Source organism: Oncorhynchus clarkii, unplaced genomic scaffold (genome assembly GCF_045791955.1).
Source record: "Oncorhynchus clarkii lewisi isolate Uvic-CL-2024 unplaced genomic scaffold, UVic_Ocla_1.0 unplaced_contig_7089_pilon_pilon, whole genome shotgun sequence".
NCBI lineage: Eukaryota > Metazoa > Chordata > Actinopteri > Salmoniformes > Salmonidae > Oncorhynchus > Oncorhynchus clarkii.
In genome coordinates, this window is record NW_027258283.1 from 30001 (window position 1) to 87145 (window position 57145).

Sequence of the window (57145 nt, forward strand, 5' to 3'; positions counted from 1 at the left end):
TTTACTGCATGCCTATTGGTTTACCATCTACTTTACTGCATGCCTATTGGTTTACCATCTACTTTACTGCATGCCTATTGGTTTACCATCTACTTTACTGCATGCCTATTGGTTTACCATCTACTTTACTGCATGCCTATTGGTTTACCATCTACTTTACTGCATGCCTATTGGTTTACCATCTACTTTACTACTGTTACGGTGCGTGAATGAGGACCCAAAAGCGAATTAACGTAAACAGAGCTTCTTTAATGACAAAACATAGGTAGGCTCAGATGGACCGGCAGATTCCGACAGGACAGGACAAGGTTGCAGCAAACATGACGATAGTCTGGTTCAGGCATGAATAACACAAACAAGAATCCGACAAAGACAGGAGCAAAAACAGAGAGAGATATAGAGGACTAATCAGAGGGAAAAAGGGAACAGGTGGGAAAAGGGGTGACGAGGTAGTTAGGAGACAAGGAACAGCTGGGGGAAAGAGGGGGAGAAAAGGTAACCTAATAACGACCAGCAGAGGGAGACAGGGTGAAGGGAAAGGACAGAAACAAGACACAACATGACAATACATGACAGTACCCCCCCACTCACCGAGCGCCTCCTGGCGCACTCGAGGAGGAAACCTGGCGGCAACGGAGGAAATCCTCGATCAGCGCACGGTCCAGCACGTCCCGAGAGGGAACCCAACTCCTCTCCTCAGGACCGTACCCCTCCCAATCTACTAGGTACTGATGACCACGGCCCCGAGGACGCATGTCCAAAATCCTACGGACCCTGTAGATGGGTGCGCCCTCGACAAGGATGGGGGGGGGGGGGGGGGGGAAGACGAGCGGGGGCGCGAAGAACGGGCTTGATACAGGAGACATGGAAGACCGGGTGGACGCGACGAAGATATCGCGGAAGAAGAAGTCGAACTGCGACAGGATTAATGATCTGAGAAATACGGAACGGACCAATGAACCGCGGGGTCAACTTGCGAGAAGCGGTCTTAAGGGGAAGGTTCTGAGTGGAGAGCCAAACTCTCTGACCGCGACAATATCTAGGACTCTTAGTTCTACGCTTATTAGCAGCTCTCACAGTCTGCGCCCTATAACGGCAAAGTGCAGACCTGACCCTCTTCCAGGTGCGCTCGCAACGTTGGACAAAAGCCTGAGCGGAGGGGACGCTGGACTCGGCGAACTGAGATGAGAACAGCGGAGGCTGGTACCCGAGGCTACTCTGAAAAGGAGATAGCCCGGTCGCAGACGAAGGAAGCGAGTTGTGGGCGTATTCTGCCCAGGGGAGCTGTTCTGACCAAGACGCAGGGTTGCGAAAAGAAAGACTGCGTAAGATGCGACCAATAGTCTGATTGGCCCGTTCTGCTTGACCGTTAGACTGGGGGTGAAAGCCGGAAGAGAGACTGACGGAAGCCCCAATCAAACGGCAAAACTCCCTCCAAAATTGAGACGTGAATTGCGGACCTCTGTCCGAAACGACGTCTGACGGAAGGCCATGAATTCTGAAAACATTCTCGATGATGATTTGTGCCGTCTCTTTAGCAGAAGGAAGCTTAGCAAGGGGAATAAAATGAGCCGCCTTAGAGAACCTGTCGACAACCGTAAGAATAACAGTCTTCCCCGCTGACGAAGGCAGTCCGGTGACAAAATCTAAGGCGATGTGAGACCACGGTCGAGAGGGAATGGGAAGCGGCCTGAGACGGCCGGCAGGAGGGGAGTTACCGGACTTAGTCTGCGCGCAGACCGAACAAGCAGCCACGAAGCGACGCGTGTCATGCTCCCGGGTGGGCCACCAAAAACGCTGGCGAATGGAAGCAAGCGTACCCCGAACGCCAGGGTGGCCGGCTAACTTGGCAGAGTGAGCCCACTGAAGAACGGCCAGACGAGTAGGAACGGGAACGAAAAGAAGGTTCCTAGGACAAGCGCGCGGCGACGGAGTTTGAGTGAGTGCTTGCTTCACCTGCCTCTCAATTCCCCAGACAGTCAACCCGACAACACGCCCCTCAGGGAGAATCCCCTCGGGGTCAGTGGAGGCTACTGAAGAACTGAAGAGACGAGATAAAGCATCAGGCTTGGTGTTCTTAGAGCCCGGACGATAAGAAATCACGAACTCGAAACGAGCGAAAAACAGCGCCCAGCGCGCCTGACGCGCATTAAGTCGTTTGGCAGAACGGATGTACTCAAGGTTCCTATGGTCAGTCCAAACGACAAAAGGAACGGTCGCCCCCTCCAACCACTGTCGCCATTCGCCTAGGGCTAAGCGGATGGCGAGCAGTTCGCGGTTTCCCACATCATAGTTACGTTCCGACGGCGACAGGCGATGAGAAAAATACGCGCAAGGGTGGACCTTGTCGTCAGAGAGGGAGCGCTGAGAAAGAATGGCTCCCACGCCCACCTCTGACGCGTCAACCTCGACAACGAACTGTCTAGTGACGTCAGGTGTAACAAGGATAGGTGCGGATGTAAAACGATTCTTGAGGAGATCAAAAGCTCCCTGGGCGGAAACGGACCACTTAAAGCACGTCTTGACAGAAGTAAGGGCTGTGAGAGGAGCTGCCACCTGACCGAAATTACGGATGAAACGACGATAGAAGTTCGCGAAGCCGAGAAAGCGCTGCAGCTCGACGCGTGACTTAGGGACGGGCCAATCAATGACAGCTTGGACCTTAGCGGGATCCATCTTAATGCCTTCAGCGGAAATAACAGAACCGAGAAATGTGACGGAGGAGGCATGAAAAGAGCACTTCTCAGCCTTCACAAAAAGACAATTCTCTAAAAGGCGCTGGAGGACACGTCGAACGTGCTGAACATGAATCTGGAGTGACGGTGAAAAAATCAGGATATCGTCAAGGTAAACGAAAACAAAGATGTTCAGCATGTCTCTCAGGACATCATTGACTAATGCCTGAAAGACAGCTGGAGCGTTAGCGAGGCCGAAAGGAAGAACCCGGTATTCAAAGTGCCCTAACGGAGTGTTAAACGCCGTCTTCCACTCGTCCCCCTCCCTGATGCGCACGAGATGGTAAGCGTTACGAAGGTCCAACTTAGTGAAAAACCTGGCTCCCTGCAGGATCTCGAAGGCTGAAGACATAAGAGGAAGCGGATAACGATTCTTCACTGTTATGTCATTCAGCCCTCGATAATCTATGCAGGGGCGCAGGGACCCGTCCTTCTTCTTAACAAAAAAAAACCCCGCTCCGGCGGGAGAGGAGGAGGGGACTATGGTGCCGGCGGCAAGAGCTACAGACAAATAATCTTCGAGAGCCTTACGTTCGGGAGCCGACAGAGAGTATAGTCTACCCCGGGGGGGAGTGGTTCCCGGAAGGAGATCAATACTACAATCATACGACCGGTGTGGAGGAAGAGAGGTGGCCCTGGACCGACTGAACACCGTGCGCAGATCGTGATATTCCTCCGGCACCCCTGTCAAATCACCAGGCTCCTCCTGTGAAGAAGAGACAGAGGAAACAGGAGGGATGGCAGACATTAAACATTTCACATGACAAGAGACGTTCCAGGAGAGGATAGAATTACTAGACCAATTAATGGAAGGATTATGACAAACTAGCCAGGGATGGCCCAAAACAACAGGTGTAAAAGGTGAACGAAAAATTAAAAAAGAAATGGTTTCGCTATGATTACCAGAAACAGTGAGGGTTAAAGGTAGCGTCTCACGCTGAATCCTGGGGAGAGGACTACCATCCAGGGCGAACAAGGCCGTGGACTCCCTTAACTGTCTGAGAGGAATGTCATGTTCCCGAGCCCAGGTCTCGTCCATAAAACAGCCCTCCGCCCCAGAGTCTATTAAGGCACTGCAGGAAGCTGACGAACCGGTCCAGCGTAGATGGACCGACAAGGTAGTGCAGGATCTTGAAGGAGAGACAGGATTAGTAGCGCTCACCAGTAGCCCTCCGCTTACTGATGAGCTCTGGCTTTTACTGGACATGAAGTGACAAAATGACCAGCAGAACCGCAATAGAGACAGAGGCGGTTGGTGATTCTCCGTTCCCTCTCCTTAGTCGAGATGCGGATACCTCCCAGCTGCATAGGCTCAGCACCCGAGCCAGCAGAGGAAGATGGTAGTGATGCGGAGAGGGGGGCAACGGAGAACGCGAGCTCCTTTCCACGAGCTCGGTGACGAAGATCAACCCGTCGCTCAATGCGAATAGCGAGTTCAATCAAGGAATCCACGCTGGAAGGAACCTCCCGGGAGAGAATCTCATCCTTTACCTCTGCGCGGAGACCCTCCAGAAAACGAGCGAGCAAAGCCGGCTCGTTCCAGCCACTGGAGGCAGCAAGAGTGCGAAACTCAATAGAGTAGTCTGTTATGGATCGATTACCTTGACATAGGGAAGACAGGGCCCTGGAAGCCTCCTCCCCAAAAACAGATCGATCAAAAACCTGTATCATCTCCTCCTTAAAGTCCTGATACTGGTTAGTACACTCAGCCCTTGCCTCCCAGATTGCCGTGCCCCACTCACGAGCCCGTCCAGTAAGGAGAGATATGACGTAGGCGACACGAGCAGTGCTCCTGGAGTAAGTGTTGGGCTGGAGAGAAAACACAATATCACACTGGGTGAGGAACGAGCGGCATTCAGTGGGCTCCCCAGAGTAACACGGCGGGTTATTGATTCTGGGCTCCGGAGATTCGAAAGCCCTGGAAGTGGCCGGTGGATCGAGGCGGAGATGGTGAACCTGTTCTGTGAGGTTGGAGACTTGGGTGGCCAGGGTCTCAACGGCATGTCGAGCAGCAGACAATTCCTGCTCGTGTCTGCCTAGCATCGCTCCCTGGATCTCGACGGCTGAGTGGAGAGGATCCGAAGTCGCTGGGTCCATTCTTGGTCGGATTCTTCTGTTACGGTGCGTGAATGAGGACCCAAAAGCGAATTAACGTAAACAGAGCTTCTTTAATGACAAAACATAGGTAGGCTCAGATGGACCGGCAGATTCCGACAGGACAGGACAAGGTTGCAGCAAACATGACGATAGTCTGGTTCAGGCATGAATAACACAAACAAGAATCCGACAAAGACAGGAGCAAAAACAGAGAGAGATATAGAGGACTAATCAGAGGGAAAAAGGGAACAGGTGGGAAAAGGGGTGACGAGGTAGTTAGGAGGAGACAAGGAACAGCTGGGGGAAAGAGGGGGAGAAAAGGTAACCTAATAACGACCAGCAGAGGGAGACAGGGTGAAGGGAAAGGACAGAAACAAGACACAACATGACAATACATGACAACTACATGCCTATTGGTTTACCATCTACTTTACTGCATGCCTATTGGTTTACCATCTACTTTACTACATGCCTATTGGTTTACCATCTACTTTACTGCATGCCTATTGGTTTACAATCTACTTTACTGCATGCCTATTGGTTTACCATCTACTTTACTGCATGTAATTCATGGTTTACCATCTACTTTACTACATGCCTATTGGTTTACCATCTACTTTACTACATGCCTATTGGTTTACCATCTACTTTACTGCATGCCTATTGGTTTACCATCTACTTTACTGCATGCCTATTGGTTTACCATCTACTTTACTGCATGCCTATTGGTTTACCATCTACTTTACTGCATGCCTATTGGTTTACCATCTACTTTACTACATGCCTATTGGTTTACAATCTACTTTACTGCATGCCTATTGGTTTACAATCTACTTTACTGCATGCCTATTGGTTTACCATCTACTTTACTGCATGCCTATTGGTTTACCATCTACTTTACTACATGCCTATTGGTTTACAATCTACTTTACTGCATGCCTATTGGTTTACAATCTACTTTACTGCATGCCTATTGGTTTACCATCAACTTTACTACATGCCTATTGGTTTACCATCTACTTTACTGCATGCCTATTGGTTTACCATCTACTTTACTGCATGCCTATTGGTTTACCATCTACTTTACTGCATGCCTATTGGTTTACCATCTACTTTACTGCATGCCTATTGGTTTACTATCTACTTTACTACATGCCTATTGGTTTACCATCTACTTTACTGCATGCCTATTGGTTTACCATCTACTTTACTGCATGCCTATTGGTTTACCATCTACTTTACTGCATGCCTATTGGTGTACAATCTACTTTACTACATGCCTATTGGTTTTAACAATATATTTGAAGTGTATCTTCTTAATAGGGCTACCGTCTATAGTCTGATTCTGACTATCCATCATTCATTTATTAAGGTAACGTTACAGCATAATTATTGAGTTCCTTCGTTATCACTGTTGTATTTGTATTTATTGTATTTACCAGGCCTCAATATGGAAAAATGAGAAGAGCAGTACTAGAACACTAGAGGCAGTTTCCTCCACCTTCACCACCTTCACCACCTCGACCAGAGAACCACCCACCTCCACCACTTCGACCAGAGAACCACCCACCTCCACCTTCGCCACCTCGACCAGAGAACCACCCACCTCCACCTTCACCACCTCGACCAGAGAACCACCCACCTCCACCTTCGCCACCTCGACCAGAGAACCACCCACCTCCACCTTCACCACCTCGACCAGAGAACCACCCACCTCCACCTTCACCACCTCGACCAGAGAACCACCCACCTCCACCTTCGCCACCTCGACCAGAGAACCACCCACCTCCCCCTTCACCACCTCGACCAGAGAACCACCCACCTCCACCCCAACCATCTGCACCTCGACCAGAGAACCACCCATCTCCACCCCAACCTCCACCCTGAAGACGTCCACCCCGAGCAGAGAACTAGTCCAGCCCAGGTTAAAAGCCTTGACAAAACAACCACCCACCTCCACCCCTACGTCCACCCCTACCTCCACCCCTACCTCCACCCCTACCTCCACCCCTATGTCCACCCCTACCTCCACCCCTACCTCCACCCCTACGTCCACCCCTACCTCCACCCCTACCTCCACCCCTACGTCCACCCCTACGTCCACCCCTACCTCCACCCCTACCTCCACCCCTACCTCCACCCCTACCTCCACCCCTACGTCCACCCCTACCTCCACCCCTACCTCCACCCCTACGTCCACCCCTACCTCCACCCCTACCTCCACCCCTACGTCCACCCCTACGTCCACCCCTACCTCCACCCCAACCTCCACCCCAACCTCCACCCCAACCTCCACCCCGAGCAGAGAACTAGTCCAGCCCAGGTTAAAAGCCTTGACAAAACAACCACCCACCTCCACCCCTACCTCCACCCCTACCTCCACCCCAACCTCCACCCCGAGCAGAGATCTAGTCCAGCCCAGGAAAAAAGCCTCCACGAAGAAAGAAAAGGGTACTTCTATATTTTTTTATTCCACTTCCAATACAATACAATTATGACCAAGTCATATTTAATGAAAACATTTCACTCTACCAGGCATCCTGAAGGGTACCGGAGGTAAGAAGACACAGCAAGAAGCCAACACACAAACAGAGTGAGTCTCAATCATGTATTTGTCTTGAAATAGTGGTGTATAAAACCCACAAACTGTAGCAATAGAAAACACATCAAATCTCTGATTCTGTTGTTTTCTTGATGTCAGTCTCTGTAACAAAATAAATGTTTTCTATATACAGGTCTGGCTATGTTACCGTCAAAGAATCTGTGAGTTTCCACAATCCACCTTGCTCACAATTGTGTGCAGTGCCATATAGATCAGTCACTACAGTCTTAGTTTAAAGACCCCCCCACCCTACAGATCAGTCACTACAGTCTTAGGTTAAATAACCCCCCCCCCATACAGACCAGTCACTACAGTCTTAGGTTAAATACACCCCTCCCCCCCCCATACAGATCAGTCACTACAGTCTTAGGTTAAATACACCCCCCATACAGACCAGTCACTACAGTCTTAGGTTAAATACACCCCCCCATACCGATCAGTCACTACAGTCTTAGGTTAAATACACCCCCCCATACCGATCAGTCACTACAGTCTTAGGTTAAATACACCCCCCCCCATACAGACCAGTCACTACAGTCTTAGGTTAAATACACCCCCCCCCCCCCCCCCCCATACAGACCAGTCACTACAGTCTTAGGTTAAATACACCCCCCCATACAGGTCAGTCACTACAGTAACACAATGTTCTTTCCCCTGTTCTTCCTTGACAGGAAGTTATTCAGCTGGATGTTTACTTGCAGGTAAAACTTTGCTACTTTTTTTTTGTTGACCCAACCTGTAATGTGCCCAGTTAAACGTGTGAGGCTTGTTGTCCTTCATAGAAGTGTGTATCTTTGCCTTCATACAATATCTGTTCTGTTCCTGCTCGTGGCAGGAGGCTCTATGGAGAGAGGAGGGCCTGAAGAAGAAGTTGGCTGTTCTCCAGAAGTGTGGCTCCACCCTGCTGCGATACTCTGACAACCTATGGGCTGTAAGAGACTTACCTTCCTCACAGACCACACCCACTTTCCTCATACCTGCCTCAGATACCACACCCACTTTCATCATACCTTCCTCACAGACCACACCCACTTTCCTCATACCTGCCTCAGATACCACACCCACTTTCCTCATACCTTCCTCACAGACCACACCCACTTTCCTCATACCTGCCTCAGATACCACACCCACTTTCCTCATACCTGCCTCAGATACCACACCCACTTCGCTCATACCTGCCTCAGATACCACACCCACTTTCCTCATACCTGCCTCAGATACCACACCCACTTTCCTCATACCTGCCTCACACACCACACCCACTTTCCTCATACCTGCCTCACACACCACACTCTCTCGTCTCATACCTGTCTGCCTCATACAAACAAAACTCATTGCCATAATCATGTACAGTATTTGTAGTGTTTCTCTGTTTCTGACTACGATACAGCAGGCAGGATGAGTTTGTAGTGTTTGTCTGTTTCTGACTACGATACAGCAGACAGGATGAGTCTGTAGTGTTTCTCTGTTTCTGACTACGATACAGCAGGCAGGATGAGTCTGTAGTGTTTCTCTGTTTCTGACTACGATACAGCAGACAGGATGAGTCTGTAGTGTTTCTCTGTTTCTGACTACGATACAGCAGGCAGGATGAGTCTGTAGTGTTTGTCTGTTTCTGACTACGATACAGCAGGCAGGATGAGTCTGTAGTGTTTGTCTGTTTCTGACTACGATACAGCAGGCAGGATGAGTCTGTAGTGTTTGTCTGTTTCTGACTACGATACAGCAGGCAGGATGAGTCTGTAGTGTTTCTCTGTTTCTGACTACGATACAGCAGACAGGATGAGTCTGTAGTGTTTCTCTGTTTCTGACTACGGTACAGCAGGCAGGATGAGTTTGTAGTGTTTCTCTGTTTCTGACTACGATACAGCAGGCAGGATGAGGCTGTAGTGTTTCTCTGTTTCTGACTACGATACAGCAGGCAGGATGAGTCTGTAGTGTTTGTCTGTTTCTGACTACGATACAGCAGGCAGGATGAGGCTGTAGTGTTTCTCTGTTTCTGACTACGATACAGCAGGCAGGATGAGTCTGTAGTGTTTCTCTGTTTCTGACTACGATACAGCAGACAGGATGAGTCTGTAGTGTTTCTCTGTTTCTGACTACGGTACAGCAGGCAGGATGAGTTTGTAGTGTTTCTCTGTTTCTGACTACGATACAGCAGGCAGGATGAGGCTGTAGTGTTTCTCTGTTTCTGACTACGATACAGCAGACAGGATGAGTCTGTGGTTAAGGGCTAGCTTCCTTCTGCTCTCGTCTGTACCTTGCTCACAGAGTAATATCAGAGAACATCAGTATCTAGGAAGAGAGATTGCTGTAGCTCTCACACAGGAAGGGTGTGTTCTTATTGGTTCTGTTCACAACAGACTATATCTGCCTTTGATTGGTGCATACGGGACAGACCGCGGTGACAAGCAAGGAGACTCGTCGTGGTGTCAACCAGCCGTTTGTCTTTCCTCAGCAGATTTCAGTAGTGTAAAAACTTCAGGCTACAGACGTTTCCTCTCCACTCCCACAGACAAGCTGCAACGAAGACCTCCTAAAGAACAAGATCAGAGCATTGGAAGCACAGCTGCAAGTCTGTCTGCAGGTAAGAATAGAACCTGGCTGTATCTGCAGCTGTTGACTGAGGATGTGCTCCTTCTCGGCGAAGATTTTAAAAAAAATATCCCTCTTGTCATTTCTAGTTTGTCCTATTTTGTTGTCAGATGCTTCTAATGTTTACACATGAGTTTGAAAAGGAAGTGTTTGGCATCCCGTTAAATCTCATTTGTAGGCTTTATAACAGTTGTATGTTGCCCTTTGGCCAAAACAACCATTCAGGCAATATCTCGGTTCAGAACCAACAACCCTCTCATACTAATCCGACGATACTGTCCATAGAGAGTGGTGTTGCCATGTGGTTTGTGGGTTATACCTCCTTAAGCTCGTGTATTTGTAATTATTAATCAGGATCCCCATTTAGTTCCTGCCAAGGCAGCAGCTACTCTTCCTGGGGTTTATTATGGATCCCCATTAGTTCCTGTCAAGGCAGCAGCTACTCTTCCTGGGGTTTATTATGGATCCCCATTAGTTCCTGTCAAGGCAGCAGTTACTCTTCCTGGGGTTTATTATGGATCCCCATTAGTTCATGCCAAGGCAGCAGCTACTCTTCCTGGGGTTTATTATGGATCCCCATTAGTTCCTGCCAAGGCAGCAGCTACTCTTCCTGGGGTTTATTATGGATCCCCATTAGTTCCTGCCAAGGCAGCAGCTACTCTTCCTGGGGTTTATTATGGATCCCCATTAGTTCCTGCCAAGGCAACAGCTACTCTTCCTGGGGTTTATTATGGATCCCCATTTAGTTCCTGCCAAGGCAGCAGCTACTCTTCCTGGGGTTTATTATGGATCTCCATTAGTTCCTGCCAAGGCAGCAGTTACTCTTCCTGGAGTTTATTATGGATCCCCATTAGTTCCTGCCAAGGCAGCAGTTACTCTTCCTGGGGTTTATTATGGATCCCCATTAGTTCCTGCCAAGGCAGCAGCTACTCTTCCTGGGGTTTATTATGGATCCCCATTAGTTCCTGTCAAGGCAGCAGCTACTCTTCCTGGGGTTTATTATGGATCCCCATTAGTTCCTGTCAAGGCAGCGGCTACTCTTCCTGTGGTCCAGCCAAATTGAGGCATTACAATACATTTCACAACAGATTTCACAACAGGGCCCTACTCTACAACACTAAATTAATGTGTTTGTGTGTGCATAAAGCGTATGTTATCATGTGTGTGTGTGAAGAGACCTCTGGTGGCATGTCTTTGTGTGGTATGCATGGGTGTCTGAGCTGTGTGCAAGTAGTTTAAACAGCCAGCTTGGTTCATTCAACTTGTCAATACTTCTCACAACTACAGTGTAGCGCAGCTAGCAAACGTATGTCTATGTTTGACCCGTTTATAACTTGCTGTTCTCACAGAAACAGAAGCTCCCCTTGGATGGAGTGAAGAAGCTAGTGCTACAGATGGAGAACCAGAAGGGAGCGTATGAGGAGAAAGCCTTGGAGGTCATCCAGAGGGCTACAGAGGAGAAAAGGGAAGCTCTCAGTCAGGCCGAGACACTTGAGGTTGGGGTCTTTCTCTCTCTCTCTCTCTCTCTCTCTCTCTCTCTGTCTCTGGCACATACAGACACCCTGTTCATACCTGCCTCATATAACACACTCTTAGTCAGGCCGAGACACTCGAGGTTGGGGTCTTTCTCTGTCTCTCTCTCTCTCTCTGTCTCTGGCACATACAGACACCCTGTTCATACCTGCCTCATATAACACACTCTCAGTCAGGCCGAGACACTCGAGGTTGGGGTCTTTCTCTGTCTCTCTCTCTCTCTCTCTCTGTCTCTGGCACGTACAGACACCCTGTTCATACCTGCCTCACATAACACACTCTCAGTCAGGTTGAGACACTCGAGTTTTGGGTTTTTCTTTGTCTCTGTCTCTCTCTCTCTGGCACATGCAGACACCCTGTTCATGTACAGGCCGGCACTTTGCAGCTATACTAAACTGATGTTACGTTTTGGCTATAATGAAATGCTCATACCATTTCACCAGGTTTCTACTGTCGAGATAGTGTATTGAATACTATGAAGCCCTACATTGATAACACTTGTAGTGGCTTGTCTTGTATAATGTAGGTGTACTTCTCTGTCCACTAGGTGCTGTCTCTCTGTATAATGTATGTGTACTTCTCTGTCCACTAGGTGCTGTCTCTCTGTATAATGTAGGTGTACTTCTCTGTCCACTAGGTGTTGTCTCTCTGTATAATGTAGGTGTACTTCTTCCTCCTGTCCACTAGATGCTGCTGCAGGCAGCCAGGGTGGAAGCGGCGCAGTGGCAGGGTCTGTGTGAGGAAATGAAGGAGAGCTCAGAACAGCTGAAGAAGAAACAGGAGATCAGCTCTGAACAGGTTCTACAACTGCAGAACCAACTGGAGGTACAGTAGTCACTGCTGTACAGACAGCAGTTATCGCAGAGTGGAGTGTTCTGTGAGGCACTGAAGAATGCCGTCATAATCAGTTAGCCTCTGGCGAAGTGAGACTACATCATGATCAGAGAGACCGCTACATATTGTATGATCCATTGGGTTACTGTCATTTAACTAACTGGAGTTGGATAAAATGTGGATCTAAAATAGATTTAATTCTGGGGGGAATTAAAAAATATGTTTGTATAGACATAGCTGTGTATATTAATGCTCAAGAGGCTGGTTGGTGTCTGTTGTGTGCAGCTGGCCAGGGGTCAGGAGGCGGGGCTGAGGGAGGAGCTGGGGGCAGTACAGCGAGTGGAGGAGGAGTTACAGTCCAACATTGTTCTGCTGGAAGAACAGAACCAGAACCTGAGGGACCAGGTCCATGAGATGAGAGGTTAGAGGCCATACAAATAACACATGTAGTTTGATACACACACACCAATTTTCATGGGGTTCTGCATCTGAATATATTTTAGTAGTGAAGTAGAAACTAAAGGAATTAATTAATGAATGGCTTTCTCATCTTGCCTTGCCTGACTCCTAGATGCCAGAGCTGACACTCAGGAGGTGTCCCTGGATGAATCCTTGGCCCAGTTGGATGTGTCGCTGGAGCAGTCGGAGGAGGAGGAGACTCTGGCCCAGTTGGATGTGTCTCTGGAGCAGTCGGAGGAGGAGGAGGAGACCCTGGCCCAGCTAGAGCGGACCCTGGCCCAGTTAGATGTGTCTCTGGAGCAGTCGGAGGAGGAGGAGACCCTGGCCCAGCTGGATGTGTCTCTGGAGCAGTCGGAGGAGGAGGAGACCTTGGCCCAGCTGGATGTGTCTCTGGAGCAGTCGGAGGAGGAGGAGACCCTGGCCCAGCTGGAGCGGACCCTGGCCCAGTTGGATGTGTCTCTGGAGCAGTCGGAGGAGGAGGAGACCCTGGCCCAGCTGGATGTGTCTCTGGAGCAGTCGGAGGAGGAGGAGACCTTGGCCCAGCTGGATGTGTCTCTGGAGCAGTCGGAGGAGGAGGAGACCCTGGCCCAGCTGGAGCGGACCCTGGCCCAGTTGGATGTGTCTCTGGAGCAGGAGGAGGAGGAGGAGCTGATTGTATCGTCACAGCAGAAGCAGCTATCATGGGGAGATGGAGATCAGGTTCTGGAGCAGCTCCGTCACGCTCTGGACCGATTACAGCTGAAGGAGAGGGAGGTGAGGAAGGAGGGGTTCATAAACCCAGACCTCGTAGTGAGTACAGCTGAAGGAGAGGGAGGTGAGGAAGGAGGGGTTCATAAACCCAGACCTCGTAGTGATTACAGCTGAAGGAGAAGGAGGTGAGGAAGGAGGGGTTCATAAACCCAGACCTCGTAGTGATTACAGCTGAAGGAGAGGGAGGTGAGGAATGAGGGGTTCATAAACCCAGACCTCGTAGTGATTACAGCTGAAGGAGAGGGAGGTGAGGAAGGAGGGGTTCATAAACCCAGACCTCGTAGTGATTACAGCGGAAGGAGAGGGAGGTGAGGAAGGAGGGGTTCATAAACCCAGACCTCGTAGTGATTACAGCGGAAGGAGAGGGAGGTGAGGAAGGAGGGGTTCATAAACCCAGACCTCGTAGTGATTACAGCTGAAGGAGAGGGAGGTGAGGAAGGAGGGGTTCATAAACCCAGACCTCGTAGTGATTACAGCTGAAGGAGAGGGAGGTGAGGAAGGAGGGGTTCATAAACCCAGACCTCGTAGTGATTACAGCTGAAGGAGAGGGAGGTGAGGAAGGAGGGGTTCATAAACCCAGACCTCGTAGTGATTACAGCTGAAGGAGAGGGAGGTGAGGAAGGAGGGGTTCATAAACCCAGACCTCGTAGTGATTACAGCTGAAGGAGAGGGAGGTGAGGAAGGAGGGGTTCATAAACCCAGACCTCGTAGTGATTACAGCTGAAGGAGAGGGAGGTGAGGAAGGAGGGGTTCATAAACCCAGACCTCGTAGTGATTACAGCTGAAGGAGAGGGAGGTGAGGAAGGAGGGGTTCATAAACCCAGACCTCGTAGTGATTACAGCTGAAGGAGAGGGAGGTGAGGAAGGAGGGGTTCATAAACCCAGACCTCGTAGTGATTACAGCTGAAGGAGAGGGAGGTGAGGAAGGAGGGGTTCATAAACCCAGACCTCGTAGTGATTACAGCTGAAGGAGAGGGAGGTGAGGAAGGAGGGGTTCATAAACCCAGACCTCGTAGTGATTACAGCTGAAGGAGAGGGAGGTGAGGAAGGAGGGGTTCATAAACCCAGACCTCGTAGTGATTACAGCTGAAGGAGAGGGAGGTGAGGAAGGAGGGGTTCATAAACCCAGACCTCGTAGTGATTACAGCTGAAGGAGAGGGAGGTGAGGAAGGAGGGGTTCATAAACCCAGACCTCGTAGTGATTACAGCTGAAGGAGAGGGAGGTGAGGAAGGAGGGGTTCATAAACCCAGACCTCGTAGTGATTACAGCTGAAGGAGAGGGAGGTGAGGAAGGAGGGGTTCATAAACCCAGACCTCGTAGTGATTACAGCTGAAGGAGAGGGAGGTGAGGAAGGAGGGGTTCATAAACCCAGACCTCGTAGTGATTACAGCTGAAGGAGAGGGAGGTGAGGAAGGAGGGGTTCATAAACCCAGACCTCATAGTGATTGCAGCTGAAGGAGAGGGAGGTGAGGAAGGAGGGGTTCATAAACCCAGACCTCGTAGTGATTACAGCTGAAGGAGAGGGAGGTGAGGAAGGAGGGGTTCATAAACCCAGACCTCGTAGTGATTACAGCTGAAGGAGAGGGAGGTGAGGAAGGAGGGGTTCATAAACCCAGACCTCGTAGTGATTACAGCTGAAGGAGAGGGAGGTGAGGAAGGAGGGGTTCATAAACCCAGACCTCGTAGTGATTACAGCGGAAGGAGAGGGAGGTGAGGAAGGAGGGGTTCATAAACCCAGACCTCGTAGTGATTACAGCTGAAGGAGAGGGAGGTGAGGAAGGAGGGGTTCATAAACCCAGACCTCGTAGTGATTACAGCTGAAGGAGAGGGAGGTGAGGAAGGAGGGGTTCATAAACCCAGACCTCGTAGTGATTACAGCTGAAGGAGAGGGAGGTGAGGAAGGAGGGGTTCATAAACCCAGACCTCGTAGTGATTGCAGGAGAATAATGACAGTTATTCCATGTTCATTGAAACGTTGGCCAATAAGTAGGAATGGAATAAAAGGAGCTCCGCCCTCCTGAATTGGACCAATAAGCGGAACAGGAATATTTCATTCTCAGCTAAATGTAAAGATGTTTCAAGTCAGTCCCCAAATTCTATTACATACACAATGATGGAGAAAAAAAATGTATTTCATAGTGTCTGTGTATGTGTGTGTGTGTATGTGTGTGTGCAGTGTGAGGAGCTGCAGAACGATCTGGAAGCCGTGGAGGCAGAGTGCCAGTCGTGCCAGGTCCGTCTGACGCAGTGCAGGGACGAACTCCGACAGCTCAGCCACCGACGCAGCAGCAGGGTGTGCAGCGTGAGTGTGTGTGTGTGTGTGTGTGTGTGTGTGTGTTGCCCCCTCCCCCCACCATAAACCCATGTAATGAAATACATCTCTGAAATATGCTCCTGGCGGTGCAGTTACATCCACTTTGAAGGAAATGTTGTTTTTTACTGCGCTTCAGTACAGGTTAACTTTTTAAAGACCAGAATTGTATGTACTTTTCCTTCTGTTTCTAGAAGCCCTGTGTCTCGTGGATATGGCTCTGTGTTCTACTACCACTGCTCCTGTCCATGGTGGCGGTGGCCATCTTGTGGGCGTGGCATCCTCCCTTCAAGGACCAAGTCCAGGACCTGTACTCAGCTGTAGAGGAACACATAGAGGACTATCTAATGCAGGCCGCCTCTCCACAACACGTTGGCTGCTTCAGGCCTGCCTGACCACAGCACTAGCCCGAGTCCCACATCGGTTTGGGCTCTCTTGCCAACTCTAAGACATTGGACTTGACAAGACAGTACAAAGAGATCTGGGACTCAGGCTACCACAACTCAGGTTTAGGATTTATAGTTTGATTGAGTTTGGTTTGTGTATATTAGGAATTTTTGTTAAGGTATTATTAATTTATTTTTTAACAAAAACAATCTAGCAAAAACAATCCAAATGATAAAAGACAAAACAATCTATTAATTTAATTTATATTTATAACTCAGAACCTTTGTGTGCCTTTATGGACGAATTGAGAATGACAACTAAGAATGAGTTGCTTTTGATTTCAACTTTGAAGTAGTCTCTCTGCATATATAGTTTGATTGACTTTAACACGAATGTTTACAATGTTACACAATTACACACACTTTGGGATACAAATAACAATTTACTGCCTATCAGTGGAGGCTGCTGAGAGGAGGACGGTTCATAGTAAAGGCTGGAATGGAGTCAATGGAATGGAATCAACCCACATGGAAACCAGGTTTGATACCATTCCATTGACTCCATTCCAGCTTTTACTATGAACCGTCCTCCTCTCAGCAGCCTCCACTGCTGCATAAGCATCATTATGTAAAGATTGTTCAATCTGTCTGTGTTTGAAATGATTATATTTGACTAACGCACCTCATATTTTAGTTGGACACAAAAAAATCGTGCAGATCATGAAAATCGTTAGATGAGTATCACAATAAGTATTCTGTTTTGTGTCATTTTGTTTGAGAAACAGACCGGGATTCAATCAGCTGTAGATCAGCGTTGTAGCGCGTTTGACATTTTAAAGGTCACTTCCGAGGTGACATGTGCAGAGTTTACCGTGAATGCAGTCTCCGTGAGTGTGGAAACATTGCCTTTAAAAGGTGAAAGGCACGATCGGATCAGAACTCGGCCATAATGTTAATGATTGTGTTTACATTGTTGTCACATTGCTGTCCATTTTTGTGGAGTTTGTGGAAATCGACTGTAATAAAATGACTGTAGAAGGTCCAATGACTGTCCTGGAGGGGTGACTGTCCTGGAGGAGTGACTGTCCTGGAGGGGGGACTGTCCTGGAGGGGTGACTGTCCTAGAGGGGTGACTGTCCTGGAGGGGTGACTGTCCTGGAGGAGTGACTGTCCTGGAGGGGGGACTGTCCTGGAGGGGTGACTGTCCTGGAGGGGTGACTGTCCTGGAGGAGTGACTGTCCTGGAGGGGTGACTGTCCTGGAGGGGTGACTGTCCTGGAGGAATGACTGTCCTAGAGGGGTGACTGTCCTGGAGGGGGGACTGTCCTGGAGGGGTGACTGTCCTGGAGGAGTGACTGTCCTGGAGGGGGGACTGTCCTGGAGGGGTGACTGTCCTGGAGGGGGGACTGTCCTGGAGGGGTGACTGTCCTGGGGGGGGGGACTGTCCTGGAGGGGTGACTGTCCTGGAGGGGGGACTGTCCTGGAGGGGTGACTGTCCTGGAGGGGTGACTGTCCTGGAGGAGTGACTGTCCTGGAGGGGTGACTGTCCTGGAGGAATGACTGTCCTAGAGGGGTGACTGTCCTGGAGGGGGGACTGTCCTGGAGGGGTGACTGTCCTGGAGGAGTGACTGTCCTGGAGGGGGGACTGTCCTGGAGGGGTGACTGTCCTGGAGGGGGGACTGTCCTGGAGGGGTGACTGTCCTGGAGGAGTGACTGCCCTAGAGGGGTGACTGTCCTGGAGGGGTGACTGTCCTGGAGGGGTGACTGTCCTGGAGGAGCGACTGTCCTGGAGGGGTGACTATCCTGGAGGAGTGACTGTCCTGGAGGAGTGACTGTCCTGGAGGAGTGACTGACCTGGAGGGTGACTGCTTGTTCAGGTTCATATTCTGCTGTATATTTGTCAAATTATCATTGAGTATGTGGGCCTGTAAATTGCTAAAGCTGTGTCAACACGCCTGATCCCATTTGATGACCTGCAGCAGGCTATGTTTAAAGATAAAGGATTTATGAAACAATGACACTCACTGAAATGGTTTGAATATCACCAACTGCTAAATGAGCAGACACGAAGGTAGCAATTATACTTCCGGAAAATGGGTCCCAGAAAACAGAGGTTGAAGCAGGGACTTCACAGTTTCTTCTTCCAATACACCTATGGTTAAAGAACAAGAGGCTATGTACAACTGCATTCAGCATGCAGGGCTGGCCATGTCCTTCTGGGGCCCTATCCTTCTAGGGCCCTATCCTTCTGGGGCCCTAGCCTTCTGGGGCACTATCCTTCTGGGGCCCTAGCCTTCTGGGACCCTAGCCTTCTGGGGCCCTATCCTTCTGGGGCCCTAGCCTTCTGGGGCCCTATCCTTCTGGGGCCCTAGATTCTGTTTTCCCCTCCCTAGATTCTGTTTTCCCCTCTCTAGATTCTGTTTTCCCCTCCCTAGATTCTGTTTTCCCCTCTCTAGATTCTGTTTTCCCCTCCCTAGATTCTGTTTTCCCCTCTCTAGATTCTGTTTTCCCCTCCCTAGATTCTGTTTTTTCCCTCCCTAGATTCTGTTTTCCCCTCTCTAGATTCTGTTTTCCCCTCTCTAGATTCTGTTTTTTCCCTCTCTAGATTCTGTTTTCCCCTCTCTAGATTCTGTTTTTTCCCTCTCTAGATTCTGTTTTCCCCTCCCTAGATTCTGTTTTTTCCCTCTCTAGATTCTGTTTTCCCCTCTCTAGATTCTGTTTTTTCCCTCTCTAGATTCTGTTTTCCCCTCTCTAGATTCTGTTTTTTCCCTCTCTAGATTCTGTTTTTTCCCCTCCCTAGATTCTGTTTTTTCCCTCTCTAGATTCTGTTTTTTCCCTCTCTAGATTCTGTTTTTTCCCTCTCTAGATTCTGTTTTCCCCTCTCTAGATTCTGTTTTTTCCCTCTCTAGATTCTGTTTTTCCTTTTCTAGATTCTGATTTCCCCTCTCTAGATTCTGTTTTCCCCTCCCTAGATTCTGTTTTCCCCTCTCTAGATTCTGTTTTCCCCTCCCTAGATTCTGTTTTCCCCTCTCTAGATTCTGTTTTCCCCTCCCTAGATTCTGTTTTCCCCTCTCTAGATTCTGTTTTCCCCTCCCTAGATTCTGTTTTCCCCTCTCTAGATTCTGTTTTCCCCTCTCTAGATTCTGTTTTTCCCTCCCTAGATTCTGTTTTTCCCCTCTCTAGATTCTGTTTTTTCCCTCTCTAGATTCTGTTTTTTCCCTCCCTAGATTCTGTTTTTTCCCTCTCTAGATTCTGTTTTCCCCTCCCTAGATTCTGTTTTTTCCCTCCCTAGATTCAGTTTTTTCCCTCCCTAGATTCTGTTTTTTCCCTCCCTAGATTCTGTTTTTCCCTCCCTAGATTCTGTTTTTCCTTTTCTAGATTCTGATTTCCCCTCTCTAGATTCTGTTTTCCCCTCCCTAGATTCTGTTTTTTCCCTCTCTAGATTCTGTTTTTTCCCTCTCTAGATTCTGTTTTTTCCCTCCCTAGATTCTGTTTTTCCCTCCCTAGATTCTGTTTTTCCTTTTCTAGATTCTGTTTTCCCCTCTCTAGATTCTTTTTTCCCCTCCCTAGATTCTGTTTTCCCCTCTCTAGATTCTGTTTTCCCCTCCCTAGATTCTGTTTTCCCCTCCCTAGATTCTGTTTTCCCCTCTCTAGATTCTGTTTTCCCCTCCCTAGATTCTGTTTTCCCCTCTCTAGATTCTGTTTTCCCCTCTCTAGATTCTGTTTTTTCCCTCCCTAGATTCTGTTTTTCCCCTCTCTAGATTCTGTTTTTTCCCTCTCTAGATTCTGTTTTTTCCCTCCCTAGATTCAGTTTTTTCCCTCTCTAGATTCTGTTTTCCCCTCCCTAGATTCTGTTTTTTCCCTCTCTAGATTCTGTTTTTTCCCTCCCTAGATTCTGTTTTTTCCCTCTCTAGATTCTGTTTTTTCCCTCTCTAGATTCAGTTTTTTCCCTCCCTAGATTCTGTTTTTTCCCTCTCTAGATTCTGTTTTCCCCTCCCTAGATTCTGTTTTTTCCCTCTCTAGATTCTGTTTTTTCCCTCTCTAGATTCTGTTTTCCCCTCCCTAGATTCTGTTTTTCCCTCCCTAGATTCTGTTTTCCCCTCCCTAGATTCTGTTTTCCCCTCCCTAGATTCTGTTTTTTCCCTCCCTAGATTCTGTTTTCCCCTCTCTAGATTCTGTTTTCCCCTCTCTAGATTCTGTTTTCCCCTCTCTAGATGCTGTTTTCCCCTCCCTAGATTCTGTTTTCCCCTCTCTAGATTCTGTTTTTTCCCTCTCTAGATTCTGTTTTTTCCCTCCCTAGATTCTGTTTTTTCCCTCTCTAGATTCTGTTTTCCCCTCCCTAGATTCTGTTTTTTCCCTCTCTAGATTCTGTTTTTTCCCTCCCTAGATTCTGTTTTTTCCCTCTCTAGATTCTGTTTTTTCCCTCTCTAGATTCTGTTTTTTCCCTCCCTAGATTCTGTTTTTTCCCTCTCTAGATTCTGTTTTTTCCCTCTCTAGATTCTGTTTTTTCCCTCTCTAGATTCTGTTTTCCCCTCTCTAGATTCTGTTTTTTCCCTCTCTAGATTCTGTTTTTCCTTTTCTAGATTCTGATTTCCCCTCTCTAGATTCTGTTTTCCCCTCCCTAGATTCTGTTTTCCCCTCTCTAGATTCTGTTTTCCCCTCCCTAGATTCTGTTTTCCCCTCTCTAGATTCTGTTTTCCCCTCCCTAGATTCTGTTTTCCCCTCTCCCTCCCCTCTAGATTCTGTTTTCCCCTCTCTAGATTCTGTTTTCCCCTCTCTAGATTCTGTTTTTCCCTCCCTAGATTCTGTTTTCCCCTCTCTAGATTCTGTTTTTCCCTCTCTAGATTCTGTTTTTCCCTCCCTAGATTCTGTTTTTTCCCTCTCTAGATTCTGTTTTTCCCCTCCCTAGATTCTGTTTTTTCCCTCCCTAGATTCTGTTTTTTCCCCTCTAGATTCTGTTTTTTCCCTCTCTAGATTCTGTTTTTTCCCTCCCTAGATTCTGTTTTTTCCCTCCCTAGATTCTGTTTTTTCCCTCTCTAGATTCTAGTTTTTTCCCTCTCTAGATTCTGTTTTCCCCTCCCTAGATTCTGTTTTCCCCTCTCTAGATTCTGTTTTCCCCTCCCTAGATTCTGTTTTCCCCTCCCTAGATTCTGTTTTCCCCTCCTCTAGATTCTGTTTTCCCCTCTCTAGATTCTGTTTTCCCCTCTCTAGATCCCTCCCTAGATTCTGTTTTTCCCCTCTCTAGATTCTGTTTTTTCCCTCTGTTTTTTCCCTAGATTCTGTTTTTTCCCTCTCTAGATTCAGTTTTTTCCCTCCCTAGATTCTGTTTTTTCCCTCTCTAGATTCTGTTTTCCCCTCCCTAGATTCTGTTTTTTCCCTCTCTAGATTCTGTTTTTTCCCTCTCTAGATTCTGTTTTCCCCTCCCTAGATTCTGTTTTTCCCTCCCTAGATTCTGTTTTCCCCTCCCTAGATTCTGTTTTCCCCTCCCTAGATTCTGTTTTTTCCCTCCCTAGATTCTGTTTTCCCCTCTCTAGATTCTGTTTTCCCCTCTCTAGATTCTGTTTTCCCCCCTCTCTAGATGCTGTTTTCCCCTCCCTAGATTCTGTTTTCCCCTCTCTAGATTCTGTTTTTTCCCTCTCTAGATTCTGTTTTTTCCCTCCCTAGATTCTGTTTTTCCCTCTCTAGATTCTGTTTTCCCCTCCCTAGATTCTGTTTTTTCCCTCTCTAGATTCTGTTTTTTCCCTCCCTAGATTCTGTTTTTTCCCTCTCTAGATTCTGTTTTTTCCCTCTCTAGATTCTGTTTTTTCCCTCTCTAGATTCTGTTTTTTCCCTCTCTAGATTCTGTTTTTTCCCTCTCTAGATTCTGTTTTCCCCTCTCTAGATTCTGTTTTTTCCCTCTCTAGATTCTGTTTTTCCTTTTCTAGATTCTGATTTCCCCTCTCTAGATTCTGTTTTCCCCTCCCTAGATTCTGTTTTCCCCTCTCTAGATTCTGTTTTCCCCTCCCTAGATTCTGTTTTCCCCTCTCTAGATTCTGTTTTCCCCTCCCTAGATTCTGTTTTCCCCTCTCTAGATTCTGTTTCCCCTCCCTAGATTCTGTTTTCCCCTCTCTAGATTCTGTTTTCCCCTCTCTAGATTCTGTTTTTCCCTCCCTAGATTCTGTTTTTCCCCTCTCTAGATTCTGTTTTTTCCCTCTCTAGATTCTGTTTTTTCCCTCCCTAGATTCTGTTTTTTCCCTCTCTAGATTCTGTTTTCCCCTCCCTAGATTCTGTTTTTTCCCTCCCTAGATTCAGTTTTTTCCCTCTCTAGATTCTGTTTTTTCCCTCTCTAGATTCAGTTTTTTCCCTCCCTAGATTCTGTTTTCCCCTCCCTAGATTCTGTTTTCCCCTCTCTAGATTCTGTTTTCCCCTCCCTAGATTCTGTTTTCCCCTCTCTAGATTCTGTTTTCCCCTCCCTAGATTCTGTTTTCCCCTCTCTAGATTCTGTTTTCCCCTCTCTAGATTCTGTTTTTCCCTCCCTAGATTCTGTTTTTCCCCTCTCTAGATTCTGTTTTTTCCCTCTCTAGATTCTGTTTTTTCCCTCCCTAGATTCTGTTTTTTCCCTCTCTAGATTCTGTTTTCCCCTCCCTAGATTCTGTTTTTTCCCTCCCTAGATTCAGTTTTTTCCCTCTCTAGATTCTGTTTTTTCCCTCTCTAGATTCTGTTTTTTCCCTCCCTAGATTCTGTTTTTCCCTCCCTAGATTCTGTTTTTCCTTTTCTAGATTCTGATTTCCCCTCTCTAGATTCTGTTTTCCCCTCCCTAGATTCTGTTTTTTCCCTCTCTAGATTCTGTTTTTTCCCTCTCTAGATTCTGTTTTTTCCCTCCCTAGATTCTGTTTTTCCCTCCCTAGATTCTGTTTTTCCTTTTCTAGATTCTGTTTTCCCCTCTCTAGATTCTGTTTTCCCCTCCCTAGATTCTGTTTTCCCCTCTCTAGATTCTGTTTTCCCCTCCCTAGATTCTGTTTTCCCCTCCCTAGATTCTGTTTTCCCCTCTCTAGATTCTGTTTTCCCCTCCCTAGATTCTGTTTTCCCCTCTCTAGATTCTGTTTTCCCCTCTCTAGATTCTGTTTTTTCCCTCCCTAGATTCTGTTTTTCCCCTCTCTAGATTCTGTTTTTTCCCTCTCTAGATTCTGTTTTTTCCCTCCCTAGATTCAGTTTTTTCCCTCTCTAGATTCTGTTTTCCCCTCCCTAGATTCTGTTTTTTCCCTCTCTAGATTCTGTTTTTTCCCTCCCTAGATTCTGTTTTTTCCCTCTCTAGATTCTGTTTTTTCCCTCTCTAGATTCAGTTTTTTCCCTCCCTAGATTCTGTTTTTTCCCTCTCTAGATTCTGTTTTCCCCTCCCTAGATTCTGTTTTTTCCCTCTCTAGATTCTGTTTTTTCCCTCTCTAGATTCTGTTTTCCCCTCCCTAGATTCTGTTTTTCCCTCCCTAGATTCTGTTTTCCCCTCCCTAGATTCTGTTTTCCCCTCCCTAGATTCTGTTTTCCCTCCCTAGATTCTGTTTTCCCCTCTCTAGATTCTGTTTTCCCCTCTCTAGATTCTGTTTTCCCCTCTCTAGATTCTGTTTTCCCCTCCCTAGATTCTGTTTTCCCCTCTCTAGATTCTGTTTTTTCCCTCTCTAGATTCTGTTTTTTCCCTCCCTAGATTCTGTTTTTTCCCTCTCTAGATTCTGTTTTCCCCTCCCTAGATTCTGTTTTTTCCCTCTCTAGATTCTGTTTTTTCCCTCCCTAGATTCTGTTTTTTCCCTCTCTAGATTCTGTTTTTTCCCTCTCTAGATTCTGTTTTTTCCCTCCCTAGATTCTGTTTTTTCCCTCTCTAGATTCTGTTTTTTCCCTCTCTAGATTCTGTTTTTTCCCTCTCTAGATTCTGTTTTCCCCTCTCTAGATTCTGTTTTTTCCCTCTCTAGATTCTGTTTTTCCTGTTTTCCCCTTCTAGATTCTGATTTCCCCTCTCTAGATTCTGTTTTCCCCTCCCTAGATTCTGTTTTCCCCTCTCTAGATTCTGTTTTCCCCTCCCTAGATTCTGTTTTCCCCTCTCTAGATTCTGTTTTCCCCTCCCTAGATTCTGTTTTCCCCTCTCTAGATTCTGTTTCCCCTCCCTAGATTCTGTTTTCCCCTCTCTAGATTCTGTTTTCCCCTCTCTAGATTCTGTTTTTCCCTCCCTAGATTCTGTTTTTCCCCTCTCTAGATTCTGTTTTTTCCCTCTCTAGATTCTGTTTTTTCCCTCCCTAGATTCTGTTTTTTCCCTCTCTAGATTCTGTTTTCCCCTCCCTAGATTCTGTTTTTTCCCTCCCTAGATTCAGTTTTTTCCCTCTCTAGATTCTGTTTTTTCCCTCTCTAGATTCAGTTTTTTCCCTCCCTAGATTCTGTTTTCCCCTCCCTAGATTCTGTTTTCCCCTCTCTAGATTCTGTTTTCCCCTCCCTAGATTCTGTTTTCCCCTCTCTAGATTCTGTTTTCCCCTCCCTAGATTCTGTTTTCCCCTCTCTAGATTCTGTTTTCCCCTCTCTAGATTCTGTTTTTCCCTCCCTAGATTCTGTTTTTCCCCTCTCTAGATTCTGTTTTTTCCCTCTCTAGATTCTGTTTTTTCCCTCCCTAGATTCTGTTTTTTCCCTCTCTAGATTCTGTTTTCCCCTCCCTAGATTCTGTTTTTTCCCTCCCTAGATTCAGTTTTTTCCCTCTCTAGATTCTGTTTTTTCCCTCTCTAGATTCTGTTTTTTCCCTCCCTAGATTCTGTTTTTCCCTCCCTAGATTCTGTTTTTCCTTTTCTAGATTCTGATTTCCCCTCTCTAGATTCTGTTTTCCCCTCCCTAGATTCTGTTTTTTCCCTCTCTAGATTCTGTTTTTTCCCTCTCTAGATTCTGTTTTTTCCCTCCCTAGATTCTGTTTTTCCCTCCCTAGATTCTGTTTTTCCTTTTCTAGATTCTGTTTTCCCCTCTCTAGATTCTGTTTTCCCCTCCCTAGATTCTGTTTTCCCCTCTCTAGATTCTGTTTTCCCCTCCCTAGATTCTGTTTTCCCCTCCCTAGATTCTGTTTTCCCCTCTCTAGATTCTGTTTTCCCCTCCCTAGATTCTGTTTTCCCCTCTCTAGATTCTGTTTTCCCCTCTCTAGATTCTGTTTTTTCCCTCCCTAGATTCTGTTTTTCCCCTCTCTAGATTCTGTTTTTTCCCTCTCTAGATTCTTATTTTTCCCTCCCTAGATTCAGTTTTTTCCCTCTCTAGATTCTGTTTTCCCCTCCCTAGATTCTGTTTTTTCCCTCTCTAGATTCTGTTTTTTCCCTCCCTAGATTCTGTTTTTTCCCTCTCTAGATTCTGTTTTTTCCCTCCCTAGATTCTGTTTTTTCCCTCTCTAGATTCTGTTTTCCCTCTCTAGATTCTGTTTTTTCCCTCCCTAGATTCTGTTTTTTCCCTCTCTAGATTCTGTTTTCCCCTCCCTAGATTCTGTTTTTCCCCTCCCTAGATTCTGTTTTCCCCTCCCTAGATTCTGTTTTCCCCTCCCTAGATTCTGTTTTCCCCTCCCTAGATTCTGTTTTTTCCCTCCCTAGATTCTGTTTTCCCCTCTCTAGATTCTGTTTTCCCCTCTCTAGATTCTGTTTTCCCCTCTCTAGATGCTGTTTTCCCCTCCCTAGATTCTGTTTTCCCCTCTCTAGATTCTGTTTTTTCCCTCTCTAGATTCTGTTTTTTCCCTCCCTAGATTCTGTTTTTTCCCTCTCTAGATTCTGTTTTCCCCTCCCTAGATTCTGTTTTTTCCCTCTCTAGATTCTGTTTTTTCCCTCCCTAGATTCTGTTTTTTCCCTCTCTAGATTCTGTTTTTTCCCTCTCTAGATTCTGTTTTTTCCCTCCCTAGATTCGGTTTTTTCCCTCTCTAGATTCTGTTTTTTCCCTCTCTAGATTCTGTTTTTTCCCTCTCTAGATTCTGTTTTCCCCTCTCTAGATTCTGTTTTTTCCCTCTCTAGATTCTGTTTTTCCTTTTCTAGATTCTGATTTCCCCTCTCTAGATTCTGTTTTCCCCTCCCTAGATTCTGTTTTCCCCTCTCTAGATTCTGTTTTCCCCTCCCTAGATTCTGTTTTCCCCTCTCTAGATTCTGTTTTCCCCTCCCTAGATTCTGTTTTCCCCTCTCTAGATTCTGTTTCCCCTCCCTAGATTCTGTTTTCCCCTCTCTAGATTCTGTTTTCCCCTCTCTAGATTCTGTTTTTCCCTCCCTAGATTCTGTTTTTCCCCTCTCTAGATTCTGTTTTTTCCCTCTCTAGATTCTGTTTTTTCCCTCCCTAGATTCTGTTTTTTCCCTCTCTAGATTCTGTTTTCCCCTCCCTAGATTCTGTTTTTTCCCTCCCTAGATTCAGTTTTTTCCCTCTCTAGATTCTGTTTTTTCCCTCTCTAGATTCTGTTTTTTCCCTCCCTAGATTCTGTTTTTCCCTCCCTAGATTCTGTTTTTCCTTTTCTAGATTCTGATTTCCCCTCTCTAGATTCTGTTTTCCCCTCCCTAGATTCTGTTTTCCCCTCTCTAGATTCTGTTTTCCCCTCCCTAGATTCTGTTTTCCCCTCTCTAGATTCTGTTTTCCCCTCCCTAGATTCTGTTTTTCCCTCCCTAGATTCTGTTTTCCCCTCCCTAGATTCTGTTTTTCCCTCCCTAGATTCTGTTTTCCCCTCCCTAGATTCTGTTTTCCCCTCTCTAGATTCTGTTTTCCCCTCTCTAGATTCTGTTTTCCCCTCTCTAGACTCTGTTTTCCCCTCCCTAGATTCTGTTTTCCCCTCTCTAGATTCTGTTTTCCCCTCCCTAGATTCTGTTTTTCCCTCTCTAGATTCTGTTTTCCCCTCCCTAGATTCTGTTTTTTCCCTCCCTAGATTCAGTTTTTTCCCTCTCTAGATTCTGTTTTTTCCCTCTCTAGATTCTGTTTTTTCCCTCCCTAGATTCTGTTTTTCCCTCCCTAGATTCTGTTTTTCCTTTTCTAGATTCTGATTTCCCCTCTCTAGATTCTGTTTTCCCCTCCCTAGATTCTGTTTTCCCCTCTCTAGATTCTGTTTTCCCCTCCCTAGATTCTGTTTTCCCCTCTCTAGATTCTGTTTTCCCCTCCCTAGATTCTGTTTTTCCCTCCCTAGATTCTGTTTTCCCCTCCCTAGATTCTGTTTTTCCCTCCCTAGATTCTGTTTTCCCCTCCCTAGATTCTGTTTTCCCCTCTCTAGATTCTGTTTTCCCCTCTCTAGATTCTGTTTTCCCCTCTCTAGACTCTGTTTTCCCCTCCCTAGATTCTGTTTTCCCCTCTCTAGATTCTGTTTTCCCCTCCCTAGATTCTGTTTTTCCCTCCCTAGATTCTGTTTTCCCCTCCCTAGATTCTGTTTTCCCCTCTCTAGATTCTGTTTTCCCCTCTCTAGATTCTGTTTTCCCCTCTCTAGATTCTGTTTTCCCCTCCCTAGATTCTGTTTTCCCCTCTCTAGATTCTGTTTTCCCCTCCCTAGATTCTGTTTTCCCCTCTCTAGATTCTGTTTTCCCCTCTCTAGATTCTGTTTTTTCCCTCTCTAGATTCTGTTTTTCCTTCTCTAGATTCTGATTTCCCCTCTCTAGATTCTGTTTTTTCCCTCTCTAGATTCTGTTTTTTCCCTCTCTAGATTCTGTTTTTTCCCTCTCTAGATTCTGTTTTTCCCTCTCTAGATTCTGTATTTCCTTCTCTAGATTCTGGCTTGCTGTGACCTGTGTGTGATTCAGGGGGTTTGAGACTCTAAAGGGGAAGCCATCAAATCAAATGATATTGGTCACATACATACTGTATGTTTAGCAGATGTTATTGCAGGTGTAGTGAAATACTTGTGTTCCTAGCTCCAACAGTGCAGTAGTATCTAACAATTCACAACAATACACACAAAACTAAAACCAAATGAATGGAATTAAGAAAGACACACTGTGCTTATCTCTTCCTCATCAATATGTTGTCTCCTCTTCTCCTGAACCTCATCAATATGTTGTCTCCTCTTCTCCTGAACCTCCTCTTCGTCATTATATATCTCCACTGAGATATGGTCAGATACAGTTTCAGTTTCTCCACCAGGCTCTCCCTCTACCTCTTCCTGTCCTACATCTTCCTCTTCCTCTCTCAGCACCGGTAACGTTCCAGGAGACATGTCTGGCTTTGCTTCGTCAAAATAGAGAGACTCAAACTCTAACTCTCCTTCAGGGAAAGATGGAAGGGATGAGTCTGCAACAACAACATCACAGACAGAAAAATATCATATGAGATAGCGTCTGAGAAAATATATTATTTCAGTCAGCACAAAGACTAATACATTATATTTATTTGATATCTGCAGACTGAAGTCTATTTTGGATTGATCCCTTATAACATATTATGCAAGAATGGAGATTGTTTATATGTTCACCAGTAAGTTATATGTAGGTAGGGCCTAGACAGTTGATGCACCTTCCTTTGCCAGAGACAGACAGAGACAGATAGACAGGGTGGAAGTGGTAGCCTACATCTCTAAGGGATGGAGGTAGGGCTGGGACCTTGTGTTCTACATCTGAAAGTAAAACCACAGCACGGCTGACATGTTGAATCTACGGTGAGTACATCGACATAAACACCTTCTTCTTTATGTGTGACTTTTTTTATATTTTTATGACAAAGCAAATGCTTTTAACATAATGTGATTTTCTGCCATTTTAAATTAACATATTAGTTTAAACTATTTTGTAGTTCTCTTTGTGTGCTGTCTGTCTGTCACTACTTGTCAATGTGTTTTGTTCTATTTCTGTATCCCCATTTTGACAGGAAGCTTCATGATGCAATAACAGATGTAAAAACTAAACTCACTCTCTTCCTGTCAGAAATCAGAAGAGCTTTAATAGGAAATGAAAAGCTGGCAAACATGAAATCATTACATGTCTCTTGGTAAACTGAACAACTAAATGTACATAGTAAACATATATAGTTTGAATTTACCTATCCTATTCTACCTAGAAGATAGAACAAAACTTTGCTGATTTGTTAACGGATTCATTTTCAGGTAAGCGTTATGCAGGTTGTAGTTAGAGCACTGCACCTTCACTGACATTTAGTGCAATTACTTCCTGAAAGTGTTTGTTTTTGTTTGTCTTTGTTATTATTTTCCATCTCATATGATATTTTTCTGTCTGTGATGTTGTTGTTGCAGACTCATCCCTCCCATCTTTCCCTGAAGGAGAGTTAGACTTTGAGTCGCTCTATTTTGACGAAGCAAAGCCAGACATGTCTCCTGGAACGTTACCGGTGCTGAGAGAGGAAGAGGAAGATGTAGGACAGGAAGAGGTAGAGGGAGAGCCTGGTGGAGAAACTGAAACTGTATCTGACCATATCTCAGTGGAGATATATGATGACGAAGAGGAGACTCAACATATTGATGAGGAAGAGATAGGTTCAGGACATGAGGATACTCAACATATTGATGAGGAAGAGATAGGTTCAGGAGAAGAGGAGACTCAACATATTGATGAGGAAGAGATGGGTTCAGGACATGAGGATACTCAACCTATTGATGAGGAAGAGGCAGAGATGATGGACTCAGGAGAAGAAGAGGACACAGGAATAAAGAACCTTGGCTCGCCAGGGGGTTGGTCTGTGGTTGTTCACTACGATGAAGAAAGCCGGGATGGTGCACTCCAGGACATAGAGAAGATTGTAACCACAGGACAACCTTTTGCCGAACAAGACAGTGAAAACCGTGAAGACAGAAACGCAGAGCAAGGTGCTTTCAAGAACAGTGATGTGAGGTGTTTTGTGGGTGTCACTGAAGACATCAACATGGAGATCACAGCAGATATATGTGAAGAAGGGGAAAGACAGACGGATGAAGAAAACCAAGAGGAATCATCTGATTCAGACCTGGAGGTCCTGACTAGCTCTTTCACCAAAAAACAGAGAAAAGAGGGAATTAAAGTAGCGAACTTACTCTCCCAGCAGACTGTTCCTCAGGAGAATGAAGAGGAAGACGAGCAAGAAGAAGATGGAGCTCCAGAGGTTGTTTATGATTGGCCAGATCCTGCAGCAACACAGAATGTGCAAGCTCTTATGGTCAACGCCTTTGTGGAACACCCGCTTCAGAAGAAAATTAAGGAGTTCCAATTGGACGACCACCAAGAGGCGGATGAAATATTTGCAGATTACCCCTCTGTCTGCTCTCCGTGTAAATACAAAAAGGATGGAGGAAAACTATCTAGTCCCTTGGAGGGTATCTGGAATACAGAAGAGAAAGTAGACGTCATGGAAGAAGTAACAGCCTCTATCTCTCCACGCGTAGAAGGTGAGCAAGATTTAGCAGATTGTGCAATGTTCAATACCAATATTGACACTAGCATGAGGAAGAGTATTGGATACCATCTTGAACCTCAGAGTGACAGCAATAGTTCCAGTGGCAGTTCTAGTGAGGATGAGGAGGAACAACAGAAGTATAAGGAAGAACATCAAGCGCTGCCAAGATACCAGGGTCTTCCTCGGAGAGACCGGGGGTCTGAGGATTCTCCTCTTCAAGTTCAGTGGGGAGGTGGAGAGGAGGACGGCTCCAAGCAGAGTGTTGCCGACCTGCATCTTTCAGAAACCATCTCCGATGTCCCCACGTTTACCCTTCACAGTGAGGCCAGACGCGGTAGAGCAGCTATAACTATCTCCAGAGGTACCGGCAACATGTCACCATCTGGCTCTGAGGATAGTTTGCCCGGAGCATTGTGGACATCGGAAGCTGAACAAAGAGAGGATAAACGAGAGACTTGGCTTTGGGGTGAGGCTGGGCCAGCCTCTGAGGCTGGGCCAGCCTCTGAGGATAGTTTGCCCGGAGCGTTGTGGACATCGGAGGCTGAACAAAGAGAAGATAAACGAGAGACTTGGCTTTGGGGTGAGGCTGGGCCAGGCGCTTTAGAAGAGGAACATCTTTGCAAAGTTCAACTGGAAGTAGCAGGAAGGTTGAAGAGTCACATTCACACTGATATAAGCTGGGACACAGGGGAAAATAATGTGGAACGTGGTGGTTTAATTCAAGATTACCAACATGACGCGTCTGGAATCACAGAGAGTGGAGAACTTGCAGACGAAGAGGATGACGAAGAGGTTAATAGGAGTTGGGAACAAGAGAAAGAGAGAATCAAGGCATTCTACAAGTTTTATAATGATGAAGAGGAAGAGGGGGAGAATGCCACTGGAACAGAAGGTGATTTTTCAGGGAGGAGGCCTAGAGTTCAGTTCTGCATGAATCCCCTGCCTCAAGTCATTGAATACACAGACAGGTAAGTGAAATAACAAACATAAAAAATTGTTACGACAACCGCCAACCAGGAAATGCCTATTTCTACTTGAACAAGACATGTCACTGTCACTGTGGTATAGATGAGTGAAATGATTTACTATGTCACTGCCTGTCTACTATGTTCTCAGCAGTAGTGATGTTGATTTGGTTGACAACTTATCTGATGGAGACGAGGACCTGGATTCTACAGAAAGGCTTGAAGTGAGCACACACACACACACACACACACACACACACACACACACTCTCTCTCTCTTTGTCTCTTTCCTTTAGCCAGCACACTTTACCAGCAGATGACGATGTTGTGACTATTTCAGGAGCAGAGTGAGCCTGAGAGACAGAGAATGAGTTTACCCGAGACTCGGGAGCCACAAGGAGAACTACAAGATCTCAGCAAAATGCCTCAGACCCACACCAAGAGAGACCAGGTAAGTCTTTAACCCACAACTTGCTATAAAAAAAAGGGCTTCATTGATTGATTGATTCCTCTGACACACTGTGTTTCTGCAGTGTCTGAGGGTGCTAAAGTTACTGGTGAAGATAACCCTGTTGACAGTGATTGGACTTCTGACATTTTGGTGGACAAGATACCAACTGGACTTGGACTGGTGATTTGGCTAAAATTGTCTTGCCTAACGACTGTACTGTATTGTCAATGTGTCTGAATATAATTAGAACGTAAAAAGTAGCAGTAGTTAAGTTTTTAAAAAGGCTTACTTGTAAGGCAAATGCTATGTCGTTATATACTGTAGTTGCTGTCACTTATTTGTATCATGGCATCATCTTTATCTGTTTTGAGGATAATAAAGGGGTATGTTTATAGTCCCATTCGACTTTAAGCGTCAGTCGTTTTTGTTGTTGTTGTTGCCATCACAGATACAGAAAGCCTTGGATTTTGCACACAAATGTACATCTTATTGTATAAATTATCTGGTAACGTTACGATGTGACTGTTGCCAACGCGCAGGAAATTCAGAGGAGGGCGCTGTCACAGTTTAAATGCGATGTTCAAAGAGGACCCGGAAGTAACATAGGAATGTTGTGTGGAAGTGGGTGGGGACAGAAGCTTGATTTTTTGGAAATGAAAGTGTAAGTCAACACGAGTAATTGTCTGTTTCAATCAGAGTAGCTACAAATATATCGCCGACAGTATGGCCGCACTGCGCAATAAATCTGACCAAGAAATCAAGGACCTGCTGAATGAGTATGGAATTAAGCATGGGCCTCTCGTTGGTAAGTCAAGCTTTGATTTGTTTGAATTAGCTCACGTTAAGTCAAGCTTTACCCAGCCCTGTCCGACTACACTCCACGATTTACCATGGAGTTGAGCGTCGACTAGTGTGGGCGGACTGCAGCTCCGACTTCACAGAAAATGAAAGAATAACACGCATTTACACAGTTGGAATCCCTAGTTTTTTGTTGTTGTTGTATAAAACTTAATTTTACGTGACATCAGAGCTCCAGTCCTCCCACACTAGTTTTATTATATGTTTGTATTGCCGCGAAAGCCATCGTTAATCATGGCGTGTAAGTTGGCTAGGCCAGCCTATGTTTTAAAGTTACAATACATGAGCTGGGTATGCTTGGTTTAGCTAACGTTTCTAGTTATTTTAGTTACAAATTCCTAGTCTCTGAGTAGGCCTGCTTAATAGACTAACTTAGATGTCTATGACCACAGTCTCAAATGTACTTCTGAAATTCTAATAGTCATGTGACTATGGTTTTAAATTGCATTACTGAGCCACATCTAACATTTCTGCGTCGTAGACACTACAAGACCACTGTATGAGAAGAAGCTGAAAGAAGCCATGGCCAAAGCCAAGGTCACTGTGACAAAACCATCACCAGACAGAACCTTCTACAGAGAGGACCGTAAGTTAGACATGCATGATAACACAAGGCTACTTTATGCATATCAACCATTAGACTAAACTAAGCTCCCGCAGCGGTCTAAGGAACTGCATCACAGTGCTAGAGGTGTCACTACAGACCCTGGTTCGATCCCGGGCTGTATCACAACCGGCCGTGATCATGAGTCCCATAAGGCGGCACACAATTGGCCCAATTGGCCGGTTTTAGGCCGCCATTGTAAATAAGAATTTGTTCCTAACTGACTTGCCTAGTTAAATAAAGGTTGAATAAAAATGTAAATAAGAAAGTGGAACTCTGTAATGTTGGTTTACTTTTGTTTCTTAATTTCAGAGGAAGAAGTCACCTATGTCACCTACCAGACACCAGTAAGTATTGATTATTTTGTTTGCAGTTGCTTCTAGAACATATCCTTTTGTTGACAGAATGTCTAATTAAGCAATGAGACACGAGTGCTTCTAGAACATGTCCTTTTGTTGACAGAATGTCTAATTAAGCAATGAGACACGAGTGCTTCTAGAACATATCCTTCTGTTGACAGATAAGGGTTGTTCTTAGGCAACTGGACACAGCCCTTAGCCGTGGTATACCACAAACCTCTGAATTGCCTTATTGCTATTATAAACTGGTTAACAACACAATTAGGACAGTAAAAAATATTATTTTTCAGCCAATCAGCATTCAGGGCTTGAACCACCCAGTTTATAACCATCAATATTCTTCTGTTTCTCATATTTGCAGGTTAGAAGTGAGGGTCCTTCTGGAGATGGGAAACCCTACATGAGGTCAAGACCAGAGTACAGTGAGAGAGACCGGGTGGATGAGTATGTTTGTTTACAGATAGCTTTGCATTAGTAAATGTCATGTTATTCAGTGTTTTTGTGTTCAGTTGATTTAAAGTGGACCAATACAATGTATCAAAGCTTCTCTCTCTCTTCTTTGCAGTAAACCCTATTCAAGACCAGAGTACAGCGAGAGGGACCGGGTGGATGAGTATGTTTGTTTACAGTTACCTTTGTGGTCAGTTGCTTTAGAGTGGACCAATACAACTAATCAAATCTTTTCTCTCGCTCTCCTTTGCAGTAAACCCTATTCAAGATCAAGACCAGAGTACAGCGAGAGGGACCGGGTGGATGAGTATGTTGGTTTACAGATAGCTTTGTGGTCAGTTGCTTTAGAGTGGACCAATACAACTAATCAAATCTTTTCTCTCTCTTCTTTGCAGTAAACCCTATTCAAGACCAGAGTACAGCGAGAGGGACCGGGTGGATGAGTATGTTTGTTTACAGATAGCTTTGTGGTCAGTTGCTTTAGCGTGGACCAATACAACTAATCAAATATTTTCTCTCTCTCTTCTTTGCAGTAAACCCTATTCAAGATCAAGACCAGAGTACAGCGAGAGGGACCGGGTGGATGAGTATGTTGGTTTACAGATAGCTTTGCATTAGTAAATGTCATGTTATTCAGTGTTTGTGTGGTCAGTTGATTTAAAGTGGACCAATACAATGTATCAAAGCTTCTGTCTGTCCCTCTCTCTGTCTCTCTCTCTGTCCAGTAAACTCTATTCGAGATCAAGACCAGAGTACAGCAGCGGAAGACCGTACGTTGATGAGTAAGTCTAGTTTAGACAGATTTCACATTGTTCATGTATAATAAATGTTGTAATAGCCTGGTCCCAGATCTGTTGCGGTCTTTGCCAAGTCCTATGGTCATTATTGTGCCGAAAACAACCCATACGAGCTGGCAATGCAGCATAAACCGATCTGAAACCAGGCTAATTGTTCAGAGATGTGATTTCTGCTTCTCTGACATGTATCCTTCATTCATATACACTAGGTAGTCCACTGTTCCACTTGAATGTACCTTTGGTACAGAGCATTCATGAAGTATTCAGACCCCTTCCCTTTCCCACATTTTGTTACGTTACAGCCTTATACTAAAATGGATGAAATAAACTATTTCTCTTCACATCTACACACAATACCCCATAATGACAAAGTAAACAGGTTTTTCAGAATATTTTGCAAATTCATTAAAAAAAATTAAAACGTATTTACATAAGTATTCAGACCCTTTGCTATGAGACTGGAAATGGAGCTCAGGCCCATCCTTTTTCCATTGATCATCCTTGAGATGTTTCTACAACTTGATTGGAGTCCACCTGTGTGGTAAATTCAATTGATTGGACATGATTTGGAAAGGCACACACCTGTCTATATAAGGTCCCACAGTTCACACTTCATGTCGGAGTAAAAACCAAGCCATGAGGTTGAAGGAATTGTCCGTAGAGCTCCGAGACAGGATGGTATCGAGGCACAGATCTGGTGAAGGGTGACAAAACATGTCTGCAGTATTATTATTTTTAACCTTTATTTAACCAGGCAAGTCAGTTAAGAACAAATTCTTATTTACAATGACGGCCTAGTGGGTTAACTGCCTTGTTCAGGGGCAGAATGACAGTTTTGTACCTTGTCAGCTCGGGGGTTTGAACCTGCAACCCTCCAGTCACCAGTCCAACGCTCCAACCACTAGGCTACCCTGCCATTGAAGGTCCCCAAGAGCACAGGGGCCTCCATCATTCTTAAATGGAAGAAGTTTGGAACTATCAAGACTCTTCTCCTTAGAGCTGGCCGCCCGGCCAAACTGAGCAATCGGGGGAGAAGGGCCGTGGTCAGGTAGGTGACCAAGAGCTCCAGAGTTTCTCCGTGGAGATGGGAGAACTTTCTAGAAGGACAACCATCTCTGCACTACTCACCAATCAGGCCTTTATGGTAGAGTGGCCAGACGGAAGCCACTCCTCAGTAAAAGGCAAATGTGAGCCCGCTTGGAGTTTGCCAAAAGGCACCGAAAGGACTCTGACCTTGAGAAACAAGATTCTCTGTTCTGATGAACCCAAGATTGAACTCTTTGGCCTGAATGCCAAGCGTCACTTCTGGAGGAAACCTGAAAATGAGTGGCCCAGCCAGAGCCAAAACCTCTGGAGACCTGAAAATAGCTGTGCAGTGACGCTCCCTATCCAACCTGACAGAGCTTGAGAGGATCTGCAGAGAAGAATGTGAGAAACTCCCCAAATACAGGTGTGCCAAGCTTGTAGCGACATACCCAAGAAGACTCAAAGTCGCTTCCAAAGGTGCTTCAACAAAGTACTGAGTAAAGGGTCTGAATACTTATGTAAATGTGATATTTCTATTTAAAAAATATATATATATATTTGCAAATATTTCTAAACCTGTTTTTTTCTAGGTCATTATGGAGTATTGTGATGTCATTATGGGTTATTGTGTGTAGATTGATGAGGGAAAAACAATTTCATCCATTTTAGAATAAGGCTGTAACGTGACATGTGGAAAAAGTCAAAGGGTCTGAATACTTAACAAATGCCTTCAGAAAGTATCCCCACCCCCTTGACTCTTTTTACAGCCTTCATTTTAAAATAGATTCCATGGAGTCGTTGTCTCTGGCCTACACACAATACTCCATAATGTAAAAATGGAATTATGTTTGTAGAAATGTTTACGAATGAATAGAAAATATAGCTGAAATGTCTCGAGTCAGTATAGTTATTCAACCCTGTTGTTATGTCAAGCCTAAAGCCGTTCAGGAATGATAATGGTGCTTAACAAGCCACGTGTGTTGCATGGACTCTGTGGGTAATAATAGTGTTCGACTTTCTTTTTTTTGAATGACTACTTCATCTCTGTACCTCACACACACACAATTATCTGTAAGGCCTCTCAATCGAGTAGTACATTTTGAAACAACCACAAAGACCAGGGAGGTTTTCCAATGCCTCGCAAAGAAAGGCATTGAACCTAAAATGACGAGTGAAAAGAAGACGGCCTGTACTGAATAACACTATTCCCGAAACATACATTGTGTTTGCAACAAAAGTTGGTTACCAAGACGATATTGAATGTTCCTGAGTGGCCCAGTTGTGACTTAAATCTACTTGAAAACCAATGGCAGGACCTGAAAATGGTTGCCTAGCAATGATTAACCACCAACTTCAGAGAGCTTGAATAATACCTTTTTTTTTTAGTAAGCCAATTTTGTACAATTCAAGGTTTGCAAAGCTCTTAGACTTACCCAGAACGACTCACGGCTGTAACCGTTGCCAAAAGTGATTCTAACAAGTATTGACTCGGGTGTGAATTTTTACGTAAATGAGATTTGCGTTTCATTTTCAATACATTTGCAAACGTGTGTAGTAAAAATAAATTTTTAAAAAACAACAAAAAAAACATTTAAAACATATCTAATATCTTGTCATTATGGGGTATTGTGTGTGTGTAGATGGGTGAGAGGAAAAATAATCAATTTTAATCCATTTTGAATTCAGGCTGTAACACAACAAAATGTGTAATGCGTCAAGGTGTATGAATACTTACAGAAGGCTTTGTATACAAACAGACCTATCCCCCTCTAACTAAAGAGCCTGCTTTTACTATGTTGGTCTGATCACATGGATGAATGTAGTCACGTTTGAGACCTGTTTTCAGGCCCCATGTCTACAACACACTGTCGTCATCATCCTACTCCAAACCAACGCCTGTGGTGAAGAAGGAAAACACAACCACTTCTGGGAGACTGATCCCTCTCTGGGTCCAGTTCCTGGTCTTCCTGATCCTAGCCGGGTTCCTCTACTTCATATTCACTAACATGGAGTCTGCAGAGAGTAGCCCCTTTAACAGAATCCAATGATCAAAAAATGTACCAATAAATGTCAATCTGGGATATGTTCTTTAAGGCACGAAACGGTCCAAAATGGGGAAGCACTATTGGTTCTTGAGCTATAAGAATCACTCGTTTTCTGTTGGACAATGTTTTTAAATGTTTCATTACATGTGTCCTAATGAATATGACCCAGTTTTTCATATTTTACAAATATAATGGCACTTCCCATGCCTGTTTTTTTCTCTTTTCACTTTTTTTGCATGTTCTTTAAGGTGACTTTGGGTTCTGGGAACTTTACTATTGGTGAAAGGAAAGCAGTAACATTTCCTCCTGTCTCAACTCCTATGTAATGACTAGATGGTGATGTATGGTGTTCTGTTTATCAGAACTACCTTGGGGTGCTTCTACTGTGGGTAACAGTACTATCTTCATCTTCACAAATGTAGAGAGCCCGCGGCCCACAGTAAATGTAGAGAGCCCGCGGCCCACAGTAACTGTAGAGAGCCCGCGGCCCACAGTAACTGTAGAGAGCCCGCGGCCCACAGTAACTGTAGAGAGCCCGCGGCCCACAGTAACTGTAGAGAGCCCGCGGCCCACAGTAACTGTAGAGAGCCCGCGGCCCACAGTAAATGTAGAGAGCCCGCGGCCCACAGTAACTGTAGAGAGCCCGCGGCCCACAGTAACTGTAGAGAGCCCGCGGCCCACAGTAACTGTAGAGAGCCCGCGGCCCACAGTAAATGTAGAGAGCCCGCGGCCCACAGTAAATGTAGAGAGCCCGCGGCCCACAGTAAATGTAGAGAGCCCGCGGCCCACAGTAACTGTAGAGAGCCCGCGGCCCACAGTAACTGTAGAGAGCCCGCGGCCCACAGTAACTGTAGAGAGCCCGCGGCCCACAGTAACTGTAGAGAGCCCGCGGCCCACAGTAAATGTAGAGAGCCCGCGGCCCACAGTAAATGTAGAGAGCCCGCGGCCCACAGTAAATGTAGAGAGCCCGCGGCCCACAGTAAATGTAGAGAGCCCGCGGCCCACAGTAAATGTAGAGAGCCCGCGGCCCACAGTAAATGTAGAGAGCCCGCGGCAGTACTGTAGCTTGAAATGGGCACGGGGTCTAATTGACTCAACAACCAAAAACACATCTAAGTTTAACTGGAAAATCTCTAGTTATTTCAGGAAGTTAGCTGGCTAACTCATGGATCCTGCATTGTAGTATACCCCTCAGGAGAACCCCGGCCCACCTGGCGCTAAACTTCTAAATGACGTTACACAATTCTAAATTACGTTTTAAAGTTCTAAATGACGTTTTAAAATTCTAAATGACGTTACAAAGTTCTAAATGACGTTCTAAATGACGTTTTAAAATTCTAAATGACGTTACACAATTCTAAATGACGTTACAAAACTCTAAATGACGTTACACAATTCTAAATGACGTTACAAAACTCTAAATGACGTTTTAAAGTTCTAAATGACGTTTTAAAATTCTAAATGACGTTACACAATTCTAAATGACGTTTTAAAATTCTAAATGACGTTACACAATTCTAAATGACGTTTTAAAAGTTCTAAATGACGTTACAAAGTTCTAAATGACGTTAAAGTTCTAAATGACGTTACACAATTCTAAATGACATTAAAGTTGTAAACAGATCCATAGCCCCCCCCCCCCCCCCGTTTAATTGTGGGGGACAATACAGTTCTAAATGACGTCACACAATTCTAAATGACAAAGTTGTAAACAGATCCATAGCCCCCCCCCCCCCCCCCCCCCATTTAATTGTAGGGGACAATACAGTTCTAAATGAAGTACCATAGCATTTTGAACTGTTAATGATTTCTATCCATACATTTCTAGAACTGTAATTGCTGTGGTCGGTGTATCGTCATTTTAAATGTAATGTGAGTTGTGGTTTTGTTAGATGTACTCATGCCACCGGTTCTTTTTAGTTTTCTACACCTGCAGTATCGTTTTGTAACAAAGTAACTTTTTTTTAAAAAGTTTTCAGACACTTGTCTGTTTTATCAGAGGAGATCACTTTGGTCACACAATAATGTTTATAAGCATAGTCTGTGTCCTATATAGGCAATAGGATGCCATTTAGGACAGACCCAGTTTACAAATGAAAACACCTTCAGCAGGACAGCAACTGTTCAGATATACTATTTTGTATCCAGCCAATGAGTCATTCATAGGATTCTCCAACTTTAAAAATAAATGTTTTCATATCAATTTGTCTGCTATTTCTTTATTTCATTTGAATTAGAGGTTATTAGTATTAACTAGTAGAAGATATAACCTGTGATAACAGAATGGAAGAAATCATTTTTTCTTTGTCATTTGTTCCCAGCTCCACAGTGAATAGAACTTAGTGATATCGGTGAATGTGGTAATTCATAACCGAGTGAAATATAAAACACCAATAGATTCTAGATACTAAAGAGGGCATACAGATCTCTCTGAGATGGACGTCCCAACGGGTCTCTCTCTGAGATGGACGTCCCAACGGGTCTCTCTCTGAGATGGACGTCCCAACGGGTCTCTCTCTGAGATGGACGTCCCAACGGGTCTCTCTCTGAGATGGACGTCCCAACGGGTCTCTCTCTGAGATGGACGTCCCCACGGGTCTCTCTCTCTGAGATGGACGTCCCAACGGGTCTCTCTCTGAGATGGACGTCCCAACGGGTCTCTCTCTGAGATGGACGTCCCAACGGGTCTCTCTCTGAGATGGACGTCCCAACGGGTCTCTCTCTGAGATGGACGTCCCAACGGGTCTCTCTCTGAGATGGACGTCCCCACGGGTCTCTCTCTCTGAGATGGACGTCCCAACGGGTCTCTCTCTGAGATGGACGTCCCAACGGGTCTCTCTCTGAGATGGACGTCCCAACGGGTCTCTCTCTGAGATGGACGTCCCAACGGGTCTCTCTCTGAGATGGACGTCCCAACGGGTCTCTCTCTGAGATGGACGTCCCAACGGGTCTCTCTCTGAGATGGACGTCCCAACGGGTCTCTCTCTGAGATGGACGTCCCCACGGGTCTCTCTGAGATGGACGTCCCCACGGGTCTCTCTCTGAGATGGACGTCCCAACGGGTCTCTCTCTGAGATGGACGTCCCCACGGGTCTCTCTCTGAGATGGACGTCCCAACGGGTCTCAAAGCCATCTTTCCAAATGGAGCGAAGCCTGGGCATTCGAGCCAACGTCACAACTATCAGTAAGATGGTCCCAGATCTGTTCGTGCTACCTTGCCAACTCCTATAGCTGCAACATTAGACATTTCTCTTAACCATAGATCACAATCTGTAAAAGCAAGAATTCATTATCCTTGATGTTGTCCCCTGTTAATTTACTGTGCTGTCTTTTAATAAAACAAAATGAATTAGACGAATTGTGTAAATACATTAACAAGAAACCTAAATTATGTTTCACAGTCAAACTTAAAGTCTTAGTACCAGTATCAAACTTCTAGCCTGGTCCCAGATCTGTTTGTGCCGTGTTACACACTTCTGTTGTTATTGTCTCACCAACAGTGGCAAGTCAGCACAAACAGACCTGAGACCAGGCTATCAAACTACTCCATTTAGAAGCAGAGCTGACAAACCTAAGTGAATCTTTCTTCAGTCCAACAAGTGTCCACTGTTCTCTTGTTGACCATCAGTCTTATTCAACCATCATTTAAAGGCCCAACCATAAATTTAAAATGTGATTTTCTTGTGTGTTTTATATATATATATTTCCACATTGAGGTTGGAATAATACTGCGAAAATGATAACACCCTTTTAGTGTTAGAGCTGTTTGAAAAGATGGCCTGAAATTTCAGCCTGTTTTTGGTGGGATGGAGATTTGACCTGCCTGGTGACATCACCAGGCGGTATATTAGTTAAGACTGATAACTAGTTCCGTTTTCTACACTCAGACCACTCCCAGACAGTCCTAGAAAAATGATTGCTTGAGAAATTCTTTGCAAAAAAATTTTGTTTATTTTTGATCATTTTATTTGAAAACAACCACAGCAAAGTACTTAATTGTTACACAGAAATGATTTGAGAGATAAAAACCGCTACATTGGATATTTTAAATCATTGGGACACAGTGTTATATTTCATGTCCATAATTGTCAGTTGTAGCTGGCCTGAGAACTGGTCCAGAAAGGCCAATGTGTCCAGAAAAGGGTCATTATAGTCAAATGCCCTTTTCATAGTTGATTGTAGTGTTTATTACAGTGTACCTGGTATAGAGATGATGACCTAACAATTACTCTACCTACAAGTGCTGCTGTCATGTTCTAACGCAGGAGTCTACCAGGTACTACTAGGAGATGCTGAGAGCTTGAGGCATTTTGTGTTGATGTCTCCTTCGTCGTGTTTTCGGGTAACTTGTGTCTTCTCCACCTGTGCTCCAGAGCCATCCTTCAGGAAGGTTTGTCAGCTCAGGAATGTCTCTCCATGGTTCCATCTTTAATGGTTCTCTCAAAAACATAGCAACTGCCCAACTCACAATTTTATTGCTAAGGCAACGTAAGTGTTCTCCACACCTGTTGGTCAAATCAGACATGTAAAATGGACGTGTCAGTGTGTTCATGGTTATATACAGGAGGATTCTTCTACATAACCTTGACAGTGGTAAGCGAAGACAACCAGGAATACAAACGGATATGCTTTGTTTCGCCATTGTTTCTATGCATATCAGTTTAGATTCCAGCAGGGTTAGGGTCAATTCCATTTCAATTCAGGAAGAACAATGAAATTCCTATTCTCTTCAATACTTTGCATATCAGTTTAGATTCCAGCAGAGTTAGGGTCAATTCCATTTCAATTCAGGAAGAACAATGAAATTCCTATTCTCTTCAATACTTTGCATATCAGTTTAGATTCCAGCAGGGTTAGGGTCAATTCCATTTCAATTCAGGAAGAACAATGAAATTCCTATTCTCTTCAATACTTCTTCAATGAGGAAAATGTGGAATTGGTTTTACTTTCTGAATTGACTGGAAATGGAACCGACCCCAAACTTTGATTCTAGGCTAAAGCTAGGAGTGGGAAGTGGAATTATACATGACAAGGACTCACAGGTTCTGGTCTCTCTCTCTAGCTCCGAGGGTTTCTTCTCCCTCTTGCAGAGCACTCTGGCAACGATGATGATGATGATGAGGAGAGCCACGAGGAAGGTCAGAGCAGACGCCAGCCAGCTGATCACCATAGGGCTCAACACTGGGTCTGGGTCTGGTGAGGGTGGACGCAACACAGATGGACACCAACCAAACATGAATATATGTATGGCCACAACCCAGATGGACAGACAGTCAGTATATGAAAGTATAAACAGTTTACATTAGAGTTTATCATTATAATTCATTACAACTAAACACCAACTCATCTACTTGTATAATCATCTGTGTTTCTTTCTCTGCATTAGAATCGATAAATAACCTTCACGACACCAATCCACAAGGCCTGAGGTGGTGCTCTAGTAACCTGGCCTCATGACACCAGTCCACAAGGCCTGAGGTGGTGCCCTAGTAGACTGGCCTCATGACACCAATCCACAAGGCCTGGGGTGGTGCCCTAGTAGCCTGGCCTCATGACACCAATCCACAAGGCCTGAGGTGGTGCCCTAGTAGACTGGCCTCATGACACCAATTCACAAGGCCTGAGGTGGTGCCCTAGTAGACTGGCCTCATGACACCAATCCACAAGGCCTGAGGTGGTGCCCTAGTAGCCTGGCCTCATGACACCAATCCACAAGGCCTGAGGTGGTGCCCTAGTAGTCTGGCCTCATGACACCAATCCACAAGGCCTGAGGTGGATCCTTAGTAGCCTGGCCTCATGACACCAATCCACAAGGCCTGAGGTGGTGCCCCAGTAGACTGGCCTCATGACACCAATCCACAGGGCCTGGGGTGGTTCCCTAGTAGCCTGGCCTCATGACACCAATCCACAAGGCCCGAGGTGGTGCTCTAGTAACCTGGCCTCATGACACCAGTCCACAAGGCCTGGGGTGGTGCCCTAGTAGCCTGGCCTCATGACACCAATCCACAAGGCCTGAGGTGGTGCCCTAGTAGACTGGCCTCATGACACCAATTCACAAGGCCTGAGGTGGTGCCCTAGTAGACTGGCCTCATGACACCAATCCACAAGGCCTGAGGTGGTGCCCTAGAAGCCTGGCCTCATGACACCAACCCACAAGGCCTGAGGTGGAGCCCTAGTAGACTGGCCTCAAATATGTTTGTGTTGTCTTGGCAACTCAACAACCATAGGAGTAGGCCATACAGCACAAACACATCTGGGACCAGGCTACTGCCCTAGATGTGGACTAGCATGGCCTCACCTCCGATGGACCAGGCTACTGCCCTAGATGTGGACTAGCATGGCCTCACCTCCGATGGACCAGGCTACTGCCCTAGATGTGGACTAGCATGGCCTCACCTCCGATGGACCAGGCTACTGCCCTAGATGTGGACTAGCATGGCCTCACCTCCGATGGACCAGGCTACTGCCCTAGATGTGGACTAGCATGGCCTCACCTCCGATGGACCAGGCTAATGCCCTAGATGTGGACTAGCATGGCCTCACCTCCGATGGACCAGGCTACTGCCCTAGATGTGGACTAGCATGGCCTCACCTCCGATGGACCAGGCTACTGCCCTAGATGTGGACTAGCATGGCCTCACCTCCGATGGACCAGGCTACTGCCCTAGATGTGGACTAGCATGGCCTCACCTCCGATGGACCAGGCTACTGCCCTAGATGTGGACTAGCATGGCCTCACCTCCGATGGACCAGACTACTGCCCTAGATGTGGACTAGCATGGCCTCACCTCCGATGGACCAGGCTACTGCCCTAGATGTGGACTAGCATGGCCTCACCTCCGATGGACCAGGCTACTGCCCTAGATGCGGACTAGCATGGCCTCACCTCCGATGGACCAGGCTACTGCCCTAGATGTTGACTAGCATGGCCTCACCTCCGATGGACCAGGCTACTGCCCTAGATGTTGACTAGCACGGCCTCACCTCCGATGGACCAGGCTACTGCCCTAGATGTGGACTAGCATGGCCTCACCTCCGATGGACCAGGCTACTGCCCTAGATGTGGACTAGCATGGCCTCACCTCCGATGGACCAGGCTACTGCCCTAGATGCTGACTAGCATGGCCTCACCTCCGATGGACCAGGCTACTGCCCTAGATGCTGACTAGCATGGCCTCACCTCCGATGGACCAGGCTACTGCCCTAGATGCTGACTAGCATGGCCTCACCTCCGATGGACCAGGCTAATGCCCTAGATGTGGACTAGCATGGCCTCACCTCCGATGGACCAGGCTACTGCCCTAGATGTTGACTAGCATGGCCTCACCTCCGATGGACCAGGCTAATGCCCTAGATGTGGACTAGCATGGCCTCACCTCCGATGGACCAGGCTACTGCCCTAGATGCTGACTAGCATGGCCTCACCTCCGATGGACCAGGCTACTGCCCTAGATGTGGACTAGCATGGCCTCACCTCCGATGGACCAGGCTACTGCCCTAGATGCTGACTAGCATGGCCTCACCTCCGATGGACCAGGCTAATGCCCTAGATGTGGACTAGCACGGCCTCACCTCCGATGGACCAGGCTACTGCCCTAGATGCTGACTAGCATGGCCTCACCTCCGATGGACCAGGCTAATGCCCTAGATGTTGACTAGCACGGCCTCACCTCCGATGGACCAGGCTACTGCCCTAGATGCTGACTAGTATGCCCTCACCTCTGATGGAGATAGGGAGCGGTTGGCTTTCCCGGGACATGAAGGTTCTCCCGCCCAGCTGGACCTTGTAGAGGCAGTAATAGTAGCCCTCGTTGGAGCGCTGTGCGTTTGAAAAGGTGAAGGTGACGAAGGGAGAGAGGGCGGGCAGCGACTGTCGCACCGTGCCGTTGGAACGGATCAGACGCAGCTGGAAAGAACCTTAGTAAGGAAATAAGATAATGTGACTAAATAGCTACATTTACAAAAAAACGATGTACTACTTGTTCTTGGCTCTACGGACCGGGTTTTCCCGTGCACAGCTTAGCCCCAGACTAAAAAAGCTTGCCGACTGGAGAATCTCATTTGAAATGACTCCAGGACAAGGCAAATTGTAAAATGAATCGAATAAATGAATCAAGTTACCTCCAGGGTACTGCTGCTCGGTGGAGCAGGTGATGTTGAAGCTGTGACCTTTGATGACAGAGCCTGTGGGAGCCTCGATGGACGTGTTGTGCCAGTGCCGAGGGGTGTGCAGCTCCACTGGCGAGATGCGAGGGGGAAAACAAGGGGGTCGGGGATCAATTTGGCCCCGTCATTGAGTTACAGAATAGATCCAAATTACAAAACACAGTCACAGTCGAGTCATTTTTTTGTTTCTGGAAAAGATGTCAGGACTTCAGACAATACCTTTATCTTTTGTTGTTTTGGTTAAGTGTTTAGTAAGGAGAACATGTTTTGAAAACGGAGTGAAATGAGGCAGTACTACTATCTATCCTGCACATATGAACACTGGACTTTAGCGCATTCCGTAGCAAATCGCTCTGTTTTCTTCCATTATATATTTAACTGAACAGGCCCCAGATAACTCACCCACAGTGATGTTGATAGAGTTGCTGGGTGGAGAGCTAAGCATGGAGGAGGAGGGAGAGCTGCCCTTGATCCTGTACAGACAGCTGTAGCTGCCCTGGTGGGTAGCCTCCAGGTCTGACAGAGTCAGCTCCACCCTGGTCTGGGCAGAGTCCACCCTCTGAGTCACCAACGGGGTGGCTATGCCCCTCTTATACAGGTGGAAGTCATTCAGGTGGTGGCCCAGTAGCACAGTACAGCTGAAGCGAACCGCCTCCCCGGCAGAGAAGACAGTGTGAGGGGAGAGCAGGGACAGGGTGGGCATCAACAGTGTACCTGTCAGGGACAAAAGGTATGTTATATATCCATTAGGATAGTTCCTAGCCACATACATTGTCTCAACAACAAAAAAACACAATCACACCACACGTATATTATCAATTGTTAATCGTTACCATTGATCATATGTATTCCAACATGGAAATGTTTTCTGTCCCATAACAAATCCTCACTATTATAGGTGTCCTTGTCTCCTGTAGCCTGGGGATCTGTTTAAACAGTTTCAACAGATTTGGTACCAGGCTATCCTCCTGGGACTCAGTCTCACCTGAGCATTTCACCCCAGCGTCATTATTATGGGTGCAGGTGAGGTAACTGTGGAGGACCCTGGGACATCGCGTCAGGCTCGCCTCGTGGCCAGAGCACTGGACGTGCCTCAGCCAGATCTCTCTGGAGCCCCTGCCAAACGCAGCTCCACGCAGGGCGTTCTCGGCCAGCCCACAGCCCAGCTCCAGGCACACCACGTCAGCCTCCCTCAGGTCCCAGCCGTGGTCACACACCGTCCCCCACTGGTTTCTCTGGAGCACCTCCACACGCCCCGAGCACTCACTGTCCCCATTGACGAGCCGGATGAACGACACGCCATCTGCAGAGGGTATCATTTTGAGCAATTCACCGTCTGCATCGACTCCATCCCAAGTAACAAGAGCACAGCCTGTATGGGAACAGCATAACGAAGAGAGGAAAACATTAGAACTATAACCGTGAAAATACTGCAGAAGAGTCATTGCTACAGTACAAAGCAATACCTTTACAGTATTGGTTATGACACTTGCTCATTACATCAAAAGAGCACATTGAAATACTAAAGCTAGTTCCAGAATGAACAAATTACACCATATAATCATCAGGCACAGAGCAAAAACATTTAAATCATCTCTGACCGAGCGTACAAAGGACAAGGAGAATCTTCAGCATCTTTGTCACCGTTCCATTCGAGAGATGATGATGACGGCTCGATGCGATTTTCTGGGGAACAGACTACTCAAAATGCACCGGACAATGGAGTCCTTCAACTTGACACCACTATAGCTGGCTGGTTAACAAGTCAAAGTATCGCGGCGCAAATACTAGCCGAATGATTTCGGTGTGCTTAGCTCGTACAACTGGCTATAGCATACCTACTGGCGTCAGCTAACTAGCTACATTCCTTCATACGTGTTTAGTCCGTCGCGGTCCTTCTTTTCACATTTAATCACGGATATTTAACATTTTAAACGGAGAGCACTACCCCCTGTCGTTAAAATAAATGTCCATTTAATATCAAACTTTGTTTTGAGAGAAGGCGAAGATGATGGTTAGAAACGAGCTAGCTAACTAGCTAGCATATAGTTATTCTAGTTAGCTAATGGGGTGGATGGCGTAGCTATAGTTAACATTATAGATACAGTATTCTTTATCATCCATATATAATCACTTCAAGGCGTAAATCCTTTCAAACATTATTTTTTTTGTTTACGAAAACTAGCTAGACACATGTCCGTGACGCGTTGTATTTACGTCATCAGAGAACGTATGGAAGCGATTCCCAAACCTTCCATCACACACAGAGAGGAACCTGGAGAAGAGTCCCCTGAGCATGCTGGCCCTGGGGACTCTGTTCACACACACACCTCCGGAGCCCCAGGACAGCAACACAATTAAAGCATAAGAAAACAAATAATTATTTGACACATTGGAAACAATTGAACAAAAACAAAAAAACGAGCAAACTGGAATGCTATTTGGCCCTAAATAGAGAGAAAGTACACAAGTGGCAAAATACCTGGCCACTGTGACTGACCGAAAATTAAGGAAAACTTGTGACTTTCCACAAAGTGACCCAGTGAGCCAGTCAGCGAGCATAGCCTTGCTATTGAGAGAGGCCTCTGTAGGCAGACCTGGCTCTCAAGATAAGAAGGGCCATGTGCTCACTGCCCACAAAATGAGGTGGAAACGGAGCTGCACTTCCTAACCTGCAAAATATGCGACTGTATTAAAGACACATATTTCCCTCAGATTACACAGACACACAAAGAATTTGAAAACAAATCGATTTTTGATAAACTCCCATATAATATTAGGTCAAATATCACAGTGTGCCATCACAGCAGCAAGATTTTGTGACCTGTTGCCACAAGAAAAGGGCAACCGGCGAAGAACAAACACCATTGTAAATACAACCCATATTTATGTTGATACACATCCCCTTTAGTGCTTCAATTACTATCACATTGTTTAAAAACTACATAGCCATGATACGACATTTGAATTTCTCTATTCCTTTTGAAACTTTTGTGAGTTTAATGTTTACTGTTCATTTCAGATTGTTTATTTCACTTTTCTTTATAAATCTATTTATTTTTGCTTTGGCAAATGTAAACATATGTTTTCCATGCCAATAAAAGCCCCTTTTGAATTGAACTGAACGTTTTCCTCTGGCTTGTCACGACGGGTCTATTCATTACACCGATTATGTAGCGAAACGTTTCGTCTGTTGCCAAATGGAAATGTTTCGCAATGAAAAAACAAGATTTTCTATTGGACAAATTCATGTAGGTTACCTCCCCGTTTAGTTCTGTTTGCTCTGTTTACTTCCGTTTGGTTCTCAAAACTGTAATTGTTTTCTGTTGCAATTGCGTAATGAATACACACACAATGACCATCCCACAAAAATGATTTTTTTTTTTTTTAAAGTGTGACCATCCTTCCATCCCACAGACAGAGGTCACTCATTCACCACTAGCTACTCTGCTACAATGTATCCATTTCATACTGTATGTCGAGGAGGAAGCTACAGGTCAACACTGAGTATACAAAACATTAAGAACACCTGCTCTTCCAATGACACAGACAGACCAAGTGAATTCAGGTGAACGCTACGATCCCTTATTGACGTCACTTGTTAAATCCACTTCAAATCAGTGTAGAGATTAAGGGGAGGAGACGGGTTAAAGAATGTGTTTTAAGCCTTGAGACAACTGAGACTTGGATTGTGTATGTGTGCCATTCAGAGGGTGAATGGGCAAGACAAACTATTTCAGTGCCTTTGAACAGGGTATGGTAGTAGGTACCAGGCTCACCGGTTTGTGTCAATAACTGCAACATTGCTGTTTTTTAAAGTTTTTTTTATACACTCAATGGTTTCCTGTGTGTATCAAGAATGGTCCACCACCCAAAGGACATCCACACAACTGTGGGAAGCGTTGGAGTCAACATTTGTCAGCATCCCTGTGGAACGCTTACAACCCATTTCGTTACATACACCCGCAATAAAATCTGATAAATATGTGTATGTGACCAATACAATTTGATTTGAACACCTTGTAGAGCCCATGCCCTGATGAATTGAGGCTGTTCTCAGGGCGAAAGGGGGAGGTGTTCCTAATGTTTAGTATACTCAGTGTATACCACAGTGGGACGAACCGTTGCACAGGAAAGTAGCCCATCTTTGGTAGAAAGTAATGACCCGTGTGCAGGTACTGTAGGTAAGGGTAGCCCTATTGATGGATGAAAAATATCTTAGGAGAACAAACATTCTTGATGCTCCTTTGATACAGACAGTCCCCCACCAATCACTGAAAGAGCTTTGTCATCCCACCAATTCATCTGACTATATGAGTCAATTGCGGATAACGGGTTGTAAAAAATATATACAGCTAGTCAAATGACCACGGCATTCGCATTCGTAAGTTCATAACCGAAACCAAAAGTCTCATATGCGTTATCACCTTTCAACGCAGACACACTGACTTTTAGAGGCTGAATCAGGTATTCGTTTCTTAAAATGTCTCTGCATTTTATCGAGGTTTTTGGAGATATTCTCATATTTAATAATCATCTATTTATTTCTGTTAAATGTGAACAGGTTGAGAGCGGACTTGAGTGAAACCATGCAGAGAGAGACTCTGACGATCATTCTCCTTTTACTCTGTGGTAAATCTGCTTTTACTCTGTGGTAATTCTGCTTTTACTCTGTGGTAATTCTGCTTTTACTCTGTGGTAATTCTCCTTTTACTCTGTGGTAATTCTGCTTTTACTCTGTGGTAATTCTGCTTTTACTCTGTGGTAATTCTCCTTTTACTCTGTGGTAATTCTGCTTTTACTCTGTGGTAATTCTCCTTTTACTCTGTGGTAATTCTGCTTTTACTCTGTGGTAATTCTCCTTTTACTCTGTGGTAATTCTCCTTTTACTCTGTGGTAATTCTGCTTTTACTCTGTGGTAATTCTGCTTTTACTCTGTGGTAATTCTCCTTTTACTCTGTGGTAATTCTGCTTTTACTCTGTGGTAATTCTGCTTTTACTCTGTGGTAATTCTGCTTTTACTCTGTGGTAATTCTGCTTTTACTCTGTGGTAATTCTCCTTTTACTCTGTGGTAATTCTGCTTTTACTCTGTGGTAATTCTGCTTTTACTCTGTGGTAATTCTGCTTTTACTCTGTGGTAATTCTGCTTTTACTCTGTGGAAATTCCACTTTTACTCTAATAGTATTGTGAATAAGGCTATTACAGTGATTACAATGTAACATTGGGCATAACGGCTTTATCTATTGTATCTGAATTATACTAAACGTGGAGAAACATTAACTGTTATGTGGTTGAGGTTTTGAACAGTGTTACTTTGCCATCTCAAACAGCACTAAATCTCTCTTACTGTCACTCAAAAGTTAAAGAGAAAATTATCATGAATGTTATTACCATGTTACGCATATAACAAACTCACTATTTCCTTCCTTGTCTAGCTGGGCTTCCAGGTGACTGTGGAGTAATAGAGTTTCCCGTACTCCATTCTGATATAACCGGTAATCAACAGTGTCCTTATTGGATGAGTGCCAGTCTGTTTCTAATGTGGGACCAGGCTATTCATTTTTATTCCCCGTGTACACTAAAGCATATGCTAGTTTAATTCAATTGTGTTGTCATCAACCTGTTGATATATATATATATATATATTTTTTTTTTTTTCAGGCTGTATGAAAATGACATGTGCCAGGAGTATCAATGCCTGTGTGGACACACATGGACAGGCCCCCACAGAACAGCTCAAAGGTGAACAAAATGTCAGATGTCTTGGTTGTAATACATTTTATACATCATGGATTAGATCATCTTGAGGTTTTATATATATCCTAAAGTATATACGTCAGCCTCAAAGTCTTTTCGTCATGCATTATCAAAACAACGATAATAATAATACTATATTTATTTATTATATTATTACATTTTTTTTTCTCCCCCAAAAAATCAAAACTGATGTCTTTAGGTCTTTTTTTCAATCATTATTACTGCTAACCATCCTGTTTTTCCTGTTGCAGGTTGTGTTGTCCACAAATGTAGGAAAATCACCAACCGCTGTGTAGATCAGTTCTTCCAACAGTACCTACCCCTGTTATGTGAGTTAAGTTCATTACAGTTTAGTATTATTACAGTGTAATGATTCATTACAGTTCAGTATTATTACAGTGTAATGATTCATTACAGTTTAGTATTATTACAGTGTAATGATTCATTACAGTTCAGTATTATTACAGTGTAATGATTCCCTCCTCTAACTATGAGAACTGTGTTTTCTAGTGGCACAAAATCCAAAAGTTGCCTCAATTGTCGAACCAAATGCCAGTATGTATCAAAATTGTTTCATTCTAATGACAATGGGTATTTTAAGACAGGGACAGAAATTATTCTAAACTATAAGGGGATGTGAATTTCTTTCATTGAATGAGTTCTCTGTTTGTGTCAACGTAGAGCTTTTCATGGCTGAAATGACAGATGCTTATCTTGAATGCTGGCTCGAGACGACAGACTCCGAAGTCGGAGGTGAGGCAATGTTCAGCAGTCAGTACAATATTTTGATGGTGAATAAACTGTGTGACTGAGTGTCTGTACCTTATGTGATGGTCTGTATATATATCGGCTGTATCTGTTGTTATGTAATGGCATTTGTGTGTATATATACATATATACAGTGGGGCAAAAAAGTATTTAGTCAGCCACCAATTGTGCAAGTTCTCCCACTTAAAAATATGAGAGAGGCCTGTAATTTTCACCATAGGTGCACTTCAACTATGACAGACAAAATTAGAAAAAAAATCCAGAAAATCACATTGTAGGATTTTTTTTGAATTTATTTGCAAATTATGGTGGAAAATAAGTATTTGGTCACCTACAAACAAGCAAGATTTCTGGCTCTCACAACCTGTAACTTCTTCTTTAAGAGGCTCCTCTGTCCTCCACTCGTTACCTGTATTAATGGCACCTGTTTGAACTTGTCATCAGTATAAAAGACACTTGTCCACAAACTCAAACAGTCACACTCCAAACTCCACTATGGCCAAGACCAAAGAGCTGTCAAAGGACACCAGAAACAAAATTGTAGACCTGCACCAGGCTGGGAAGACTGAATCTGCAATAGGTAAGCAGCTTGGTTTGAAGAAATCAACTGTGGGAGCAATTATTAGGAAATGGAAGACATACAAGACCACTGATAATCTCCCTCGATCTGGGGCTCCACGCAAGATCTCACCCCGTGGGGTCAAAATGATCACAAGAACGGTGAGCAAAAATCCCAGAACCACACGGGGGGACCTAGTGAATGACCTGCAGAGAGCTGGGACCAAAGTAACAAAGCCTACCATCAGTAACACACTACGCCGCCAGGGACTGCAGTGCCAGACGTGTCCCCCTGCTTAAGCCAGCACATGTCCAGGCCCGTCTGAAGTTTGCTAGAGAGCATTTGGATGATCCAGAAGAAGTTTGGGAGAATGTCATATGGTCAGATGAAACCAAAATAGAACTGTTTGGTAAAAACTCAACTCGTCGTGTTTGGAGGACAAAGAATGCTGAGTTGCATCCAATACCTACTGTGAAGCATGGGGGTGGAAACATCATGTTTTTGGGCTGTTTTTTTGCAAAGGGACCAGGACGACTGATCTGTGTAAAGGAAAGAATGAATGGGGCCATGTATCGTGAGATTTTGAGTGAAAACCTCCTTCCATCAGCAAGGGCATTGAAGATGAAACGTGGCTGGGTCTTTCAGCATGACAATGATCCCAAACACACCGCACGGGCAACGAAGAAGTGGCTTTGTAAGAAGCATTTCAAGGTCCTGGAGTGGCCTAGCCACTTGAAAATCTTTGGAGGGAGTTGAAAGTCCGTGTTGCCCAGCAACAGCCCCAAAACATCACTGCTCTAGAGGAGATCTGCATGGAGGAATGGGCCAAAATACCAGCAACAGTGTGTGAAAACCTTGTGAAGACTTACAGAAAACGTTTGACCTCTGTCATTGCCAACAAAGGATATATAACAAAGTATTGAGATAAACTCTTGTTATTGACCAAATACTTATTTTCCACCATCATTTGCAAAGAAATTCATTAAAAATCCTACAATGTGATTTTCTGGATTTTTTTTTCTCCATTTTGTCTGTCATAGTTGAAGTGTACCTATGATGAAAATTACAGGCCTCTCTCATCTTTTTAAGTGGGAGAACTTGCACAATTGGTGGTTGACTAAATACTTTTTTGCCCCACTGTATATATATATATATATATATATATATATATATATATATATATACTGTATCGGTTGTTATGTAATGGTCTTTGTGTGTATATATATATACACTGTATCTGCTTTTAAGTGATGGTCTGTTTGTATACAGTATACTGTATCTGTTGTTAAATGTGTTTTTGTACTCTATATTCGCCGAGGTGATCATTGATTTAAGTCAGTCTTTCTCTTGCAGGTTGTTTTATGGGCAGACTCATTGATAAGGCACAGCCGTTCATTACCCATTTGTCTGCATTGATCTTTGATGATCCAGGTCAGACTTATTATCGCCTTAAAAAGTGATATTTCACATTTTAAGTTTTACCTCCTAGAGTGGTGTGGTGTTGATTCATCCCTACAGTTTTGAAGTCCATCCGCCAGCTATTTAGCAAGTTGCTTTAGAGAAATGTGAAAATTAGTACCTAGACAACAAGGTATTCTATGAGTTCTTAGACAACAAGGTATTCTATAAGTACTTAGACAAAAAGCTATTCTATAAGTACTTAGACAACAAGCTAATCTATAAGTACTTAGACAACAAGCTATTATATAAGTACTTAGATAAAAAGGTATTCTGGGGGTACTTAGAAAACAAGGTATTCAATAAGTACTTAGACAACAAGGTATTCTATGAGTACTTAGACAACAAGGTATTCTATAAGTACTTAGACAACAAGCTATTCTGGGGGTACTTAGAAAACAAGGTATTCAATAAGAACTTAGACAACAAGGTATTCTATAAGTACATAGATAACAAGGTATTCTATAAGTACTTAGACAACAAGCTATTATATAAGTACTTAGATAACAAGGTATTCTGGGGGTACTTATATTCTATAAGTACTTAGAAAACAAGGTATTCTATAAGTACTTAGACAACAAGGTATTATATAAGTACTTAGACAACAAGGTATTCTGGGGTACTTAGAAAACAAGGTATTCAATAAGTACTTAGACAACAAGGCATTCTATAAGTACTTAGACAACAAGGTATTCTATGAGTACTTAGACAACAAAGTATTCTATAAGTACTTAGATAACAAGGTATTCTGGGGGTACTTAGAAAACAAGGTATTCTATGAGTACTTAGACAACAAAGTATTCTATAAGTACTTAGATAACAAGGTATTCTGGGGGTACTTAGACAAGGTATTCTATAAGTACTTTGAAAACAAGGTATTATATAAGTACTTAGACAACAAGGTATTCTATAAGTACCTTGACAACAAGATATTCTATAAGTATTTAGACAGCAGTATTTTATACAAGTACTTAGACAACAATATGTTCTATGAATACTTAGACAACAAGGTATTCTATAAGTACTTAGACAACAAGGTATTCTATAAGTACTTAGACAACAATATATTCTGTAAGTACTTAGACAACAAGATATTCTATAATTTTCATATAATTTAAATCTGATCGCTATAAATTCCATATTTTCAGTTGCTGTGAGCTGTTGGCTCTTCCATGCTTTGAAAGGAATGGTAAGCTGCTATGGTCAGCTAGATGACAACTACATCAAGGAACTGAGTAAGGCAGATATCATATAATTTATATCATTACACAATTTTATTTAAAAATGTTTACATAAATGTACACATACAAAATGTTCATGTACAGTGCCTTCAGAAAGTATTCGTACCCCTTGACTTATTCCACATTTTGTTGTGTTACAGCCTGAATTCAAAATGGATTACATAGATTTTTTAAATTGTTAAAACATTTGTAGACGCACCTTCGGCAGTGATTACAGCTGTGAGTCTTCCTGGTTAAGTCTCTAAGAGCTTTCCACACCTGGATTGTGAAACAGTTGCCCATTATTCTTTTCAAAATTCTTCAAGCTTTGTCAAATTTGTTGTTGATCATTTATAGACAACCCTTTTCAGGTCTCTGCCATATATTTTCAAGTAGATTTAAGTCAAAAACTGTAACTCGGCCACTCAGGAACATTCACTGTATTCTTGGTAAGCAACTCGAGTGTTTTAGGTTATTGTCATGCTGAAAGGTGAATGTATCCCAGTGTCTGGTGGAAAGCAGACTGAATCAGGTTTTCCTCTAAGATTTTGCCTGTGCTTAATTATTACAAGCATACCCATAACTTGATGCAGCTACCACTATGCTTGAAAATATGGAGAGTGGTATTCAGTAATGTGTTGTATTGGATTTGACCCAAACATAACACTTTGTATTCAAGACAAAAAGTGAATTGCTTTGCCACAGTTTTTGCAGTATTACTTTAGTGCCTTGTTGCAAACAGAATGCATGCTAAGGAATATTTTTATTCTGTACAGGCTTCCTTCTTTTCACTCTGTCAATTGGGTTAGTGTTATGGAGTAACTACAATGTTGTTGATCCATCCTCAGTTTTCTCCTATCACAGCCATTAAACTCTAACTGTTTTAGAATCACCATTGGCCTCATGGTGAAATCCCTGAGAAGTTTCCTTCCTCTCTGGCAACTGAGTTAGGAAGGACGCCTGTATTTTTGTAGTGACTGCCTGTATCTTTGTAGTGACTGGGTGTATTGATACACCATCAAAGTGTAATTAATAACTTCACCATGCT

At 44.7% G+C, this 57145-nt stretch overlaps 4 protein-coding genes across 6 annotated transcripts in view; 3 read left to right on the forward strand and 1 right to left on the reverse strand.

The window, feature by feature from the left end:
- The window catches only part of LOC139396443 (uncharacterized), a 20793-nt gene extending 3998 nt beyond the window's left edge, over positions 1–16795 (forward strand). The window contains exons 3-14 of the mRNA XM_071143489.1: positions 6275–7283; positions 7368–7425; positions 7568–7595; positions 8106–8135; positions 8270–8365; positions 9950–10021; positions 11379–11525; positions 12250–12387; positions 12682–12817; positions 12968–13608; positions 15783–15899; positions 16112–16795. Coding sequence (XP_070999590.1) covers positions 6275–7283; positions 7368–7425; positions 7568–7595; positions 8106–8135; positions 8270–8365; positions 9950–10021; positions 11379–11525; positions 12250–12387; positions 12682–12817; positions 12968–13608; positions 15783–15899; positions 16112–16312 — 2673 coding nt within the window. The 3' untranslated portion in view covers positions 16313–16795. The remainder of the gene's footprint in view (positions 1–6274; positions 7284–7367; positions 7426–7567; positions 7596–8105; positions 8136–8269; positions 8366–9949; positions 10022–11378; positions 11526–12249; positions 12388–12681; positions 12818–12967; positions 13609–15782; positions 15900–16111) is intronic.
- Positions 16796–29137: 12342 nt separating this feature from the next.
- LOC139396440 (uncharacterized) lies at positions 29138–32434 on the forward strand. Of its 2 annotated transcripts, none has more exons than XM_071143486.1 (5): positions 29138–29332; positions 29480–31580; positions 31732–31801; positions 31918–32028; positions 32111–32434. In XM_071143486.1, exons 2-5 carry the CDS (start codon positions 29554–29556, stop codon positions 32210–32212), a joined length of 2310 nt encoding a protein of 769 aa, XP_070999587.1. In that variant the 5' UTR covers positions 29138–29332; positions 29480–29553; the 3' UTR covers positions 32213–32434. The 2 variants fall into 2 exon arrangements, with proteins under 2 accessions (XP_070999587.1, XP_070999586.1); XM_071143485.1 differs by having other exon boundaries at positions 29154–29332; positions 31729–31801.
- Positions 32435–32638: 204 nt separating this feature from the next.
- Positions 32639–56112, forward strand: LOC139396444 (uncharacterized; the record flags this gene model as incomplete). Its single annotated transcript, XM_071143490.1, has 17 exons — positions 32639–32833; positions 33368–33472; positions 33803–33837; positions 34211–34293; positions 34415–34462; positions 34553–34606; positions 34695–34742; positions 34833–34886; positions 35025–35081; positions 50898–50965; positions 51771–51830; positions 51997–52077; positions 52344–52421; positions 52603–52647; positions 52774–52845; positions 54773–54850; positions 56026–56112. Coding segments are annotated over exons 1-17 (1135 nt in total), but the record flags the coding sequence as incomplete, so codon positions are not given.
- On the reverse strand, positions 42099–48649 carry LOC139396439 (uncharacterized). 2 transcript variants are annotated; one of them, XM_071143484.1, is made up of 7 exons: positions 47944–48649; positions 47319–47705; positions 46736–47047; positions 46289–46405; positions 45887–46084; positions 43208–43360; positions 42099–42672 (listed from the first exon to the last, which is right to left on the reverse strand). In XM_071143484.1, the coding sequence occupies exons 1-7, from the start codon at positions 47966–47968 to the stop codon at positions 42632–42634; spliced, it is 1233 nt and encodes a 410-aa protein (XP_070999585.1). In that variant the 5' UTR covers positions 47969–48649; the 3' UTR covers positions 42099–42631. The 2 variants fall into 2 exon arrangements, with proteins under 2 accessions (XP_070999585.1, XP_070999583.1); XM_071143482.1 differs by having other exon boundaries at positions 47935–48553.
- Positions 56113–57145: the final 1033 nt, after the last annotated feature.

Excerpts from the sequence above, each read along its gene's own strand:
- LOC139396440 (XM_071143485.1), top strand. The coding sequence starts at position 29,554 with ATGTCTCCTGGAACGTTACCGGTGCTGAGAGAGGAAGAGGAAGATGTA. Across the intron at positions 31,802-31,917 it reads ATTCTACAGAAAGGCTTGAA|GAGCAGAGTGAGCCTGAGAG; the intron begins GTGAGCACACAC and ends TGACTATTTCAG. Across the intron at positions 32,029-32,110 it reads CCCACACCAAGAGAGACCAG|TGTCTGAGGGTGCTAAAGTT; the intron begins GTAAGTCTTTAA and ends GTGTTTCTGCAG.
- LOC139396439 (XM_071143482.1), bottom strand. The coding sequence starts at position 47,968 with ATGCTGAAGATTCTCCTTGTCCTTTGTACGCTCG. Across the intron at positions 47,706-47,934 it reads CCTTGTCCTTTGTACGCTCG|GCTGTGCTCTTGTTACTTGG; the intron begins GTCAGAGATGAT and ends GTTCCCATACAG. Across the intron at positions 46,406-46,735 it reads CTCTATCAACATCACTGTGG|TGGAGCTGCACACCCCTCGG; the intron begins GTGAGTTATCTG and ends GCATCTCGCCAG.